The sequence below is a fragment of the Papaver somniferum genome, unplaced genomic scaffold, assembly GCF_003573695.1.
Source record: "Papaver somniferum cultivar HN1 unplaced genomic scaffold, ASM357369v1 unplaced-scaffold_30, whole genome shotgun sequence".
NCBI lineage: Eukaryota > Viridiplantae > Streptophyta > Magnoliopsida > Ranunculales > Papaveraceae > Papaver > Papaver somniferum.
The window spans coordinates 852,587-924,675 of NW_020641040.1; positions in this window are offsets into that span (position 1 = coordinate 852,587).

The following is a 72,089-nucleotide window of genomic DNA, read 5'->3' on the forward strand; positions in this document are numbered from 1 at the left end:
ATATGTGAATGTTAGAAATCAGTTTATCATGACTCATAACAAAGGTTAAGATTGGTTCTACCAAGTCTCCCAATAAATATAGGGATTTTTTCTTGAAAAAGCTGGGGTCTAACAACCACACCCAATATTTCGATTAACAATCTGTATGGACTAACTCCAATATACTTTTAAGAGAATTAACTAGACAGTCATACTCAATCTTAAAAAGTATGTCAAAGAGTTATATCTCACTTTCTCGATTCAATACTTACTCAAGAAAATAGAAATCTGCGAGTCTAATTGAATACAAGAGATATCACTTGAACGGTACCAAAGACCAATGTTCAAGGATCAATCAATTTCAATCAACAACAAAGGTTGGATTTCCCAATTGATCGATTCAATGCACAATCTGTGATATTTGAATTATATAAAAAAATATAATGCGGAAAAGAAATAACACAGATACCAGAAATTTTGTTACGAGGAAACCGCAAATGCAGAAAAACCCCGGGACCTAGTCCAGATTGAACACACACTATATTAAGCCGCTATAGACACTAGCCTACTACAAACTAACTTCGATCTGGACTGTAGTTGAACCCCAATCAATCTCACACTGATCCAAGGAAATGTTTCGCTCCTTACGTCTCTGATCCCAGCAGGATACTACGCACTTGATTCCCTTAGATGATCTCACCCACAACTAAGAGTTTCTACGACCCAAAGTCGAAGACTTTAATAAACAAATCTGTATCACACAGAAAAGTTTACGATAATAGATAAATATGTCTCCTACAGAAATACCTACGAGTTTTTGTTTCGTCTTTTGATAAATCAAGGTGAACAGGAACCAATTGATAATCCAGACTTATATTCCCGAAGAACAACCTAGTATTATCAATCACCTCACAATAATCTTAATCGACTAGCGAAAGAAGATATTGCAGAATCACAAACGATGAGACGAATATGTTTTTGACTTCTTTTATATCTTGGCTATCAGAGAAATCAATCTCAAGCCAATCTTACATTGTACTTAGTACGATAGAAACAACAAGATCAGATCACACAACTACAAGAGAGTAGTATCGGTCTGGATTCACAATCCAAATGAAGTCTTCAAGTCGTTAACCTACAGGGTCTCGATAGAAACTTAAGGTTAAAGGAGAATCGACTCTAGCTAATACAACTAGTATCGCACATGAGGTTTGGGGATTAGGTTTCCCAGTTGCTAAAGTTCTCCTTAATATAGTCTTTCAAATCAGGGTTTACAATCAATGTTAGATTAGTAACAAAGCATTCAATATTCACCGTTAGATGAAAACCTGATTAGATTCAAGCTAATATCTTTCAACCGTTAGATCGAAACTTAGCTTGTTACACACAAATGAAATGCACGTTTATTTAGGTTTGTGTAACCGTACCCAAACATGTACATCTAGTTGGTTCAAAAGTAGTTAACCAAATGGTTATCCATATGAGCACTTTCATATCAACCATATTCTTCTTTACCATAACTAGTTCAAATGACTCAAATGAACTAGTTACAGAGTTGTTTAATTGCTTAGATATTATAGAAGTATACAAGACACAATTGAAGCAAAAACTATTTGATTCACTTGAATCGATTCATGAACTTTATAGCCCAGGTTTGCAAACTTGCGTTCCTTGGTTTATATAAGTTTAAGTTCACGAATAATTGTTTTTAGAAAATAACCAACTTAAGTACGCGGACTTAAGTACCCGGAATAAGTTTTTTTCAGTTCACAAACTCCAGCAGAAATTCTCGGGATGAGAACCTCCGACAGTACGCGGAGTCTAGTTCCGGTTTTCCTCATCAGCGAAGTACGCATACTTTGATTCAAGGAATAAGGACTTATACACGTATGAGTTACCACACAGTGTTTATATTCAACCATGGTTATATAATCTAAAATCTCATTTCAATCATTGAAACGTTCTTAGAGGACGTTATATAATTATTGTCCACACACTATTTTTCGTCAAAGCAATTTTCAAGTAATTGAAACCTAATATGATTTTCGTCACTAGTAAAGATGAACTTGGCCAAAGCGAAATCTTACCAACACATATTTCAAGAAATACATAAGCGTGATAAACTCGACTCGAAATAACAAATGTGTATAATCAAAGTCTATGTAGCAAAACGACTTTTGTCTCAAGATAGGAGATAGAGTAGATAGACTTTTGAGTGATGGATAAGTTCAAGTCTCCACATACCTTTTAGTCAATGAAGTTCCACCAGTTCCTTGAGAAATTCTTCCTCTTTGTATGATGATCTCCATGGGGTCTTGAGCTCAACTACACTTTCTATCCTAGTCTGAGACTTAGCTATAAGTAGACTAGAAATCAAGACTTATAGTTTTGATCACTAACATTGACAAACATGCTTGAGATACCAACGCATGCGAGTTCGACCGAGCAGTGCTCTAACAATCTCCCCCTTTGTCAATTTTAGTGACAAAACTATCAATACATATGGAATACAAAAATGGATAAATAAACTTTTGTAGCTTCTCTTCCACATGCCTGATCTTCTTGGTTCTTCAACATTACTCGAAATATTCGTCACTTCCAAGTGTTCCAATGATCCCAAAGGTTGTAAGTTTAGTATCACCGTTGTTGAAAATCTGTAGCCATAACAAGGAGAAAACCATAATTCTCAATCATTGTTATACAATGTCATAGTATTATTACACATCATCAAAGTTCAATTGTATCACAACTTCGAAAACAATACTATGGTGATATGTATCACTCGCCCTTAGTCAATACTCCATCTCACATGGAAACCACTCCCCCTTACATAATGATCTGAAAACCATAGGTATTTGTAGTGTGACTACACATTAATTACCCCCCTTTTTGTCAATAAAATTGGCAAAGGGTACGAAAACTAGTGGGATCCTAATGAAATTTCTATAGAGACATTTCATGACCAATAGAAATCACATATCAACTTTTTAGATGCAATAATATAGCCGAAGATAAATGCTTTCATCAAGGAGTTTATAAAGATACAAGATAACCCCTATTATATTCCACAACCGAACTCCCCACAAAGATTTGACGATTAAGCGCAAGTTCAATTAAGAACTCTCCCCCATAAAATGTCATTCCCGAAAGAACAACAAGAGCAACCTTAGTTTCATAAGAAAAGTAGGATTTCTTTGGACTTAACAAATCACATACAAATATGAATTTGAATCCAAAAATACTCAATTAAATTAACCACAAGAGAACCCATGATTAATTCAATCGGAAATGCTCAACATAAGAGAACTTACGGAGCCGCACATGATACACATAAAATATGGATCAGGGAAGATCAATGATGCGGAATAGACAAGGATTCATTCTATTTTCCATCACTATTTGCACAATGACATACAATAGACATAATCCTTTTAAACAAAAGTTCATTCTATCTTCCATCAATATTTACATAATGACATATAATTGGCTTAAAAATTTTGTAATGTCAAAAGTTCATTCATTCTTTTATCAATACGTGCATATCGACATACGAAAGACTTAACTTTTTACAGGGTACGGGACAATAATAGTTCACGGACGCAAACACACATATCCCATAATAAATTTTCAATATATAAAACCATAAAGATTAATACTGCAAAAATCATCTTCCAAACAACTTTTAAAATTTAAACAAATAAACCTAAAAAACAATGAAGATGAAAACGTTGGACATAGCTATGTGTAATCATAATAATGGCTATTCCAAACACTAGTTATTCTTCCTAAAAACACAAGAATAAAATTCTCATAAGAAGATTTACTAGACTAACTCAAAGTTCATTGAGAACCTCATACCTTTCAATGAATCCGTCAAAGAAGGTATCACTGATTTCCTTTACTCTCTTGACCGTAGACACACCATGTTCGTGAGTTAGAACACTAACTTTACGATCAACAACCCGAGAAAGTTGTCTAGCCTTTCCAAAGTCCATGATAATCTTATTTTGATTCCGTATCAGAATATTCTAATTAGGAAGGATTCTGGCCTGACCATCTAAGAGTTAGTTTATTTGCAGTTGAAGATTTGCAAACTCGACCTTTGAATCGTTCTGAAAACGAGGAAAATCCTTGACAGAATCATCAATCCAGGAGTTGTGATCCTTTCTTTCAATCATCTTCTTTAGAACCAGCTCTTGAATTGACTCACTTCCTTGATTGTCTTCCTCCATATCAAGATGCACTATCTCTTGAGATTTTGCAGAGTTCTCCATATATTTTTGATAGGGATGGAATAACACAATAGAGAGTTTTATGGAAACCCTATGAACTCGCAGGAGTAGGGCACGAATGTTCACAGACCGTTCACAAGAGAAAGATGGAAAAAGAAATCCAGTAAGAAAAAAACTCAATGTTTGTCAATATAGCTCAATAATCTTTAAATTAGAGCATGAGTTATGTCAGTTGCATATCTCAGATTGATTGACAAAAGAAAAATAACACAAAATATACAACAATTCTTGAGACTCCCATAATCATCATCCTTGTACTTTCTCAAGATAGATTCAAGGATGGGGTTACCTAGAGTTAGGTAAAGGAGTGAGAATTGATCTTACTACGAAACATGGGAGAAGGATTGTACAAGTTTTTTGAGAATTTTACTGTGTCCTTCCATTGATTATAACGTATTCCAGAGGAATTAGACATAAACCCTTTCAAAGGTCCATCCGAAGGATTTTTCTGAAGACTGAGTCTAGGACCTCTAGAAATAGGTTCCAGAAAAGGGAATTTGGAGAGTTTACATTTTCTTGATCTAGACTTACCAGACTTGTTCTTATAAACACAAGGAAAGTCTTCATCAGTGGCATGAGAGTTTAACCTGTAATGAGTAATATGCAACCTGTGATTATTTCTTGAAGAGAGATCATTTTTATAAGATTTCTGGATTTCTGCGGGCATGAGATTCACTGTAGAAGTCGTAAGACAATTTACTCAATTGACAGTAGAAAGAAGAAAATTATGGAGATTAGTAATGTGTTTCCTTCTGATAAAACAACGAAGAGCATAGTGATTCTTTTTACCACATAAGGAACAACATCGTGGAGTTGAGACATGATTTCCTTGATCCAAACCTCCATCCTTCATATGCACATTTTGCAAGTGATTCTTAGAGGTAATTCCTTGTAGGAATTTTTCTTTACACGAGGTAAAACCTTGTGACTATCAGGAGAAGGTGTAGATGATGACTTAATCATCAAAACAAAGTTTTCCTTTTTAAAGGCGTTACACTATTCTCCGGCAAGCTGCAGAGATGCAACAAGTTTTTCTTTTTCAACATGATAGTTGTTTATTTCTGATAAATGCGTCTCGATCAAACATTTTTCTCTAATTGAATCTTCCTTTGACAATATCCTCAAGAACACTAATCTTTTCACGCTGTAGAGAAGTTTCTTGAAGAATTTTTTCGATATTGTTAGAGAATGACTCACTGATATTATAGAGTTCACGTTCTCGAGTCTCGACCAAGAGACTTTTCAAATTCATCAATGAGCTGAGCATGATTATGAAAATCAATAGTCTAAGTCGAATTTTTATGATTTTGGTGAGCTCCATTTCATATTTTTCAATAGTGTCAAATGTCTCATTAAAGGGAATGATATCAACATTTGATAGAACAACTTTTCTACCCCGGGATTCGGAAGAATCAGCTAAAGAGTAATCCTTTGAGGTAGTCCCAAGACATTCGACATAGTTGAAAGATTTGGAAGACATTTTGGTATGCGTAAATGCCAGAGATGAGATTCTGTCGACAGACTCAGATTGCCACAAACACAGACTTGTAAGGTCTTTAAACGTGTTTGCCTGCTCTGATACCAATTGAAAAAACGGGAGTCTAACAACCACACCCAATATTTCGATTAGCAATCTGTATGGACTAATTCCAATATACTTTTAAGAGAATCAACTAGACAGTAAGATTCAATCTTAATAAAAGTATATCAAAGAGTTATATCTCACTTTATCGATTCAATACTTACTCAAGCAAATAGAAATCTGCGAGTCTAATTGATTACAAGAGATATCACTTGAACGGTACCAAAGACCAATGTTCAAGGATCAATCAATTTCAATCAACAAACAAAGGTTGGATTTCCCAATTGATCGATTCAACGCACAACCTATGATATTTCAATTATATAAACAAATACAATACATAAAAGAAATAACACGAACACCAGAAATTTTGTTAACGAGGAGAAACCACAAATGCAGAAAAACCCCAGAACCTAGTCCAGATTGAACACACACTGTATTAAGCCGCTACAGACACTAGCATACTACAAACTAACTTCGGTCTAGACTGTAGTTGAACCCAAATCAATCTCACACTGATCCAAGGTACAATTGCGCTCCTTAAGTCTCTGATCCCAGCAGGATACTACGCACTTGATTCCCTTAGCTGATCTCACCCACAACTAAGAGTTGCTACGAACCAAAGTCGGAGACTTTAATAAACAAATCTGTATCACACAGAAAAGTCCACGATAATAGATAAATCTGTCTCCCACAGAAATACCTACGAGTTTTTGTTCCGTCTTTTGATAAATCAAGGTGAACAGGAACCAATTGATAACCCGGACTTATATTCCCGAAGAACAGCCCAGTATTATCAACCACCTCACAATAATCTTAATCGACTAGCGAAAGAAGATATCACGGAATCACAAACGATGAAACGAAGATATTTGTGACTTCTTTTATATCTTGCTTATCAGAGAAATCAATCTCAAGCCAATCTTACGATTGTACTTAGTACGATAGAAACAACAAGATCAGATCACACAACTCCAAGAAAGTAGTATCGGTCTGGCTTCACAATCCCAATGAAGTCTTCAAGTCGTTAACCTACAGGGTCTCGATAGAAACCTAAGGTTAAAGGATAATCGAATCTATCTAATACAACTAGTATCACACAGGAGGTGTGGCGATTAGGTTTCCCATTTGCTAGAGTTCTCATTTATATAGTCTTTCAAATCAGGGTTTGTAATTAATGTTAGCTTAGTAACAAGGCATTCAATATTCATCGTTAGATGAAAACCTGATTAGATTCAAGCTAATATCTTTCAACTGTTAGATCGAAACTTACCTTGTTACACACAAATGAAATGCACGTTTATTTAGGTTTGTGTAACCGTACCCAAACATGTACATCTAGTTGGTTCAACAGTAGTTAACCAAATGGTTAGCCATATGAGCACTTTCATATCAACCATATTCTTATTTACCATAACTAGTTCAAATGACTGAAATGAACTAGTTAGAGAGTTTTTCAATTGCTTAGATCCTATAGAAGTATACAAGACACAATCGAAGAAAAAATGATTTGATTCACTCGAATCGATTCATGAACTTTATAGCCACGGTTTGCAAACTTGCATTCCTTGGTTTATATAAGTTTAAGTTCACGAATAATCGTTTTTATAAAATAAACAACTTAAGTACGTGGAATTGGTACGTGGACTTAAGTACCCGGAATAAGTTTGTTTTCAGTTCACAAACTCCAGCAAAAATTTTCGGGATGAGAACCTCCGTAAGTATGCGGACTTGGTACGCGGACTCTAGTTCCGGTTTTCCTGAGCAGCAAAGTACGCATAATACACGTATGAGTTACCACACAGTGTTTATATCCAACCTTGGTTATATAATCTAAACTCTCATTTCAATCATTGAAACATTCTTAGAGGACGTTATATAGTTGTTGTTCACACACTATTTTTCGTCAAAGCAATTCTCAAGTAATTTAAACTTAATATGACTTTCGTCACTAGTAAAGATGAACTTAGCCAAAGCGAAATCTTACCAACACATATTTCGAGAAATAGATACGCGAGATAAACTCGACTCGAAATAGCAAATGTGTATAATCAAACTCTATATAGTAAAACGACTTTTGTCTCAAGATAGGAGATAAAGTAGATAGACTTTTGAGTGATAGATAAGTTCAAGTCTCCACATACCTTTTAGTCGATGAAGTTCCACCAGTTCCTTAAGTAGTTCTTCGTCTTTGTATGATGATCGCCATGGAGTCTTGAGATCAACTACACTTTTTATCCTAGTCCGAGACTTAGATATAAGTAGACTAGAAATCAAGACTTATAGTTTTGATCACTTACATTGACAAACATGCTTGAGATAGAAACACATGCGAGTTCGACTGAGCAGTGCTCTAACAGTTTTACCATGACTCCAACAATAGATAGGATCGGTTCTACCATGACTCCCAATATAGGTAAGGGTCGGTTCTACGAAGACTCCCAACAAAAGCTAAGATCGGTTTTACCTTGTTTACAAATATAGGTAAGGATCAGTTCTACCAAGACTCTCAATATAAGTTAAGATCGGTTCTACCGTGTATCCAAAACTATTCAAAGATCGGTTCTACCATAACTATCACCATAACTCAAGATCGGTTCTATCAAATCTTACCTGGGTTTGTCATCTAATAGATCTTCAATGAAACCAGACCAAAATTCATATTAATTTCTTTTCGATTACGTAACAAGTTTCGTATATGTACTCCCTTTAAACATATGTAATCAAACATAGTTTCTTAGGATGAAATCACACATATATCCAATACACAATCAAGTAACGAGTTACATATATTATGTCGATGTCGCATTTGCGAAGTTCAAAAAATAAACGTTATACTTCGTGATAAAATATTCATCCTTGACACTTTGATCATAATAAAATGACCAAGTCTAATACTAGAGTATTAGGTATAACCTCGCATGTTATGATTTCAATTTTAAACGAATTCAAATAAACGATATGAGTGGAAACAAGTCAAGGCAGTATCACTAACCTCAAGTAGAAGGTTGATGTCTTCATTGTAGTCGATATATCTTCACAATCTTCAGGTCTTCAGATTAATACTTGTAGGTTTCAACATTCCTAGACTTTTTAGTCTAACCTAAACGAAATTGACTCTAGTACATTTAATCAAGCGACTCTAATTGATTTTTGATACTAAAATATGACAACCAAACTTGACATACAAACGCTTGGTGGGTTCAACCGAACAATACACTAACATTTGTATATATATAAAGACCCACACGACTAGTTTTTTTTTTTTGCGGAAAAAGAGAAATAATTGAAAAAAATCTGGCCCTCATGAGTACCTATGCGAACCGATTGTTGTTTTATTCCAAAGAGAATCACTCTTTATAGTTTTTGAAAACGCTGAAGACATCAAATACACCCAACCTTTTCGTTCGACAACCTGTATAGAAAAAACTTAATATAATTGCAAGTATACCAACTTAATGATCCTTGAAAATATGTATATGTAGTTAATATCTCAACCCCTACTCAATCTGTATGTATATATACACAAGGTCCGTGAACCTGATTATTAAGCAGAGTACTTGGATGATCTCAAAAATCAATATCCAAGATCAATCTAGTCGTATCCAAATAATTCAATCAGAATTCTGCCAAGTGATTAAACTTGTTATCTATCTTTCAAGATATAAATTCTACAAGAAACTAGTCTTGTAATCGATTACAGTTAAGCAAACGTATCTACTTAGATTGAATAAGTACAAACCTGTGTCAATCTAATTATAAAGATAAACAATATAATGCGGAAAAGGAAAAACAAAAGATACCAGAAATTTTGTTAACCAGGAAACTACAATAGCAGAGAAACCCCAGAACCTTGTACGGATTGAACACCATATGGTATTAAGACGCTGCAGACACTAGCCTAATATCATACTTTGGAATGGAATGTAGTTGAGACCGAATCCACCCTCCAAACTATTCAGTTACAGTTGTGATCCTTACTTCTATTGAACCTCGCAAGGTTCTACGCACTTGATTCCCTTAGCTGACTTCCTTTACATCTTAAGAGTTGCTTCAACCAAAGTGAAGACTTTTGGTACCAATCTGCCTCTAACAGATAAGCCTATTTGATTTCCATTTAGATCAAAGACCAAGGTGTAGAAATTTGTTTGCAATAGCAAGGTAACAAACCTCAGAAATCCGGAACTTATGACTTATGAAGAGCAACCTAAATTTTTAACTACCTCTCAATAACAATCGTCGAAAGATCAATAACACCAGCCTTTAGATGTCTATCTTGAGGAATCACAAATTCTGATATGAAGAGAACTTTGTGATTACTATCTATCTTGTGGAATCACAAAGTCTGAGACAAAGTGAACTTTGTGATTTCCATCTATCTTGTTTTTGATTTATAATCCATGAACTATAATAATCAATAAGAACATAATCCAGATACAAGAATGATCAATTAAAATATAGTCTGACCGTGTTTCACGAATTCTAAGTGAAATCTTCAAAGTCGTGTAACCCAATATAATTTTAAAAGGAAACCTGGGTTCTAGAGGACGACTATGGATTAGGAAATAAAACACTCAAGTGTCAGGAATCGAGAATTCTAGTTGCAAAACACCTCTACTTTTCCTTGTATCACAAAGAAGAAAATGCACTCATAGTGCGGTTGGTTAGAAACCGTGCACAATAGATAGTTGAGAATGACCAAGTAAGGCCGTGAATGTTCAAGCAATAATGGGGTTTAAGAATACTCAAGAATAAACAATAATTCAAAATCCCAATAAAATAAAATTATTTTGAATAAAGATGTCTTAAAAGTGTTTACGAGAAATTAAACAAAAGTTCAACGATACTTTAATAATTAGTGTAAATATTGATCTTTTTGCTTTTGCAAAAAAGTGTTCAGAACTATGTCAAAAGTGATATGTATGCATATTTTGGAAGTTCGTGTATTTTTTGCTTTGTCTTAAAAGACAAGGTATGTATACTAGGAATCTTAACAAATAACGCGTTTGGATACCGGAAGCAGAAAGTCAGAAACAAAAACATTTTGCTTTACAAAAAAAATGATTATTTTGCTTTTACCCAAACAAACTTCTAACTTTGTTGCTTTCAGAAGTCCGAAAGGAACTTCAGGGTTATATCCAAATAACCTATAAATCGAGTTAGAGTTTTTATAGCTTTATGCTTTCCTCACTGGACATGCTTTAGTTTCGTTTCACAATAAGGAGATATTAAACATGCCTCACTGAGAGTTTAATATATCAGTGCCCCTGCTTTTAGATGGTATCAACGCCTATACTCAAACCAGTGACGGAAGTATGGGTGTCTTGGGGTGCTCCTGCCACCCCCAAAATTCTAAATATAACGCATAATTTACTTTTTAAAGGTAATTTTCGTTGGATTTTTTTAAACCCCTTAACATTTGATGTTTAGCCTAATTTATTCTTTTAGCCCACCTAAATCTTGCATCCAGCTTCCTTCGCTGACTCAAACATATTTTAAAACTGCGTGTGACTCCAACCGAATCTATTATCTCCCCTTTGCTAGTAAAAACTAAATTTCGTTGCCAGATCTGACATCTAATTACTTTTTTTTTTTTTGATGAAAAAGGTTAATATATGATTATGGCTTTTATAGCTTTTCCAAGTTTTACCTCTCAAGTCCCATGGAATAGGGTCAGGGTGTTTAGGTTATGGATGCGGGTGGCCTTTTTTTTGGGCCAAATCTAGCGGTTATAGGTTATAGCCATGCCCTAAGTGATACCAAAACGGGCCAAATCACAACAGATGCTGCACCCAGACACCTCTTCTCTTGGGCGGCCCTAACCAAAAATTACAAATAAGATCTCTACTGCATTTTCTTCTCAGTAACTCAGAAAAAATGGCTTCTTCTTCTTCAACCCTTAAACCTCTCCATATTCTCCTCTCCTCCAACTCCACCCTTTCCTCAAAATCCCCCAAACCCTCAACGATTCACTTCCCCTCAAACTTCTCAACACTCCCATCTCTTGAATCAAAGCCTTCTTTTAAGGGTTTTGCTTCCCCAGAGCTGCTTGACACTTTAGAAGCCCTAGACAGTTTCACTGAATCCTTAGACAGAGAAAGTCTGGAAGCTATTAAGGTGGGTTTTTTGTTTAAAACAATGGGTTTTGTTTGCTTAGATTATGGATGTTTGGATTTTCATTTTGTTGTTTTTGATTGAGGTTTTGTAGGTTGCCGCGGGTTCTGAAATTCATGGTACACCTAAAATTTCCATTGAGGATGATCGCGTTGATAAGGTAGTGCGTGATCCTCTCTTCATTCTTTTGATTTTTGAATTTTTGGGTCTTATTTTTTTTTTGATTTATTAGTAAAAATTATTGTATTCTATTTCAGTATTAACACCTAGTGACTGCATCTACTAGTTCATTCCTTCATTAAAAGTAGCTCCTGATCGTCTGGAAAGGTTTGGGGAGGAGGAGTTAGGTTTTTGTTTGAAGTTGTGAACTTTGTATTGCAGAATTTTATGATGCTTTTGAAAGGGTTAATATACCAATAGACCAGCCTCAAGTAATTGTACTATTAATATTCAAACAGTGATGTCAATCTCTTACAAATGGCTTAGGTTAGGAGGTCTTAAGTGGGTAAAGGATCACATTCTGCGTCGAGCGAGTTTGGAAATTAGCTTACTGATGTTTTATGGATCAATCAAATCTGCCATATTACCTTGTGCGGAGGCAATTCCGTCTCGTCTCGTCAATCCTAACCTAATTGTGTTTGAATGTCTAATGTCTTAGCAATTACCATTCCAATGATGAAGTTCTGACAGTTTTCTAGCCACGAGGATGTCAGCTTCAGTGTTTTAGTTTTTCTGTCTGGTAGGTAAAATCACAGTTTTGTATTAGCTAAGCAAAACATGGTAAAGAGTTGTAGAGGTATTTAATGCAAGGATCTGTAAAAGAAGAGACGTATTTTGAAGAAGCCCACTCTCATTGAATCATTGGCAAGGGGAGCCTTCTGTTAGCATGCATTACAAATTAGTAAACCTTTTGGTCCATTGGAAGGTTGGTCTTCGCAATTCTCATACTCTTTATCTTTTTGCAACCATGTCAAGCATACTGTTGCATACCTATTGGACATAATTCCTATGCAGTAAATCAGGTAAATATGTTTTGATTCTCCTTTACTCTTAGGTCTTGCCTTTCTCAGATGAGAAAGCATGACATTTAAGCAATTTCTGTTCACCTTTACTGAGAATCTTATCAGCAGCTTCTGGTTAATTTTATTTTGGTACAACTGTAAGAACTGTCTCTGTATGAATGCCTCTTCCCCTCTCGGGATGACATGATTATGTTATATTTATCAGTGGGAGGTTATTTCTGATTTCAGATGAAACTGACACCGAAGATTAGAATCAAACTAAGGTCTTATTATGTGCCCCAAATAGAGGAATCGTGCAAGCTGATCATGGATGCAGCAAGAACATCAAACACGAAGACCATTGGTCCTGTATATCTACCCACAAAGAAGCGAATTTATTGTGTTCTCAAATCCCCTCATGGTCACAAAGACGCAAGATTCCATTTTGAAATCAGGACTCACCAGCGTCTCATCGATATTCTCTACCCAACTGAACAAACACTAGAGTCATTGATGAGACTCGAGTTTCCTTTTGCAGTTGATGTTGATGTCAAGTTGTGATCAGAGACTGCTCCAACTTGGGTGAGAAACATAATATTAAATGTTTTTTTCTTTTGTGTTCCGAAATTGCATGTTCTTCATAGTAAGCCAATAGTCCCTTGCTTCAAGACATTTTCAGTACTTTATGAATTTTTAATTGAAAACATGGGTAGAGTTTGGAAGGCCCACTTAGAATCTCAATATTCAAAAATGCGTCATTAACTCTCTTAGAAGATGGAAAGGTAGTCTTTCTAGTCTCTGCGTACAAGAAACCAAGCATTCCTTAGTTTATGTTTTTTGGTTCTTCCTGCCTTATAGGTGATAGATACATCAAGTTAGTGTTGTTTTCTTCAACAGTTGAGGTTCAAGGCTAATCATTAGTTCTGACTGATTTGTATTGTACTTGTTTTCTTTTAGCTAGATATGGCATTGCGATTGTATCCTTTTCTTCTGGAACATATACACATTTAAATTTAACATGCACTTTACGTGGAGATGATTATTCTTGACAGTCAATAATCATCACTTACCAACATATTGTGTAACTTTACATCTAATCTAAATAACAAGAATCTCCTTTTGGAAGTGATCATTTACTTCTCAGTTTCCTTCACATTCAATTGTAATCCAAGCAATTTTCCTCAAAGATATATAGGTCCCATTTTTTTTATTCTACTTGAGCATGCTATCTTTGAAGGATTACTACTTTACCTTCAACATTTAATTTTATTTGGAAGATTGAAACTTTCTAACTTGAAAGTATAGTACTGAATTGGTTCAAAGCTGGTGTTGATATTATGCTCTGAGTGCATTCCCAATTCGATTTGATGTGCATAGTTTTGTGTGTTTGCTTCTGGCTTTAAATAATATCCTAAACAGTTGCAATTTTTTTCAATATGACGGCAAGAATATGTCAACAGGGAAGATAGGGAAGTGTATGATCACAGATCAATTTTCCTTTTCCCTGCCGACCCGTCCTGTTTGCACTACGTGTAGTTCAGTTTTACTAGTACTAGTCAAACCGGATAACAGAGTGATATATGATATTATCTCATCTGTTTGGTTATCGTATGACATTTTCTACTATGTCAAGACATATATCAGCTTGGTACCCTTAATAATCTAATTTCTTAACCTTTTTTCGGATTCTGCAGAAGCAAAACACCAATTCACTACAGAAACTTGCTAGGGATGGCCAAGCTAATAGTTGGTGAAAGTAGTGTGTAATTGATGGACTATCCAAGAGCTGCGAAGCCCGTACTTGTGTAATGATAAAACTGCAAAGGTAGAGTTGATGTAGATAAGGTAAGTGTCTCTGTATAAGTATTCCTTCGACCAGAGTTATGCCAGCGTCATCATATAACCATGGTCAAAGCTATAATGAAGATCGATACCGTTCTGTAGAGTGTCATCTGAAAGGATCGAGTTCTAGGTGAAGAATCTTCAGATGACAGAGATACTAGAATCCGACACCCAGTGGTTTCATGAGCGATTTGACAGTGTGGAAAAGGGTTTTGATGGGAGTCAGAAATTTGAGGCTGAGTTGTTGGAGCAACGTCAGACTTCCCGTGCTGCAAGATCAAAGGTGAAGGTAGTTGAGGATGAGCTGAAGAAATCAGATGTGCAGCTGATCGGAGCAAAGGAGGAACTGCAAGAGAAACACTAAACTGTTGACGATTGGATTGAATTTACCATTTCTATCATGTTTTATGCATATCTATGAGCTAAATTATCTGTCCAAATTGGTTATGTTCGTCTCTAGCATACCAAAAGACTAACTGAATGAAACTCATAAATAAATTTCATATAGAATTAGAATAAATTGTTACCTGAATTAAAATGCAGTAGTCAAAACCAGTGAGTTTTACTACATTGCAAAGGCCACCATAAGGTATGAAGCAAGTCACAAAGTTCCCACCCTCTTTAAATACCAGACATCCCTGGCTCTCAGCAGCTCTTGGGCTTATTCCCCATGCTTGCTCGTTGTCTTTACCGCCGAGTTGAAGAAAATTTACGATGCATCTCAAGCAGCTGATCAAGGGACACCAGTGCCCAACCCGCTCCTGTCTGTGCAAAGACTTTTTGATTCAAGGAGTCAACATATATACTTATGTTACCAAAGCCGTATATCTGGAGACCATCATGCGACCTGCGAAATTTTGGTTTAAACAGCAGCTTATGCTGTTGTGCATGGACCTCAATAATTTCTTTCAAACTCATTTCCGGCACCCCATTCATACTGTCAGCGCGCACTCCACTTACCATGACGGCAGCAGCTTGTTGTTGAGCATAAGCTGCTGCCTTTTGTTGAGCCTGAAACTGCCTTTGTTCAGTTACACGCAGGTGGAGCAGTCCTTGTTTCATGATGAATGAGATACCGTCGAATTTAGACTGATAGCCACTTACGCGGAAGCGAACAAAATAAATAAATAAATCTACTCATTTGAATTTCACGTATTAACTCTTAATTTTGATGGGAACTGATAAAAGGATAATGTCCCTTTTGACGTTTTTTATTCATAAAAAACAGACGCGCCTGTTGATACGCAAAATGGGTGCAATATAGACCGTCGGTTGCAATACCGGCACGGCACCAAAGAATTGATCTACCAAAAAAAAGGCAATAGAAAATTGGAACAGGAAAACCCTGAGAATCCAATCCCAACTCAGACTGATTATACTTTGTTAATCAATAACTGAATGCAAAATTACAAACTCAAATATATTAAGGTTTGTTCTTTGAGCAAGATGAAGAAGAAAAACAAGACAGTATATGGCCTTTGCCTGATTATATGGATCATTTGACTTCAACGGTTAGCTTCTCCACCGTTTCTAACAATTTCGGATCGACATAGTGGACAAGAATTTTGTTGGCCTAACCAAGATAAAATACAATGATCATGAAAAATATGATTACATGGTAAAGACTTCGCTCTGGTTCCAAACGGAAACCGATCCATGCAAACCATGCAACTCCGATGACTACCGCTATTACCATTTTTTATCAACACCACTGGCATCATGTCTACCGTTCTCTCAGTGGAAACCGATTCGATCTTTTCCTGATCATTCAAGTTATCATTAGTAGTTGTTGTTGATGTAGTAACAACTTGTGCCGGATCTTCAAGTACTAAATCAAGGTCGAAAGAATCTTCCAAAGCCCTTGAGTGTGAATCGGGAAAATTGAATCTCATCATAGTCGTCATGGATGACACCCGGTATGCCTAAAAATCAAGAAAATTTGCTCATCTTGTGTTTTGTTTCTTGTTAATGAGTTGTGAATTATATATATATATATATATATATATATATATATATATATTTAGAAGTATTACTCGCATTTTGTTTTGTTAGTTTGAAAATTTGAAAATGACAATTTGATTATGTCAAATGTACAGCTAATTTTTCCTACCTCATTTGAAAAGCGTGCCCTGCAAACATTAATTTACCACATATGGAACCATTCATAAAATTTGGGTAGTGAATTATGAATTGTAGGTGTGTACGTTTTACTCAATCCGTTAAAAGTGCTTTTTCGCGACGGTAACCTCTTTCATTTATAACTTGTATTTTAACCCGAGTTATCGGAATTATCAAGTTCCAGGGTAGTTTACGGGATTCATATAAAATAAAACAATTTTTCTGGAAATATTTATTGGATTAGGAAATCCTATAACAATATTGAATTAAATTTTATATTGATAGTCTTCTTTCTTGTTTATTATGTAGGGTTTATGGGAGTGGACAACATGTCCCTATAGCAAGTCCCAAACTTGCTCTATCCAACTGCTTTTTTACCTAGCTCTTGACTTTGATCGGTTCCTAGCTTGTCATTCAATTACAGATGAATCTTACTATAGGTAATCTACGGGCTTTGAGTTAGCCAAGTTTGAAACCTATTTATTGTAAGTATTTCACAGACTACAATTTTGCTTAACAACAAAAGGAATGGCCATAATTCCAATTCAGAATCCCCCGGTGATTTATTTATTTGTATCGGTCAAAAAAGGGTCTTAGAAAGATTCAACCATTTGTGGAATATGCTTGGCATGTAGACATAGTGCGTGCCTACGTACATACATCGATGCTGGTTGAAAGTTGAACATGATAGTTGATGGACAGAAAAGGGTGCACTGGATCAACCCCAACCGGCCAACCCCAACTTAGCCAAAGTATGTTATTTTTATCATTAGACTGGCAATCTTAAGAAAATCTTATCAAAACTACGACTTCGACTAGAATCACGCCACTCAGTTTCAATCCTACTTGTTTATCCTTTTCCAAACGTTATCTTTTTTGGATTTTTTATAAAAAATAATAATGCATGAGTGCAAGTTCTTTGGATTTTATCTTCAAATCTATATTTATATATCAAGATTAACTTTGATCATTCAAAAAACTAAGAGAGTAGTTATCTTCCATGTATCAAGAAGTCATTTTCCAAATCCATTAACCAAAAGTTAACTTAGTTGTCAAGTTCAAGCATGTGTACCATAAGAGCAATGACACCGTTGGTGATAACACCAATTCATAGACGTGAGCCCCGCCTGCTTTGTTTTTCTTTTTCCAGTGCAACTTGATGCATCTTGGAAACTTCAATGGGCAACATGTTGCAGCTAGTTTAGTAATTTAGATATCCGATTTTGTCAACCTTCCTCTCCCTTTCCATATAAAATCACAAATAAAATCTATGAAATGGACGTATAGTCAATAATCCAAGACATAAATGTGCTACAGTCGATAACTATTGACCAATCTTGGAACTTAGCCCCGATCTCCAATAATGCAAATTAAATATGAGCGAATTAGTCTATTTGATCAGTAAGTTGGATTATTTTTGGACCATACTACTATTCATGACAAATCTTTTGGCGATTTTTTTCCGTTAGACATTCACCTACATTATTTTCCTGATCAATAAAAAAAGAGACAATGACCTTTTCAGACCTTCTTAATCTTCTATTAATTCTTGATTCAGTGCAAGTTGAATTAGGTTCGTGTTTTCACATTTGAATTTGAACAAATGGGACAAATAAATTAATTAACGTGTAATTATTATTCATTTGCTTTTTAAATCTTTTAATTTGATCTTTACTCTTCGGATAAAATCAGTTTTTGATCCTTAAAAAAATTAGTGTTAGCTAATTTGGAATTCAGGTCATTTATCAGTTTTTGATCCATAAAAAATTTAGTGTTAGCTAATTTCGAATTCAGGTGATTGGCATCATCACCCAAAAACCTTATCATTATACCACAACCATGTCGGCTTTTCCAATAAAAATTTGATCTTTTCCGCTAATTTTTTTTGGACGACAAGTAGAATTGCTCCTTTTCTTACGAGTAGTAGCTTTAAGGGTTGTAAATGAGTCCGTGGAAAGGTCTGTTTGTTTTGATATATCCATTAATGAGAAGACTGTCTTAGTTTATTGTTGTTATTATGTGGAATGGTGTTGTTTCATGCCAGCAGACTAATCTTGGTCCAACAACGACATACCCTTTCCTCTTGCGACTACTAACTCTCGCATAGCTTCCATGTAAATGCCTGTTGGCCCTTACATAGTTGCAGTTTTCTTGCTTCAAAGTTCAAACATCCGATGAGTGCCACGGTCAATAGCTGTCAAGCTGGCAACAAAATATTCATAACATCCAATATCACTAGACAAGAAATAACTTTTCTCTTTTTCCTTTTGGGCGGGTGGAAGTATTCATTTTGGGATCTCCTGCCTTTTACAATTTGGTGACCATATGGAGAGAATGAGACCAGGCTTTATAAGGATCACAGAAGGAATTCAGCACAACCCATTATCTCTGTTAAATGCACAAAGTTCTATACACCAATGGTTGATGGCTTTTCTTTGAGTATTTTGATATGTAATTAGGATGCTGTAATTGATAACAACTAAATTTCTAACATCATTTGCATCTTTTAAGGGTTCGTTGTTCGGATGACTCCCTATTTTACGAAATTTTCCCTTTTGCTTTGTTTAAACTAAAAAGAAAAACATTTTGCCTGCACAAGAGTGATTTAGGCCATTATGCTGCCTAATTTCTAATCTAAAAAGTTTCAAGGCGAGTCCGTTGGAGAATAATACTATGTAAAATAAAGTACTCGGACTACTAATTTTTTTTCGAAAAGTAGATTTGTATGTGTGGACACACGAACTACGCGGGGTCCGAATGCCCGCAATCAATTGTTAAAGTCTAAAAAGATTACGATGATGATACCCTGATGTGGGTTCATTGGCTCAAAACCCACGGGTTTATCATAGCCTCCTCCAACTTCCCCGTGCGTAGCGATTATGCATGGGGTACAAATATAAAAGGAAAGCAACATATATAAGCAAATGCATGCGGAACTAAATGAATGTAAAGTGCTGAAATGTAAATAAGACCAAGGTTTACGTGGTTCAGCACTAAGGCCTACATCCACGGGGTTTGTTGTTCTACTATATTATTCACGGTTACACGAATAGTTGAATGACTTGGGGTTTACATATTTCTCTCCACTATGGGATTCCTTACCTTTGCTATTCTCTCTCTCTCCTGATGTTTTTTCGATCCCCCTCCCCCTTTGTGGGATTGGGTATTTATAAGGTAGGAACGTGGGACCCATCTCTGAAGACCGTTGGAACCTTATCTTCTAGTGTCTTGTGTCCATCACGCAGAGGTCTGCGTTTCCCCCTCGATCCCGCGGAGGCATCTTCGCTCGTTCCATAGGTCGGTCGACACGTGCACTGCTCAGAGTGTTTAATGCGGGTGGTTGAGGGGTCTGCTCGTGTCAGACAAGTGTCTTCTGCCCCTGTCAGTCCGTGTCAGCTGACTTTCTCTCCACCGTTGATCTTAGCTCCTCTTCTGGGGATGAGATAAAGCAACTCCTAGGGGTTTATTTGGTGCTTCGCGACGCATCGTGTTTTGATGTCTTGGCTTGCATGCTTTCCACGTACCTTTCTGTATACACGTGTCCGATAGTGAAATATATGTGTACACAATTTGCCCCTTTTCTTCAGGCTTAACTGACTAATGGGTGCCTTGAAGAAAAACTATCGTCGCACATTCTTCTCACTCCTAATAACTTCTCCTAGATACTTGGGCACGTCTTTTATTCGTGCATTAACTGCTTATGTAACGGGCACATTTTCCTATTTCTCCCTTAATTTCCTCTTTTCTTTCGGGTATTTTAAGGATAGAGAGGAAATTTAATTTCATTCTTCCTAAACACTCTCTCAGTTCATCTCTCCTTTAAGTTTCATTCTTCCTTTAAGTTTCCTGCCTGCCTTCATTAAACCAGTGACCTTAAATTCTTTGTCAGTCTTCATTGCACCTGTGATCTTAAATTCTGTCAGTCTTTATTGCACCTGGGATCTTCCCCCGTTCGTTTCTTCTACTTGCTGTTTTTGCCGGTGAGTTTTTCTTTTCTTGATTTCACTGTTTTATGCCGTGTTGATTTGTGAATTTTCTGCTATTGTTGTTCCTTGTTTGTGATGAAGAACTTTTTCTGATGCTTGCATACTAGTTTGCCCCTGTTCTTCATCTTAAATTAAGGCAGCCATTACTTCGAGGGTGGAGTATTGAGATTGTATCCTAATTTTAGGGTTTCTATGTTATCGTGGTTGTATTGCTATGAATGTGTTTTTTGATTTTTGGTTATTGTGTTTAACCTGTTCTTGATTTTATTCTTTCCGCAGCCATGTCTGACCGTCCGCGGCCTACTTATGAGACTCCTGATTCTAGGTTGTCGAGATCTCCTCAGCGTCGAGAGTCTCAAGATGATGTTCGTCGGAGTCGAGTGTCTTCCGGAGCGAGAGCCTCGTCTTCTCGGGAAGAGATTCCTCCGATAATTCCGTCTGGCTCACGGAGAGTCTTTAATCACTCAATGGTGCGTCCTCGTGAAGAGACTCGGAGTACGCAGGCTCCTCCCCGCGCTGTTGCTTTTGACGTTCCTCCTTTACGTTCGTTAGTGCCCGAGCATCATCTACGGTCTTCTCCAATTTTTAAAGGGAAGAATACAAAGGGCGTAGCTCCTGTGGCTGGATCTTCAAAGAATCCCCCCGTGAAGAGAAAAGCGTCTGAAGCGTTTTTTAGTTCATCCGGCCCCGCCGAGGAGGAAGAGGCTGCTCCCTTGATACGCAGTGTTTCTGTTAGCAGGAGAAAAGTAACCTTCAAGCATATCGATCTTGAAATATTCAAGGAGAAGCATGAGCTCCAAGCCTTCGGGGTTCGTTTTTATGCCCCCGAGGATGATATTACGTATGAGCTGATCTCTAAGTACGAATTCGATGAATTTCACTTGTTAACGACGGTTGGGGCCTTCGAGGCTGGTCTGATGCTGCCGTTGTACAAATCGGGTGATTCCTTCTACTACAGACGTGCTCGCTAGTCGTGAGGGTTCTTCCACAAATACTCATAGCCGTTCCGTATCCCAATTATCGGGGAATTATCTCCGCGCCCTGAAGGAATGCTATCTGCGGAGTAAGGGGGAAACGTCGATGACTGCTACGTCCCCAATCCCTTGGAGAAGGAATGGTACACTCCTGAGAATTTCAATAACTCCTTCGGTGATTACGTCAATAGCAGGAATCGCAAGCCGTGGAGTGTCAGCCTTCGGAATCTTCCTGCTCCTCGAGGCGAGATTCGTCTGTTAAATGAGGTCAGCGATGCCAAGCTGAAGTATGTTCCTGGCACGGAGGCGTCCAATCGTCGGAAACTCTTCCCCGCGCGAGAAAGGATCAAGCGCGATCATGACTACGAGTGGCACGCCACTGTCATTGAGATAGTAGGTCCGTGGGCTTACGGTTGGATTCCCGGTTCCCGCGGATGGCGGCCAACCGAGAATAGTAAGCCGCGCGAATCTCCTCCCGCTCGCTATGGAGATTTCTGCCCCTGGCGTCTGAACTTTGCGGGCATGAATTTTCCTTATGCCCTGGATGTCGTAGAGGGAGACGAGGAGGATGGTTCCGGTGCTATACTCCCATCGAAGAATATCTCAGCTGCTCAGGTACGCAGATTCTAGTTGTGTTTCGTTTTTATAACTTCCATCGGACGGGAAGAATAATTCCTTTGTGGTGTCGGTTTCAGGTATTGAAGAAGAAAAGATTAGGCCGAAGCAGTCTTCTACTATGGTGGTGGGCGAGGTTGAGGCCCAAGAAGAAGTTACTAGTCCTGTGAACGAAGAGTTTGCTGAGGACGAGATTACAGATGGGGAGGAACGTACTGGTACCTCCCCTATCAATGCCGAAGAAGAGGTCTTCGCTGGTCCCGCGGTGATGGAGGAAGGAACAAGGGTGTAGTGGCGGATGATGTTGTCATCGAGGATGTTTCCGTCCCTGCTGGTGATGTCATGGATACCCTCCCCACTTCTCAAGAATTTTCTTTCGATCGGATGTATTCCACGGGGGAGTTCTTTGACGAAGCCCTCGATTTTCCCGAGGACTTCTCTTTACTTTCCCCTAATGACATTGGGATGTTCTTGGTGGTGATGGTAATGGTGATGCTGCTGTAGAAGGTGTTGGTGCGGAGGAGCCTGCTGTGCATGTAGGCGCGGGAGAACATGCCAACGTTCATGCTGAGGGGGTCGAGTCGGTCAAAGGAAAATCTGTTGTTGACGCGCCCGCCGATAGTCTTCCCCAGTCGCCGATGTCTGAGGGTGAGGATGCCATCATGAGTTGGTTTAAGGAGAAGAATCTTCTGTTTGTCTCTCATCCTGCTCCTGTGGTTGTTGGGGAAAAGGAATCAACCGCGTATACCCGTCGCATGATGGAGATGTCTTCGAAGGCGCAGGTGTCTGAAGCCTGGGGAAAAGGTTGACCGTTCCCGAAGCTACCCTCGTGCCGGAGCCTCCTACTTCTGTTGCCGATATGATGGCTATTGCCGACGGGTATCAATATGGCTTCCCGCAACAGCGTGTGCTGGAGGTAAATTTTCGTACATGCTTGTTCGTGAGAATAGGACGCTTCGGTTGAATAATGTTTTGTCATTTTGATGTGTAGATGATGAGGAGCGAGCATTGCAACCACGTGCTATATCAGTTCTTTAAAGCAAAATCTCTGAAGCTCGAGGCTAAGCTTCGTCATCGGGAAAAGGAATTATCTGCGGCGGAGGTGGAAATAGAAGAGCTGAAGAAAAGCCTTAAGGAGAAAGAAAACTGGGTGAAGCAGAGGCTGATCTTCGTTCAGAACTTATTGCAGTGCGCGCTGAGTTAGAGCAAACTCGTAGCCAAGTTTCCACTTTCACAGGTTTGGTTCTTTTCCTCGCCGTATGTCGTCATTCTTTTCTCTTAGTTGTTCTGTCTGAGTCTCCCCACCCTATGTCCAGTGGGTGGCATCCCCGAGCTGGTATGGCTTCGAAACGAAAGAGCTCGGCAAAAATCTCGTATTAGAGATTTGGTTGAGAAGATTAAGAGTGAGGCTAGGAAATGGGATGCTCGGGCTGAAGTATGGCGCGCGCGGCATGTTCAGATGGTCGACATGCAAAATCTGTACAACCATGATCGTGCTTTATTTATGGCACACTGCTGTGGACCAGTGATAATCTGCGGGAATCCCGCGAGCGTACTTCCTTGTTGGAATCTAGGATTCAGCTATTGGAAGAAGAATTACAGACGGCGCGGTCCATTCCTCTTTCAGGGGTCCAAGATAATATGCTTGGTCTTGCCAGGGAACGAGATGATGCTCGTGCTGAAGTCTATGCTCTCAGCAATGCTCTTTCCGCGTCTCGTGCCGATGTAGCCCGTCTTGCTGAGTCTGAGAGGAATCTTGAAGTGTGCATGTATAGACTCAGCAAAGGGGTCTCAGAGATAAATAAAGAGGTCGACCACCTTCGTCATATGGACTCGATGAAGCAGGTAGAATTAGATGCCTGTCAATTTACTCTCACCAACCTTCAACTAGACTATAAGAAATTATCCGCGGAATATGATCATCTTGATGAAGCGCGAGATGCGGTTGTTAATGAATATGAAGAGGCTTCGGCTTGTGTCGAAGGTATAATCCCAATTCATCGAGTGTGATCTTGTTTGTTTTCTACGCTAACTCCGTGGTGTTGTCTTTTTCAGGGCTCGAGGAACGCTTCGCGTCACAAATGAAGAACTTGAAAAGGCTCAATCTTCCTTAGCACAGCAAGGAACAAACCAATCACTTCAAGAATTTAGCAGCCACCCGCGAGGAGGCCGTTGGTGCTGCTTCCAGAGAAGTGAATCGGCTATCCTCGTTATTATCCCAAGCCCAACAGCGGACAACAGTTATTAAACATAAGGCTCGTTGTCAATTGGCTGAGGAGACGAACAAGATGCTGGAGAGGATAGAGCTTGGCCTAAGGAATGAACATGGTCTCGTGAAGAACTACCCTCGTCGTCCCGTTCCTGCTGCATTGCCCAGCTCCTCGGGCCCCTCTTCTGGTGGGAGCGTCCCATCAAGTCTTCGGAAAATCCGACGACGGGACCGCCACCTAGGTAGAGATGGCAGCGTTCTGTAGGGTCCGCGGCATAATTGTGCTTTTTGTAACGATGTAAAAGGAATGTTTTTTGATTGTGTATCCTTGGCTTTGGCCGTTCACTTCTTGTAATCACCCTTTATGAAATGAATCCTCTTCTTGATATACCTACAATGTTTTTGTATTTTAAGTTTGTGAAAAATCAAAACAAAAGTTAAGTGTTTTTGAGTGCGATACGAAAGGAAGGTACCTTCGTGATCGTCTTGAGACCTGTCACCCCGCTGGCAAATCCTGGGCCAGAGGATTCCCAGACGGTGGGGGCCGGGGCAACGTTCTAGGATATGGGGCGTAAAATATGTACGCACCCATTCCGTCGACCCGTTGCCTTAAGATTGGTTGGGTATCTCTTTCTGCTGGGTGCCTTCCCCCTGGTCCTACACTTATGGACACTGATGGGGGAGCCCTGAGAGATTGTAGATTAACTACTTTCCCCAATATTGTAGGTAGATTCCACAGACTTGATAATTTGAAAGCTTGTTTAATTGATAAGTTGAGGTCTGCAATTCCTCTTCCAGAGATAGAAACATGTTGGGCGGGGAGGCTCCTTTCTTCTTCTGGTATATTCCCAGCAGATTCAAATCTGCGTTGCTTCTATGGGAAGTATGGTTTGAGCCATTTAGCATTCCAAGGATGCCGGAGGACCTCACCTTTTAGATTACGAAGGTAGTAAGAACCATTACCCGCAATGTCGTGGATCATAAACGGTCCTCCCCATGTAGGTGCTAACTTTCCCCATTTCTTTTCTTGCTGATATCGTGGGATTGTTCTCAACACATACTGTCCCTCTACAAAATTTCGTAGCTTTACCTTTTTGTTGTACTCCCTTGCTAGTCTTCGTTGATAATTTTCCATCTTTTGCAATGCTACTTCCCTTCTTCCCTCCAAGTCGTCCAACCTTTCTAACATCATATCTGTTGTTAGGTTTTTCTCCCAGGCTTCAGTCTTCGTGGTTGGCATGAGGATTTCTGTAGGTATGACTGCTTCAGCTCCATAAGTAAGAAGAAACGGGGATTCCCGGTAGCGGACCTTCGTGTTGTCCTGTATGCCCACAAGACATTGTGCAGTTGTTCGCACCATCTTCCCTTATGCTCGTCTAATTGTTTTTTGAGTATAAGGGCGAGGGTCTTGTTGGTAGCTTCCGCTTGTCCGTTGCTTTGAGGGTATAAGGGGGTGGACTTGTTCTTTCTTATTTTAAAGGTGTCGAAGAGCATGTCTATATTTTTTCCCTGTAATTGCTTGCCGTTATCAGACACAATTTCAGCAGGTATACCAAATCTGCAAATGATGTTCTGGAATATGAAAGTGAACACATCCGCGTCTCTGATCCTGGCCAAGGCCTTAGCCTCCACCCATTTACTGAAGTAGTCCGTGGCTACTATCAAAAATCGTCTCTTCCTGGATCCTTCGATGAAAGGCCCGACGATGTCTACTCCCCATTTTGCAAATGGCCACGGGCTATCGACAGAGTTTAAATGTTGCCGGCGCGTGGATTTTTTTCGCGAAGCGCTGACATTCTTCGCATCGTCGGGACATCCTCGCAGCATCTTGTATCATGGTCGGCCAGTAATATCCTTGCGTTTTTGCCTTGTCAGCTAGTGATCTCATACCGCTATGATTCCCTGCGTCACCATAATGGATATCCTTTAGAATTCGATGCCCTTCTTTTCGGGATAAGCAGCGTAGTAATGGTCCGAGGAAAGATTTTCTATATAGGACCCCGTCCCGAAGATCGTATCTTCCCACTTTGGAGAGCGTCTTTCTAGCTTGCTTCCGATCCGCAGGTAGGCTTCCTTTGTCGAGGAAGCATGTATTGTCACCCTCCAGTCATCTTCATTGCTGAAATCTTCGTCTTGATTTGCTTTTGACAAGATGTCTTCTTCATCAAAGTCGTTATGGATGTCTTCTCCTACTTGGTCTTCAATATATTCTTCCATCGTATCTTGATTGGTAGCGAAGGAGAATTGAGATGCAATCGAAGGCTCGTATACCCTTGCTATTTTAATACCTTCGGCATTTTTATCCCTCAACATGGATGATATGTATGCTAGGGCATCCGCATGCCTGAGGTCCCTTCTGCATAAGTGCCGGAACTTAATGTTCGGGATTTGTGAAGCCAATGTTTGGACCAATGCCATGTAAGCTGAAAGGGTGTCATCGTACACATTATATTCGAGCGCGATTTGCCGTATGACCAGCTGCGAATCACTTGTCAGCCTTACATCGGTTACCCCCATCTCTATTATTATACGTAGGGCATGTATGACAGCTTCGTATTCAACAATGTTATTGGTATGCTCTTTGAATTCCAATCTAAGTGCCTGTATGATCCTTTCTCCAGTTGGGGTGATGATGACAATACCTATTCCTGCCCCTTCCTTATTTTTAGATCCGTCGACGAAGACTTCCCATTGTCTATGACTCGCAGGTTCGAGGATATCCATTGGATCCTTGATTGCTTCCTCGGCTTCTGGTATTCCCTTGATCTCTTCGTCGTTGTCTAGAGGGAGGTCTGCTAAGAAATCTGCCAGAACTTGGGACTTCTGAGAATGTTGAATTTCATGAATGATGTTGAATTGGTCCAGATGGGTGTTCCATTTGGCTATTCGGCCCACTTTTCCTGTGCTTTTGAGGACTGCTTCCAATGGTGCTCTGCATGGTACCCTGACGAAGTGAGTTAGGAAGTAGGTTCTCAGTTTTTGGGTAGCCCATACCAGTGCGAGGATGAGTTGTTCAATCTTAGTATAATTTCTTTCCGCGGGATTGAGTGTCTTGCTGACGTAATAGATAGGCTGTTCTATCTTTGTATTGGTTTTGACTAATACCGCGCTGACTGCGTCCTCCGTTGCTGCTATGTACAGTGCCAAAACTTCATCAGGGTCAGGTTTCTGCAGGATAGGGATCGAAGCTAGATGTTCTTTGATCTTTTGGAATGCTTCCTCGCAATCGGCGGTCCATTCGAACCTGCTCCCTTTCTTAAGAATATTGAAGAAATGTTTGCACTTGTCCGAAGACCGTGCAATAAATCTGCCCAACGCTGCTATGGACCCATTGAGCTTCTGCACTTCCTTTAGATTCTTTGGTGACGGCATCTCTACTATGGCTTGAATCTTAGCTGGGTCTACCTCGATGCCCCTTTTCGTCACCAGATAACCGAGGAACTTCCCTGAGGTGACACCGAAAGTACATTTCTCCGGATTTACTTTCATGTGATGCTGTCTCATTGCATTGAAAATATTCCTCAGGTCCTGGTGGTGATTTTTACGCAGCTTGCTTTTGACGAGCATGTCGTCCACGTAGACTTCTAGGGTTCCTCCAATCCATGGTTTGAAGATAGCATCGACCATCCTTTGGTATGTTGCCCCTGCGTTTCGGAGCCCGAAAGGCATTCTGGTATAGCAATAAAGGCCATGTGGTGTATAGAATGCTGTGTGTTGCTGATCTTCTTCTGCCAGGGCTACTTGGTTGTAACCAGAGTATCCGTCCATAAACGACAGCTCCTCGTACCCTTCAACTGCTTCAACCAGTTGATCTATGCTCGGCAGGGGATAGCTGTCCTTTGGACACGCCTTGTTGAGATTAGTAAAGTCGATGCATATTCTAACCCCTCCATTTTTCTTAGGAACAATGACCATGTTGGATATCCAGGTAGGATACTTGACTTCCTTGATAAATCCTGCGTCTAGTAGCTTCCGAAGTTCTGTTTCTACCGCCTCATGATATTCTGGAGCCACTTTTCGTATTTTCTGCCTGAACGGGGGTGTGCCCTGTTTGATGCGTAGTTCATGTTGGATTACTTTTGGGTCGATCCCTGGCATATCTCCTAACTTCCAGGCGAACACATCCGCATATTCCTTAAGTAATTTGGTTAAGGAATGTTCTCTCCCTTCGCCCATGATGGTCCCGATTTTGACCCTCTTCGGGTCTTCTTCCGTTCCTATGTTGATTTCCTTAGTGGGTTCCACGGGTGTGAACATAGGCCTTGGGTTTCCGAGGACTGGGGCGCTCTTTAATTGCTATTTGGCGTGTTTTCTCTTTGTTGATTGTTGAGGTACTTGTTTCCGAGCCTCGGACATTACCCCTTTCGTCAAGCCTTTTCCTGTGGTTTCCTTAAGGAATAGTTCTACGGCTTTCTCTTGCGTGGTTTCTTGATTTCTTACTCTTCGGATTTTTCGCTGTTCTTCTTGCTCGTTGTTGATATGATCCTGAGTGGCCTGGCATTCTCGTGTAGCGATTCGATCTCCCTTGATCTCCATAATTCCCTCAGGTGTTGGAAATCTGAGGTACTGGTGGTATGTTGCCGCAACTCCTTTGAGCTTGTGTACCCACTGTCGTCCAATAATGGCGTTGTAGGGGGAAGGGGTATCCACCACACTGAATCGGGTATCCAGTTTCATGGGCCCTGCGTTAACCTGTAACACAATGTCTCCCAAGGGCTTCGTGGCCGCTCCATTGAATCCGTAGATGGTGTGATAAGAGGTCATCAACTGTTCATCATGGAGCTTCATCCGCTTGAATGCGTCATAGAATAGGACATTCACAGAGCTTCCCCCGTCTATGAGGATTTTTTGAGGTTACATCCCGCTATTGGTAATGTCAGGACCAAGGGATCGTTATGGTCTTCCATATCTTCTTCGATATCCTCGGCATCGAAGATGACAGGTAATTCCATCCATTTTTTGTTCGTCCCACTGTTATCCCATCGACCTTATATAACTCGCAGCGATCTTCGAATTGCTTCCGTAACCTTTTTCCAATCTGTGCTGTGAGCGAGGGTCCTGTGGCTTCGGAACACGAGATGGTGTTGATTGTTCGGTTTTCTTCCGGAAGTTGGACTGGTTGGTTCGTTTGGATCTGTCCTCGGTAACCTCCTTCCGTATGTAATGTTTGAGCTCTCCCGCATCAATTAATTTTTGATCATTATTTTAAGGTTCTTGCATTTTTCGGTCTGGTGTCCGTTGAAACAGTGATACTCACAGTAATCTTTAGACTTCGGATCTTGGGGGCTGCTTTCCCTTAGACCATGGCCATTCTAAGTTTTCCCTCCCTTTGATCTCCCGCAGGATACGAGCATAGCTAGCGTTGAGTTTCGTGTAAACTTGGTCTTCGAATTTTCGGTCGCCTGTTCTTCGTTCATCCCTCCGTTCCTTTCTATCTTCGTGAGGTCTCTCATCTGAGGAACCCCTTTTGGCCCCATTGGTTGTTGTTCTGCTGAATTGGTGCGGTGAGACCTCTGCGGATATGCCCTCGGGTTTTCCCGTTGAATTTCTTCAAGTCGAGCGTGCTTCTCGATAATTATTCGGAGATCGCCTTCTGTCTTGGGCACGCTCCCGTGAATTTCAACAAATAGGGGACTCATTCGGTCCAAGCCCCACTTATAGCAATTGATGCTTACCACTGGGTCCACGCTTCCTATGGCTTGGCAGATCCTATGCCATCTGTTTGTGTATTCCCTCGTGGTTTCCTTGTAGCCGATTGCTAGTGAAAAAAGCTTATCCATCCCAGTGTTTACAGTCTTGTTGTACATGTATGTTCTTAAGAATTTCTCTGCCAGTTGGTCGTATGAGTGTATGGAGTTTGGTGGCAGATTATCAAACCATGATAACGCCGATCCCTTCAAACTTGACGGGAAGTATCTACAGAGTACGGCGTCGTTCTGTCCCCATCTTGCTAGGACGCGGTTGTAGTACCGAACATGTGCAGCAGGGTCGCTGGACCCATCATAGCATTCGAACGTCGGGACAGGGCATTTCAGGGGAATAGGGGTGTTGGCCAAGCGATGCGTCAGGGGCGTGGAGTTAGCTTCTCTCATAACCTCTTCTAACCTTCCCCCTCCTTGTTTATTTTTCAATTGCCTGATCTCTGCCATCATCTCATCTCGCAGTTCCTCCATTGCGCGTTGGTGTTCTAAATTCTTCAGATCATTTCCGTTTGATTCTCCATCGTCATAATCCGGGTCGGATACGCTATGTCTCCTTGTCGCGTCTTCATTAGTCGCTAGGACGACTCTGCAGTCTTGGTTTGGCTCTGGTGCTTTGGAGCTTGCTTCATCAAGTTGTTGGTTGGTCTTTGTGCTTAGAGCAATCCGCTCCTTTAAATCTTGATTTTCTCTGGCCAAAAGTGCTACAGCTTCTGCGTAAACCTGTTGGTTCCTTCTCAGTTCCTCGAGCTCAGCCATTAGTTGGTGTGATTGGTTGGACCCCTGATTGGGAGTCCCCGCACGTGCCGCTACAGCCGTGGCGCCGCCCTCCTCCATGGTCTGTACTAAAGGTGGCAGGGGTTCAACTTCTGTTGCTGGTGTTTCCAAATTGGAGTGAGCGCCCCTCTGCGGTGCCCGAGCCGCCGGTATGGTTTGATTCTGGTTATTTGTTAGCGGCATTCCAAAGGTTAGCAGATGCGCGGGTTGGAATGTTCTGGATTCATCCACCCTTTCCCTTGGTTGGTTAAGTTGACTCATGGCGAAGGTATTGCTAGCCTCCGCAGCCTTCGGGACTACCGCGGCTTCCCCGTATTTTATCGTTGCTGCTCTGAGAGCCGCCATTGCAACAGAATTAGCGTTCATGGGTGAAGTGATTTCAGTGGTATCCTGCCTTCGATTGGTCATTTTAGTTTTATCTCCTTTCTGCTTGCTTGCTGGGTGATGATCGGGGTTGTCCGGGGTGTTTCTTTTGACAAAGCTTTGGATTTTCCTGCTTCCTGCGTCTTCTCCATCACGTGCCTTTTTGTTGACGAAATCTAGCGTAAACTCGCCTTCTTTACTCACAACACGTTCTCTCTGTATAAATTTATTCAAACAGAAACGGGAATATCCGCGTGAAGCGGGTTAGTTGTCGAAATACAATTTTTCAAAAGCGGGTTTATTAAAGGCGATCTTTAGTATATAAAAAAAACTATGAAAATTGTAAATCCGACGGATTAGGACAATAACCCATGCTTGGAACACTAACTCTTATCGAAGGCAAAAGGTGGGTTTTTGAATATAATACTGTTGACGAATGATCTATACAGTCAGAGCTGATAAAATCGGAGCAATCGTATGCCAAATTAGAATGAAATCACAGGACAAGATAAATCTTTTACCGGGACGAAGTCCCTGTTTCTAGCGCCAAATTGTGGACACACGAACTACGCGGGGTCCGAATGCCCGCAATCAATTGTTAAAGTCTAAAGAGATTACGATGATGATACCCTGATGTGGGTTCATTGGCTCAAAACCCACGGGTTTCATGGCCTCCTCCAACTTCCCCGTGCGTAGCGATTATGCATGGGGTACAAATATAAAAGGAAAAAACATATATAAGCAAATGCATGCGGAACTAAATGAATGTAAAGTGCTGAAATGTAAATAAGACCAAGGTTTACGTGGTTCAGCACTAAGGCCTACATCCACGGGGTTTGTTGTTCTACTATATTATTCACGGTTACACGAATAGTTGAATGACTTGGGGTTTACATATTTCTCTCCACTATGGGATTCCTTACCTTTGCTATTCTCTCTCTCTCTCTCCTGATGTTTTTTCGATCCCCCTCCCCCTTTGTGGAGATTGGGTATTTATAAGGTAGGAACGTGGGACCCATCTCTGAAGACCGTTGGAACCTTATCTTCTAGTGTCTTGTGTCCATCACGCAGAGGTCTGCGTTTCCCCCTCGATCCCGCGGAGGCATCTTCGCTCGTTCCATAGGTCGGTCGACACGTGCACTGCTCAGAGTGTTTAATGCGGGTGGTTGAGGGGTCTGCTCGTGTCAGACAAGTGTCTTCTGCCCCTGTCAGTCCGTGTCAGCTGACTTTCTCTCCACCGTTGATCTTAGCTCCTCTTCTGGGGATGAGATAAAGCAACTCCTAGGGGTTTATTTGGTGCTTCGCGACGCATCGTGTTTTGATGTCTTGGCTTGCATGCTTTCCACGTACCTTTCTGTATACACGTGTCCGATAGTGAGATATATGTGTACACAGTATGATAGCAGAAAGCCTCCTCTCTTTTTTTATTTCATCTTTACAACGAGTATTGGGTTGTTGGGAACATGTTCTCCTAGCCCTTTTTTCATAAATACTGAAATTTTTATGAATCGCATGTCCTTAGTTAGATCCAAACATGATAAAAAGTAACAGTTGCATCTGCACCAACTATGCGTCTCCAACTGCTTTAATCATTCAGTTCTTGTATGACGCAAACTGGATCACGTCATACTCATGCATAACAACAGATACATATCATATACATTTACTAAAAGTGACCAAATGGATATTAACCAGTAACAAGCCATGGTTACGTACTGATTCGTGGTAATAAACATGAGTTTTGTTGCACAAACGGGGTCTCGTTTGTGGCCAAATCTTATCAATTTTGCTAATAATGCACAAAATGAAAAAGAGTTCTTTACCCACACCCAATAACTTACTTATCATTGTGAAATGTGAAGCACTTTCACAAGGCTGATCTTTAAAAGTACGTTTATTCAGCCTATTGAAAGCTCGCCATTTTACATCATGACTAAATAGTTATCACGAAGTCAGGACCGGCCATTAAAGTTACCCGAAGCCAACTCCACAAATGCCACCCATGCAGCATTAACTTCCGACTCCCTAACCAACTTGGATAAGCCTAGATATATAGCCAGGGACTTAATTATCTCTATCACTTGAGGTCAATAGTTCGACTACCGAAATCCTAACTGGAGTTGGAGTTTGATTGGCCCTTAAAAATATCACTCACTTCCAACAAAAACTTACAACTCCTTTGACAGGTTATGGTGGCCGGAGGAGGAAAATTTCTAGTTTGACTAAGTTGGTTTAAAGAGAAACATTTCAGATACATTTAGGCTACATTTATTACGTGGGAGCTTGGGAGGATAAGACCACACAAAAATAATACCTTCTCAAAATATTGCCCCCTCATTTCTCGAGATAATTTTATCAATAACAAAATGAAATCTTAAAGAAAAGCAGACCTCTAGTAAGGATTCGCTTGCCCCGCGCCTTACCTCAGGGCTAGCCCTGTAGGAAGTGACCATCATTTGTGTTTAGGCGGATGACAGGCTATTTAATTAACCCAGATCGATCATGTTCATTTCTATGGTCTATAGTTAGATTTAATTAAGCCAGATCGATAATGTTCATTTCTATGTATAGTTAGACCAATATCTGTAATGTTCTCGCTTTCGTAAACAAATGATATGTATTAGGTACATCAATTGAAAGGAGAAAAAAAAAAGATGAGCAAGCCAAGAATAATTGATTATAGAAAAAAGTAACAATTACATTGAACATCAATACATGGATTCATGGATCAATGATGATAATCAGTTGGATTAGATGGTGATAAGAGTACGACAAAGTGGGCAAGAATTATTAGAACGAGAGATCCACTTAGATATACAATCCAAGTGATACACATGGTTACACGGCAGTCGTTTGCCTTCTTCAGTACTGGTTTCTGATTCACCCATACAAACCGAACATGTCTCCACCATAGTAACTGTTGGCAGATTGGATACGATTACGGAAGTAGTATCTGTCTTAGCAGCAGCAGTAGAAGAAGAAAGATTCTGAGTAGATGATGTATAACTTTCCATATCCATTGTTAGAGCAAGATCAAGATCAAAACAATCATCGTATGAATAAGCTAAAGACATTTTGATTGAAACCAGAAGTTGATACGACGGAAGCAGTATCCCAAGAAGATGTATTCAGAAGAGATATGGGAGATCAAGAGACAAAGAGAGGACAGTTAAAGGATTGTTGGGATACTGATCTATCTTATAGATATATAGAGAATGGACAGAGTAGGTGGAAAGACAAGAGAGAGATCAATATTTTGAAGTCAAACAAATTGAACTGCTTGGAACAAAAGATATTCATTTGGGTGGTGGCGTACTGTTGGGAATGAATATGTGTTATTTGTAGTATAGTTTATAATATAGTGTGAACTTAACCAGGGGTGGTTGATCACATCGCCGAAGGTGTCAACTGTCAAGTTAGACTTTTTGAAGTCTAAACTAATAAAAGGCAAACTTTTATAAGTTCAAAAACCACATGACTTGCAACTTTTTTGCTCTTTGTTAGCTGGACACATTTTGTCACGCCAGCTACTATGTTTATCTTGTAGATTCTGTTCTATTAGCAGCCACCAGGGTCGTCCGGGGAACTAAGGGACGCCATAGGGCTTTCTAATTCATGTTTTACTCGTGACAAGAAATTAACAAAGGAAAACGTAGCGTTCTCGTTTTTCTGCTAGCCTCAATTGGAGAAAACAGATGCCAAAATAGTTTTTGCTTAGATGATCTTCCTAATATCATGTGTTCGATATGAGGTCTGATAAGATTGACCCTAACCACTTATATCAGATGTACATGTTTTCAGTTAATGCAACTATAAGTTGATAAGGGATCCTGAGATGAGCAAAAAATTAAACGTGTTTTTAGAATAAGAGAACTCGAGAAGGCGTAACATTTGGATAGTTTTATATGAGAATTTGGTATTGTAAGAGGAAATTGGTATAGTTTTCTTCAGCCTGGTAATTGAATATGTAGGGGGAAAATATCGCACCCAAATAATTACGCGAAGCAATGATATTAAAAGGAGCGAACTACCTTCACACGTAGCATATCCAGGATGATGGAACCAATGACGTCATGAATTCACGAGTAAAGTGCAAAGTTTGTGCAAAGTTCAAGAGCACGTGCGAGAAGATCCAATACCAGCGTGCGAGGACATCGCGTGCCAGATCTGAAAATAGAGGCTTTATTAGTTGTCCTCCACTATGTAAAACTCCTACATATATGACCAACTACCACTGTGTTTGAGGGAGAGACTTTTTTCAGAGCTGAGATAGAACTTTATGAGAGAGAAAGTTATTTGCTTCCCAAAGTTAGGGTTTTATCTTATTTCCTTGTATTGATTTCTAAACTTAATAAAATTCTTCTAGGTGTTCTTCGTAATGGTTTCATAGTTTGTGCAACAGATCATCTAAGGGGTGCGGTTGTAGGATCACCTGCAACTATAAAATATTACTTGCCATCGGTATTTATCATTTTATGGTTGCTGTAATTGTAAACAAGACACATTCACAATTCAAGTGAGGCCTTGTTTTCTCTTTACTGAAAGCTGGGTTGCACGGTCGCTCCGTTTTTTGAGTCGTGTCCGCGTTCGACTCACGTCGGACACATGATGCGTGTTGGACGCTGACACGACGCGTGTCCGACGCACCAATATGCGCGTCCTACGCACGTCTTGTTTGGACGCACCGATGACTCGGGTTTAAAGCATTTTTTTTTCATTTTCATTTAAACTTCTTCCTTTTTTTTACTATTATTAACTAAATAAAGAAAGACAAACATTTAGATCTATCATTCAAGTCTTTATTAGGGTTTTTTAATTGGAAATGACATCCCATATACCCTTGGTTGGGCATGCGTTGTTCTAAGAATGCATTTTGATTATGCCATGTGTTTAATAGTGATTGATTGCTTGATCTTCGGCGTGTATAAACAAACGATCTCTTCTTTTCTTTTGAAATTTATACACATGTAGCATTATTTTCTAATTTTTAGGATCCAAACACTTGACTTTGCTATATAATACATAATTGTATATATAATATATAATAATAAATATGTATATACATGTTCGCGTCCAATTATTTTGAGAATTTTATAGTGTCCGCGTCCACATCGTATCGTGTCCGCGTCTACGCGTCCATGTCTGTGCAACCCAGATTAAAAGTAAGGAAGTAAGAATCGAAGAACTTTAATATTGGCCAATTTTGGGAGTACTGTTTTAAACTTTAATTATAGACATTAATAAAGTGATAACTCTAATGATCAGACGCTCAAAACCCACAAGTTGGAGCTTGCAACTAGCTAGATACATTACTTTACGTGAACAGGCAACTTTGCACGTTTCTTGCAAAAAGTACTCCGAGAAATTCAATTTTCTTTGAATAGCTAACTAGCTAGTTATGCTTTTTTCTTTTAGTAATAATCAGTTTGACCCAAGTTATACACATTTCTTCACTAACAAATTACAGCAATTCAAAAAGGACCCCCCGGCAATAAAACCGTTCGCCACAACCTTTACAAATTTTCCTTACCCTCAAGCCCCAGAGTATCATTGGATTTGATTGGTGTGTGGAGAGAAAAATATTGCCTCGGTGCTGCAGAGGTACTAAGGGGTTTACCTTCCGGTGGTGAGGATTGTTTGGTTTTGGTTCCAAACAACACTTGTCCAATTGATAAAATAAATATAATTTTAGTTTAACACTTTAACTTAGACGAGTAAATGTTGGAAGTTAAACCAAGATATAGTGATTAGAATTTTGGATCAACATACATTGTTGACACGCTGTGTGATATTTGAAAGTTGGAGTTAACTCGAGAAATAAGATGTTCTAGAGAGTTCTAGAAGAGTTCTATTTAGAGTTTGTTTTATGTTAGGAAAGTGTGCTTTACATAGAGTTTGTTTTTATTAGGAAAATGCTTTGAACGATCGTCAAGTTTGTGAGACTATAAATAGGCTATTGAGCCATAAGAATTGTACACAAAAACTGATTATCAATATAATCGTTTTATTGTTTCCGCTTGTGCTCTCCTCTCTCTTGCTCGATCCTACAATAAAGCACGAAATTAACAATTTTTCCTTTGTACTAAAGAGTGTAAGAAAATACCAAAAAATTGGAAAGTTACACCTCAACGACAGTTGGGCATAATACGGGTTATGATAACACAGTTGTTGTTGTGATCATTTGACAACGGCATAAAGGACAAGTGTTATGTCTGGATAGCCAAGTAGTAATACAATGGGCATGGTAGACATGTTTGCACGGCATTTGTTTACCCAATTCTTCTTCTTTATTATCACCGTTAAGTGTTGTGCGTTCATTTTGATCAGCAGCTCCTACCATACATATAGAACACATCTCAACAATCGCAACACTCGGCATACCGGATATAAAAGAATCCGGCGTATGAACTGAATCGTAATTCTCTTCTACCGACGAAACTTCCAAATTCATTGAGAAAGATAAATCAAGATCAAAACAATCTTCAAACATAACCGAAGACATAATCTCAAAATATGTAAAAGAAAGAAAGAGATGATACAATAGTGTGTGGGTATGATAATCAAGAAAGAGCTCTCAGTGTATCGATCTTTGCTACGTCGGGACCTGATGATGGATAGAATATATTGATAGTAAAAAGGCTCTAGGGGTGATTGATGTGTGTGGATCAGAGAGAAATTGTAGTTACAGGAAATCCTACAACCACACAAGTATGAGAATCTAACAATGATCAACCGATCTCAATGTAAATCATCTCTTTATTAATCAAAATCACAAGAACAATTACAAGATAATGGAAACTCTAAGCTTACTCTCTTTCTCTACAATCTTTCTCTCTCCTGATTTTTTGACCAAGGATTATAAAGAGAACTCCCTCTTTACATGAACCATCTACTCCTTATATAGGGTATTACATAGTGGATGACAACTAAGAGATCCTTTATTTTCGGAATCCCTGTGTGTTATTATCGTACATGGTGAGGTATTGAATGATGTCAACCTAGTCACAAGTAAAGTGTGAACATCTGTGCGAAGCTTGTAGAGTCTGCGAATATAACTAATGTACATGTGCGATAATAACGCACATGGATTCCGAAAATAAAGAATCTCTTACCTGTCATCCACTATGTAATACCCTATATAAAGAGTAGATGGTTCATGTAAAGAGGGAGTTCTCTTTAGAATCCTTGGTCAAGAAATCAGGAGAGAGAAAGATTGTAGAGAAAGAGTGTAAACATAGAGTTTCCATTATCTTGTAATTTTTCTTGTGATTTTGATTAATAAAGAAATGATTTACATTGAGATCGATCAATCATTGTTAGATTCTCATATTTGTGTGGTTGTAGGATTTCCTGCAACTACAATCTCTCTCTATCTCTCTCTCTGATCCACACACATCAATCACCCCTAGAGCCTTTTTACTATCAATATATTCTATCCCTCATCAGGTCCAGACGTAGCAAAGATCGACACACTGAGAGCTCTTTCTTGATTATCATACCCACACACTATCGTATCATCTCTTTCTTTCTTTTACATATTTTGAGACTATGTCTTCGGCTATGTTTGAAGATTGTTTTGATCTTGATTTATCTTTAATAATTATCATGTGGGACTCATGAAGAAGGAGTCTACTAGATGGGTCATTCGCATAAGAAGAAAAGATACTTTTGCTGAGAACGAGAAAATCATGCGAGACGTTTATTGGAATGACAATTCCAACCATACTGCTCGTAGATATAATGATGCTGGTTGGATAAACTGTCCCGTCATTTTAACAGGTCCTTATGTATCTGGTAGAGTTGCTGATCATTCTGACCTTCCCCTTCCCGAAGGACTTTCCGACTATCATCCTTGAGAACTTGTCTTATCCGAAGAAGAGAAAAAGGTATATTATTTTCGCATGAATATCTTTTCCTTCGCATACATTAAATTTCTCACTTTTTTCTTTTTAAAAATAATACTATAAAGGGAAAAGGGAAGCTAAACGGGTTAAGAAATCAGCTGATGCGACATCTTCGCAGAATGATAGAGTGAGGATTTTTTTTTAAACAATATTGGTGCCTCTGTTGCTCATCTGTACTATTCGCGCAGATGGAGACTTTAGGTGCTAAGAAAAAAATTAGAACCAAAACCAAAGCTACAAGAACCCATAGTTCATCTTCCCCCTCAAATCTTGCTAAGAAGCATAGAGAATTCTATAATTCTTCCTCAAGTTCTGAATCTGACGATGATGATTCTTCTCCTTCCGAAGATTCAATTAAATCGTCGATAAGTCAGCTCTCTACCCTTTTTTCTGATTCTATGATAGCTATGGGTAATGACGAGTTACATCGCAACTTTGATATGGTTTCAAAAATCTGTGATACTCCTTCCTTAGATGATCCATCTCTTCGTAGAGCTTCAACTTTATTAAATCCAAGCTTTCAATTTGCCTTTGGTTTTCTGGTAATTTCTATTCTTTTGTAATTTCTTTAATAAAATTTTAATCTTCGTGATGTAACATTAATCATTCAACTAGACAGATGTCTCGCATGTCATATATAGTATCTTCAGATTACGAAAGAAGACTTCAGTCTCTTGAAGTTAAACTTAAAACTGAAGTTTCTACTTCTGCGCATACAATTTCAGAACTTCGCAAAAAGAACGATCAACTGGCTGGTATACCAATTCTCTTTTTATATATCAATCCCATGCCTTACTCATTATTTCTTTATTCTTCTTTAATTATATATTCTTGCAGAAATCTACCGTCTTTCTGATGAAGCGGCTTCCCTGTTTCGCTCTGTCCATCATCCCATTGATGATGATACCCTCCTTAACTATCTCAATTCTTCTTTAAATAACCTTACCGAAGATAAAGTAAACTCCCTAACCTTGGAAAAACTCAAATCAGAATACCAACTTCTTAGTATCGATCATAGAAGTGCTTTGACCGCTAGTAATAGTTTTAAACGTCGTTTCTGAGAATCCAAAGAAAAAAATTAAAGTTTTAGAAGAAAAACTTAATTCCCTTATTACTGAGAAATATCAAATCATTCTTAACGGTGCGAAAGCTTTGAAGGAGTTCCAAGAAACTATTCTCCAAGTTCAAATAGATTGAGACCTTGCCATAAAAGAGAAGAATGCACTTATTGAGCGAGAAAAATTGATTCGGTCTCGACTTCTTATAAAAAATGACGCTGAATTTAATTGGGCTGCTAGAGTCTTAAGCAATGCTAGAGAAGGCTTAGCTGTGACTATGATCCTTGAATCCGAACATTCTGCCTTGATTAGAGATATTATGTCTAGTAATGAAGGTCGTTTATTGCTCCTTTATGTTTGTCATTTTTGAAAAGAATTATCCTCTCTTAAATCTAACTTGTTTTTATATTTCGCAGAGAAGGAGAAGAAACAACTTGGGGATACTGAAGAACTGAAGAAACAACTTGAGGAATCCAGAAGACTATCAGACGAATTGAGTGCGAAGTTCACTGCTAGTGATTCCAAATATCGAAATCTTAAGAAGAATTATATCACTACTGTCTCAAACAATAGCAAGGATTCTCTTCGCGATCGTGATGAAGCAGTTAAGATAATCTGCGAAGAAAATAATATTCCTCTTGTGAAGTATGAATTTGATGATGTTCCTCTAAATGATGATATTCCTGATATTTCTAATAGTGAAGCAGAATATGAAGAGTATGAAGAATAAGAAGAAGAAGTCCATGATTCTGATGTTGAACGAAGCAACTGTGAGAATCCTAGTGATAATCAAGGCAATGAAGATAATCCACACGAAGACTGATTGCTTTTTATTATTGTAGATTCTTCTTTCTGCCTCTTATCCTTTTAGTATTCTTCTTGAATATGTTATACTTCTCAAATATATTGACCACCCACTTCACTTTATTTTTAAATTTGTACTTATCAAAATATCAACCTCCCTCATGTGTGCATGAGTTTATCATATGGGGAAGTAACATCTTTAGTGATTTCATTCCCCTTCTTGCCTCTATTAATTGTCACAAAATGATAAACTCATGATCAAATGAGTTTCACATGCCTCAGTCATGCGCTTTACACATGCGATTATTTTCGCAATGTACGATATAAGATCATACTTCATAATATTTTCCTCAAGAGGTCTTATTGCGCCTTCCTAAGTAAAGGTCTTATTTTGCCTCTCTTTTATTATTTATTATGCGACGAAATCGCAGGACGTCTTTACATTTTACTGTATCGACCCATTGATCTCGTCTTAACTTATTCTTGTGCGTAAATGCGATAAGCCTTAATACTCCTGTGAGTAAAAAGCCTCATGACATTTATGTCTTTGACACAATTCAGCTCCCTAATGGAGGGTGCCGTCCTTATCTCCCCCCTGGTTTCCCCTTCAAGGAGTCTTACCTCTACCGGGTTAAGGTAGGATCCTCCCATCTAGTAATACAACAACCAGTTGAGTTCGCAATCTGTTTTCCCTCTACCGATAAGGTTTACGGTTACGAGACTGCACCCTAAGTGGGGTATCTTTGGACCGAGTGCATCATAGTCAGGACTTGTCAAAAGTGGTAAACTAGGCTCCAACGCCCCTCGCACTCTTGACTCAACCGTGTACCTCGACGCCCTGATCGAGTTTCTGCACTCCTTGGGAAGATCTTATTACCTTAATCTTTCGATTTAGGCGTCTTCCCGGATGGGCTTTTTCGTTTTTCTCACCCCAAATCTCCATGACTCAAGTTCCAGGATTGGTATGGCTTTCCCTTGAGTCATGCATACTAGTTTACCAAAATGACGTTCTTTAGGTCTTCTTCTTTCCTCTTGCATGTATGAGAACTAGGTTCACGCCACATTCGGATTCCTAGTCTCTCTAATTAGGACTTTTATCTCTGATGCCTTCTATTAAGGTCTTATTTCTGTCTCTTAGTTATAAGAGAATCTCTTTCATGGAATGAAACCATCATGAAGTAATAAAATTTCTCGCCTATTGTTACTTTTGAGTTATATAACTCTGAGTACATAGAATTTTTATTATATAGTTACTCATAAAGGAAACAATTATTTTCTCTTCATACTGCTTGATCATGTTCTTTGCTTGTGCAACATTTTTGATTCGCAGACGCTTCATAGGGATTTAATTCGCATGGGTTTTTCATAGTGTGCAACAACCACACAATTCATACTTCCACCTCCACCTTTTCTTTAAGGTGTAATTTTTCTATGTTTCTTGATGCGAGCATTCAAAGATTTACCTCAGTATCATTCTTTCCAACCGTTCAACTCTAGAAACCACATCGACCATTAGCCTTCACCCCTTTGATTGTCTTTAACATGTTTCTTCCAGTTTCTTCGCTTATTCTCTCTTTCTTCGCACTTATCCACATCAATTTCTTGGCAGCTTTTTCCTACGTTTGGATCTCCCTTATTATTCCAAGACCTTGAGGTAATGGGAATTTTATGCATTGATGGAATGTCGAAGCTACCCCAAAATACCGTGCAACCATGGTCTTCCAATCAAAGCATTATAAGGAGATTCAACATCAACAACACAGAATATGATTTTTGTAGATAGACTCTTCAGAGGGATTCACATTGACACCTCTCCTTTGGCTTATTAGCAGTACCATTGAATCCATATATCTTATAAGTGGACGGAATTAGTTCGTTATCTTTTCCTCCCATGGTCTTATATGATAAAAGAGGATATCGACCGAACTTCCTGGATCTATAAGTATTCTATCAATTTCCCATACATTTGCATCATCTTCTTCCTCATCATCGTCTTCTAATTTTTCTTTGGGATTAATGCCTAGCTTTACCACTAATGGATTCTCATGTGGTTCTCCTCTCTTGGTGTCTCTTCAATGTGAATGATATGACTTGTCTTTGCCAATCTTTTAATGGTGACATCTTCGCAAGGTTGAATATTTCTCGTCCATCATTATCTCTCGCATGCACCCGACTTAATATTATCATGAAAGTCTTCGATGTTTTTGAAAGAATGAACGATTGAATTGCAATATAAATTCTTGGCTTTCGCATCCACTTCAATCACATATGTGTTTTTTCCTTTCTCTGCGTTTCCTCCAAGTGGTGGTGGTGGTGGTAAATGATGTTGCTGCTTGCTAAAAGTGATTTAATTTTCCTTTCTCTATCATTCGCAGTATAATCTTCCTCACATTTACAATTATGTGTTGTTGACATGAAAGCGATGGTACGCACAAAATCTTTACTTCTTTCTTCCTGGTGGTGGTTCATCTCCCAGATTGAAGGGCTCAGGAATATCTTCCATTAAAATAACAGCTTCCCAGATTTTATCTATTGTTGTATTCAATGGCGGAAGTTTTATCTGTTCCCAAACTATCTTTTGGTTTCCTTGTCTCTTATTATAATATGGTTGCTGTTTGTTGTTGACCTCCATAACTTTCTTTTGATTATATATTCTTTGAATTTTGTTATTTCCTCCCCGATTTTGAAGTTGTTTTTCTTTGTATTCTTTCAAACTCTCTTGATCTGCACTTCCCATGGCTACTAGCTTTTGTTCTACCTCTGTTCTTTTATTTCCGACTTCCTTGAGATGTACTCGCAACTGCATTCGTTATCCTTGGAAGTAAACTTGCATTCCCATTCGCATGACTCATCGCAACCGGGTAAGACTCCATATCTCTATGCTTCTCTTCTAAAGCTATATATTCTTCTTGAAATTCGCAGTTCCGACATAGTTATGGTGTCTTTTATCCTAAAGATTTGTGTATACAATAAGTCTGTAGGGAAGAAGCATTGATAAAAGATAGTATAAGATTTCGTTCATCTACTCGTCTTCCCATTTCACTACACATGGTTCTCCAACGTGTTGTAAATCGCAGACTCTCATTAATCCTTCTGCGAAGCCCAAACGCTGTTTCAATTCCTGGTCTTGACATGTTATTGCTGATATATTGCCCCCCAAAAATATGTTCTGTAGGTGATGAAAAGATCTTATAGTTCCCACTGGAACCCCTCGAACCATTGTAATGCTTCTCCAGTTAAACTTGCTGGGAAATATTTACACATACTGTATCATTCCCTCCCACTGCAATAAAGATCGGCTATAAGCTTTATATGTTGTATTGCGCACGTGGTTCCATCAAAAATATGAGTGAATGTGGTAAAGTACACTTGGATGGTATTATTGCAATTTGTATGTATCTTGCGAAAGGTGTTTTCCCAGCTTCTCTACTGCTTCTTCTAACTGTCTTCTTCCACCATTTTTTGCACAACCATCATTTCTCGTAATTCTGCCATTTCTTTAAGAATTTCCTCACTCATAGATTGATCTAAATCATATCTCATAGGCCTTTTTAATCTCGCTTGTCTCAATCTATTCTCATGATTATTCTGTCGCATGGCTTCCTGTATCTCTCTTTCTTCAGTTTCCTCTCTTCTGCCTCTATGCCTTTCTCTTTCATCTTTTCACGTTCATGGAGTTCATTATTTCTTTCCTCTTCGTCTTCGCGTGCATATTGATCTCTTAACATTTCTCTACCATGCAATATAATTCTCCCGTGTTCTGGATCATGCTCCTCATTATTATCTCGTTCATGACGTATGCGATGTGTTCCCCAACATTTTGATATTGTCAATCCTTTGATCTTCTCGTCTATGATTATGTTCTCGTGGTTGTTCATATCGATCATATTCAATTTGCTCCATTCGTCTCGCTTCACACTGATCTTGTAGATTGTCATCTAATTGCAAGTTTTCGCCTAATTTCTTCCCTTCTAGCATGTCCTTGATTAGATTGACTTTGTCTTGTAAACTTCTACTGGTTCTTGATTTGATCTTGTGGTTGTTGCACTTTGGATCTCTGATCTTGCAATCTAAGATTTCTTCTCTCAAATTATCATTTTGTCGTATTAAATTCGCACGTATTTCATCTTTCTACGTCTTTCTGTAATCAATCTTTGCCTCAATTCTGCAATTGTCATATCATCTTCGTTTCCTTCATCATTCCCGTTCCTGCGGTTCTTTCATCCTCTTCTTCAGTAGAATCAATTTGTGAAGTATGCACGCTTACTCTATCATAATCGATAGGATTGTTCTGTTCTGTATACGTTGATGTCCAATTGTATCTTCGTTTCTTTGAATATTTCTTTCTTCCATCTGGTTGATCTGGAATTTCACCTCTTCTTCTCTCAACATTCTTGCACTCCTTCTCGCTGCCGTTTGTTCGATAACGGATACAATTCTCACCATCAATCCTTCAATCTGAATTGAATCTCTAAAAAATTCACCAACAGGATTTATCACTCCGAGTTGTTTCTAGCGCCAGATGTAGTTGTAGGAAATCCTACAACCACATAAGTATGAGAATCTAACAATGATTAACCGATCTCAATGTAAATCATCTCTTTATTAATCAAAATCACAGAACAATTACAAGATAATGGAAGCTCTAAGCTTACTCCTTTCTCTCACAATCTTTCTCTCTCCTGATTTCTTGACCAAGGATTATAAAGAGAACTCCCTCTTTACATAAACCATCTACTCCTTATATAGGGTATTACATAGTGGATGACAACTAAGAGATCCTTTATTTTCGGAATCCCTGTGCGTTATTATCGTACATGGTGAGGTATTGAATGATGTCATCCTAGTCACAAGTAAAGTGTGAACATCTGTGCGAAGCTTGTAGAGTCTGCGAATATAACTAATGTACATGTGCGATAATAACGCACAGGGATTCCGAAAATAAAGAATCTCTTACCTGTCATCCACTATGTAATACCCTATATAAAGAGTAGATGGTTCATGTAAAGAGGGAGTTCTCTTTAGAATCCTTGGTCAAGAAATCAGGAGAGAGAAAGATTGTAGAGAAAGAGTGTAAACTTAGAGTTTCCATTATCTTGTAATTTTTCTTATGATTTTGATTAATAAAGAAATAATTTACATTGAGATCGGTCAACCATTGTTAGATTCTCATATTTGTGTGGTTTTAGGATTTTGTGCAATTACACGGATGATCAATGAAGATGCAACTTACGGTGAAAAGGCTCCAAGGGGTTTTATAGTGGGGTGACTAAGATGAGAACGTAGGAAAGTGCCAAGCTAGTTAGCTAGGGTCCAAAAGGCACTCCTCACTTGGTATTTCAGGAGGTTCCGTGCATGTGATAAAAGCAGTCGTGATTTCTCTATTTTTCTTTTACTAAAAAAATATGAGATCATGATTCCGGCCCACACATTGACACGTTGACGATGCCTTTTGTAGGCTATAAGTTGAGAACTCAAAGAGACATAGACCACCAACGCCAATGCTTGCTTAATGCACTTCCATTATGTAAGTAGGAGCCTACGACACCTAGTTCCAAGTTTCCTATTTCCACACGTCTAGTTTCATGAGGTCCCTGTATAAACCCGTTCATTAACAACCCTAATTTATTAAGACCATAATTATCCAAGCAAATCTTAGCAATGAATACCAAGTCTAAAAACACATCTTAACTGGATGTGTTTGGCTTACAAACGCATATTTTTGATGAAGAAAATGATGGTGAGATAAAGATAATCAAATGTCAAGGTTCGGTATTAATTATTATGATTTGCTAAGATTATGGTCTTAGTTTATGCAGGAGACGGAATCCCGTACGTGAAGTTAGGCTCCTTTTTTTTTAAGGCTTGTGCTATTTTTTACTAAAAATCATCTCCAATGGGGAGATATTGTGAAGATGATTTGGCAGGTGGTTACCTTAACATCATCTAACAGAATTTCTGGTTTCAGAGGATCACCTAAAGGATCTGAAGATATCTTTTTAGACTTTTGAAAGGTAAAATTAGTTATTCGTTCCACAAAATATGTTTCTCAATTTAAAAAAAATATAATAGTAGCCAATAAAATTGTTCCACCTAGATTCCAAAATAAAACTAGATTTCCTCCGTTGGAGATGAAAATTTCAAACTTCCAAAAAGTTATGAATTTTGTTAATTTTTTTCCTAAATGTCTTTCCACGTAGAAACAACACCGAGAATCCATTGGATATGTTCTTATTATGAAAGTGCACACTATAGATGTATTAACGTTAGTGATCTTTGGGGTTGCCATTTGTAGCCTAAGGACACCAGTAATATCAACTTTTAAGTTTTATTGATTTGGTAAAAGTCTTTTTGATACTAAATGTGAAAAGTTTTCATTTAGTGTTTAGCAATATGATATTTCTCGCATCTCTTAGTACCAAAAGTAATACAAAATTGGTCAATTAATCTAATAATGACAATTTCTGGGTGAAAAAGACATGTAAAATTTGATATTGTTTAAATGGACGAGAATGTAAAAATAACCAGGATGTAAACAGTTTCATCCTATACATTTTCAAATACTTTTTCTTATTTTTAATTTACATCAGGATGCATCCTGTTTCACTCTCGTTATTTTTTAAGTTTAAACCAGGATGAATCCAGATTCATTCCTACTATTCTTTTGGTGTCCATTTCACCCATACTAATTTTTACTCGTCCATTAAAACCATCTAAATAAACCATTTCCAACATACCTTTTAAGTTTAACATTCCTTTCATCCTTGCAAAATCCAACAAAGAGTTTCACAGTAACCAAATTCGACATGATAGTGTATAGATGTAAAACTTTTCCAGGCCTAAGTTGCGGAAATTATTCTTTCCTTGTTGTCTGTTGAGACGTACCTAATACGGAGATTTCTATCTTTAAGCTGGAATTTTCCGTCCATCTCTATACAATACATTTTTGCAAGACTATAATGGGATCATGGAAATCAAGGGTGAACACAATAAACTTAAATATTTGTGAAAGGATAATAGTCTCACATTCCTAGTTTCCGCATAGTGAACTTAAAATATAATATGGAAGGGCAGCTCCCCTCGTTGCCAATTGGTGTTGAGTTGGATGCCCGCAGACTTTAACATGGTATCAGAGCTAAACCCTAGACCCAGACTTACATACGCCGGGTGTAGGCCTAGTTACTGGCCGAAGTGTTTAGCCGATCTTGTCACTTGTACACCCGGGGTGTAGGCCAGTGCCGATACTGGCCGAGGTGTTACCCCCTGATTTAGTCACTCACCTGTGTGCACCTGTTACTGATGGACTGGTTAACTCATATGTAGGTCCACGTGTGAAGCCCAGTGACTGGCCTTACACGTGAGGGGACGTGTGAAAGGACAATAGTCCCACATCGCTATTATCCGCATAATTAACTTAAATAAAATATGGAAGGGCCGATCCACTCATCGCCAATTGGTTTTGAGTTGGATGCCCGTATTTTAACATAGTATCAGATCTAGGCTCGTACATGGGGTGCAGGTCCGATTTTGGCCGTGAAGTGCACCCGTGACCGAATGACTGGTCACTCGTATGACCTGTACGTGGAGTGTACCGTGACCGAATGTCACCTGCACACCCAAAACCCACACGTACGTAGGTCCACGCGTTAGGTCGAATGACTGGTCTTATACGTGAGGGAGGGTGTGAAAGGATAATAGTCTCACATCCCTAATTTCCGTATAATGAACTTAGAATATAATATGGAAGGGCCGCTACTCATTGTCAATTGATTTTGATTTAGATGCCCGCAGACTTTAACAACATTGTATAATACCATTATGTTTCTTTTCTTTAGCTAAGTTTACGGTGTATATACCATACGTCTTAGTCTTGGTATTTAATTTAGAAACAAATACCAAATTTTTATTTTTGATTTTCATCACCTTTTCGTCATGCACATCAATTGTGAAGTGTGTAGTGATTTATGAAGTGTGAGTGATAGCAAGTAGAACCTCTATTTAGCATGGGACAGGTTGGGAATATGTTTTGTAAAACGTAGTCCTACATTTGTGAAGTTTATCCCTGTGATAATTCCGGTATCAGAGTCCTGATTAAGGGTACCGGTTCACGTATGCTTGATACTAAGTTGGCTCAATACAGTTTGACCAAGTTTAGTTGTTGTTTTTGTAGTTGGAATGGACTGCAATACCTTGAAGGAAGGTAGCATAGATTAAAAGCCAAATTCACTAATAGAGTAGGTGAATCTGGTAAGCAGGAATCATTACTCATTGTTCAGACAAGAAGCAGGGATGTGGCCAATTTGTGTGTTTTGAACATTTTTCCTTTTTGATCCGTAAAGAAGTTGTTGTTGACTAGTGTTGAATTCAGGCCACTAATATTATCATCCAATAATTTTACCACAGTACTATACTGACATCCGAAGGTGTTTTGAACTTTACAGCTACCAGATACATTGCTTAATGATCAGATGTACAAAGCCCACGCGTTGGTGCCTGCAACTAGCTACTAGATACATTGCTTTACATGAACGGGAAATTTTGCACGTTTTCTACAAAAAGTTCAGAGGAATACATTTCTTTGACTGGATATAGATTACTTATTGTGCCTTTTAAAGTTTACAACACAACTTACACATATTTCTTCACTAACAAGTAACAACTTGCCAACCGAGACAACTTTACACATACAATTTACTATCTACAATTTACTATCTACTATGATTACAAAAATTCTTAACGAATTACGAAAAAGACAGCCAGAAAAAACTGTCAGAACCAAAACCGAGACCCTCTGCTGTCCTCCGCGAGACTCACCGGGACCCATAAAAATATTTTTGAGATAAAAAATGAACTCGGTTTTTGCATGGCTCGGAAGCTCGGTCGGTCCAAAAGCACTGCTATGATTATTGCATCAGTTCCGCGCGCGGATGTACAAGTTGCATGAAAAAGTGACCAATTCAGTGGTGATGACTGTTTTGTTTGGGCTCCATCCATAAATAAAGCTCGCCCAATTGACAAAACGAATATTGTGCAGTTTAACACTTTAAACTGAAGAATAAATAATGAAAATTTTCCTTTGCACGAAAGAGTGAAAAAACTAACCCCTCGGTTCCTTTTTAATGGCCAGTTTTGTTTTTAGAGAAATTTAAGGAAATTAAGAGAACTAATCATTGAAAGTGGTCCGCATAACACTTGTCAATAAAAGAAGTGAAGTGAAATGGTCTCCATGACACATGTCAGCAAAAGAAGTAAAGTGAGATGGTCCACAGGACACTTGTCATCAAAAAAAGTTGAAAGAAAAGTGGTCCCAGAAAATTAAAGTAACATTTGACTTTCCCAATTAGAAAACCAGTCTATTTTTTTGAAACACTTATTTATAAAAACCAGCCTATTAAAAAGAAACCAGACTATTAAAAAGAAACAGAGTGAGTAAAAAATTGTGAAAGTTACCGCTCAATAACAGGTAGACATAATACAGATTATGATAACACAGTTGTCGTTGTGATCATTTGACAACGGCACAAAGGACAAGTGTTATGTCTCGACAACCAAGTAGTAATACAATGGGCATGGTAGATATGTTTGCACGGCATTTGTTTACCTAATTCTTCTTCTTCTTTTTCATTTTGATCAGCAGGTCCTACCATACATACAGAACACATTTCAACAATTGCAACACTGGGCATACTTGATACAAAAGAATCCGGCGTCTGAGACGAAATATTGTTCTCTTCTACCGATGCAATTTCAATTTCCATTGAGAACGATAAATCAAGATCAAAACAATCTTCAAACATAAAGGAAGACATACTTTTAGATATGAAAGAGATAATAAGAGAATGTGTGAGTTTGAAAATCAAGAAAGAATGATCAGTAGTCTGTCGATCTTTACTATAAATAGCGAAAAAGGCTTTAACGATTGATTGGTGTGTGTGGATTAGAGAGAGATCTATTGAGATTATCGTTGAAGATGCGATGGATAGACTTACAGTGAAAAGGCTCCAAGGGGTTTTATATAGTTAGTGGATGATCTAAGATGAGAATACAGGAAGGTGCCAAGTTAAGGTCCAAAAGGCACCCTCCCCACTAGTATTATTTTATTTCAGGAGGTTCCGTGAATGTGATAAAAGCACTCGTGTTTATCTCTTTTACTATTAAGTTAAAAGGAAATGAAATCATGGTTCCGACCCACTCATTGGCAAGTTGATGAGCCAAGTAGGAAGGAATGTTCGAAAGATACTCCTGTGTAACAATGGTCGTCGAAGTTTGATATTTAACATTTTTTTTTTTTGATATTTTTATTCGTATCCTATTCTTTTTGTTTTGATTCTCTTGTTGGTTTGTGTTTGTTGGTTTGTGTTGAATGGGAGGTTGTGAAAGTTTGTTGATAATATGTTTTTCCTTGGCCTCCAAATAATATTATGTCTTGGCAACCAAGTATATCACGGTTAGGAAACCAGTAGTATTCCATATTTAGAAAACTAATGGAACTTGGTCATGAAGTATTATATTTGAACTCCAAGTATTCATTTAGTATATAGGGTGCTTTGATTCTTGAGAAAGTCATGGAATCGACAATGGAGTTGTGAGAGATTCCATCCCACCTCTTGGGTTGTTATCTTGTGGTTTTCATGATGAGTCTAAGGTTTTTTCTTGAGCGTTTGCGACACATCGTCTTGGTGAAGGTCGAGAGAGAAAGGTGAGGCTATCATGAGTGGTTCTTGTATCTAGCGTGAGGTTACAACAAGAGGAGTGTTCTTCAAGGGTTGTATGTAATCACATCAATGGGCTGTGATGCTAGATACAAGATAGGGGTTGAGTCAAGGTTGTGTTCTAGTTGTAATGCTAGAGAGACATAGGTGGCTGACACACAAAGTGTTCTTGTATTTGTTCTTCGGAGATTTTCATTATAGTAAAAAGTATCATCATCGAAAGTGGACGTAGGAGCATTTCCGAACCACTATAAATCTCGTGTCGTGGTATGCTTTTATTGTTTACTCGTTTTAATGCTTGTTTACTTTGCCATATCCATATTTGTGATGTTCCTGTGTATGTTTGATAGAGCACCAGACGTAAGTAGTCGGCCGTTACCAGAGAGAAACCCCAACAATTGGTATCAGAGCCATGGTTGGATCGGTACGGTCGACCTGGATGATTAAAGTGTTTGATCATGTGAAGTTAGAGATGGCATCGGAACAAGCAGCTAACATGAATATTATTCTTTGGACTCTAAGTTCAAGTGAAGTATGGTAATTCAGTGCGGTCCTTGGACAGGGCATTGAAAAGGTAATACCGTAGAGATTTTGGAAGGATGTTGATTGGGAGGAACGTGATTTGAAGGAGTATTGTTTCTTTAGAAGCGACAGTGTTCATCGTTTTCGATTCAAAGAAGGTATGCCTGTTAACGTACTTCTTTAAAAATTTCAGTAAGTTAAGGAGTGACTTATTGGATGGGGGAGGAAGTTGTTAAGGGAAAATAGCAAGCTGTTACTACTGTGTTGTCTTCTAGATATACATGATATGCTGGTACAATTTAATGTGATCGGGTTGAAGGGTTGTATATATCTAAAACAACGGGAATATAAGGGATTATTCAAGGTGAAGTCTGACAGTTCCTAGTGTCATGAAGAAAGATACTGGAAGAAATATTCTCTAAAGTTTTAAGCCGATGAGAATTGTGAGTCAAATACGGTTATGGTTGTAGAAGCATCTGATACAGGAGAAGTGTGGGAGATCACATGTGGTTATCATTGCGAAGTTTGGTTCTTTGATTCAATTTTTCTTTTCATATGAGTCCAAACGGGGGCTAATTTACTTTTTACGAGTTTGTAGGAGGTGGTACTGTGTTATTGAGTATTAATTAGTCTTGTGGTATAGTTGGGATTAGAAAAATTCAAAATCAAGAATCATGGGGTTAAGTAAATCCTGGTGACACATTCCTGAGTTGAAGAAGTATTTGATGTCACATGGAATTTTGGAATCCAAAGGTTACGATAGTGTAACGGAAGGTGGATTTGGAAAGGTGCTCAAGTCAGACTCGACATTGGTGATCCAAGATAAGAGACAAAGATTTGTGTTTCTTATCATGTGGTGGTAAAGTGGTAGGTGGAGCTTATGCGAGAATCAGTAATGATGATTCTAGTTTTTTCAAGACCTGAATATATGTGTCCGGGGCATATAAGTGAGGAGAATCTAGAAGCTAGGTGAGGGATTTGCGTAACTTAAAGTTGTGAACGTTGAGTTCGCAGAAAGGAGTTTGACAGAACTTTTAATTATACGTAAGGTATAGTGGATGAGCATTCTGTAGGGACATGTGGTGCATTCATTCGAATGTGAGGGAATAATTTAAGTGAAAGTATTCAAGGATGGAGATTCTATATTGATCTGCTGTATGACGACTTATCAAGGAGAGTTTGGTAGTACGCCATGAAGATTGGTAGAGTTGTGAAAAGAAAGTGCAAGAGACTACGGTGGTAAAAACCTAGACTGACAATAAGGTCACACGAGTTGAATTTATTAACTGTGAGATTCAATTTTTTTTTGAATCTATGAAGTACAGTCCGTTCATGCATAGTAAGGCACTTTGCAGTAATAAAGAAATCTCAAGGTTGGAGAAGACACGGTGCATGTTGCCTAAAGTTTTTTTAGGTAATTAAGGTTTTGTGAGATGGTGTGAAATGGCGTGTCATCTCAATTATGGTTTACCAAGAATGTTATCTTCAAGTTGAATTCATCTAGAAGAGGTGAAGTGAAGTCTTTGTTTATCCCAACAAAGAATCTTTAACTTGGGTGGAGGATTGGTAAAACGAGTATGCGTGAATTTATTTCACATGTGATTTATATGTTAATTATATATGGATCAGGTAGAGATTCAAATTGGTGAATATCGACAACGACGAAAGAAAAAATTCTTGTTGAACAACGGAATCCCAATGACGTAAGGTCTCCATTACAATTGGAGAAATTTGCAGCTTGAAAAAGGTCGATGGGTGTTCATGTAAAAGGAAGAAACTCCGAGTACGAAAGGCGTACGACGTAGTTAAGAAGATTGATAGTCAAGGGTTATGCATAATGAAGGTATTTCTTACAAAGATTCTCTCCGGTGGTAAGAATACATAAATCCATACCTTGTTGACTATCCTGGTGGTCTGTGGCTGTGCACAAGTCGAAGACAACTTCTTATATGGTACTCAGTTATGGAGTAAGAAAAGTTCAGCTCAAAGGTGTTGTTGTTGCAAAAAAGAAAGTATGTATGCAAAGTAACGGAATAGGCGATTATTCACGGAATGATGAGCTTTAAAAGGAATAAGACTCAAGAGAAGATATGATCGTAGATCAAGATTCAAGGTGAGATGGACTCCGCTAAAGAAAGACTCATGGTAGAGATGGGCTCAAGATTTTTGCACAAATGATAAAGATCCATGCATGGATTGATTGTGTTTGGTGCGTGATGGGAGTTATTCTCAAGATACTTTGATACATACGTGATGGTTAGATTCTTGGAATCTGACATGTGGGGTTAGCTTAATAGCCTTAATATAAACTAACAAGTGGTTATTCTTCTATTATTGAGAATTTTGAGTCTCAATTGGGTGCGACGAAATGAAGATTATGAGGTACCTAAAGAGTACGATGGATGTAAGTTTGATGAACCAGCGCAGTGGTAGTAAAAACCGCTACAATTTTGTGGATATGTAGAAACCGATGATGGGGTGATGTGGATTGTTTTAGATCTACAAAACAGATATATTTTTACAGGAGCTGTTCCTGAGTATGTTTGATAGAGCACCAGACGTAAGTAGTCGACCGTTACCAGAGAGAAACCCCAACAGAGCTTTCTCTGCATACCCTTGACTGAATCGAACATCCTGAGAAAATTTTAAATACCATTCTTTGCGTGACTTGAGGTTTTGCCTTCGGGTCCTGCAAGAAACCAAATGTACATTCCCTCCCCGAACAATTTCATAGTAGCCAAATTTTACATGACAGGTGTATAAAAAGAAGTTTCCAAGCCCAATTGCAGAAATTAGTCATTCCTTGTTGTCTGGTGAGACTTACCTAATACGGAGATTTCTAGGATCGATCAAGCTGGATTTCCCTGTCCTTGTTTATATAGTACATTTGCAAGATTGTGAAGAAGCCATCATGGAAATCAAGGTTGGACTAAATAAACATTGTGTAAGGACACTGACTTTTCTCGAGTTTAATTCAACCCGTTTGAGATAAGATGCATAAAATTTATTTGGATGTGCTAAAAAAACCTAAGTTGGGTGCTTTCATAAGTATGAGTATGCCCAAATCCAAAACATGGTTCTTAGAAAGGGAAAGTAATTGCTCCAATATAAACGAGGGTGGCTAAATGGATATGCATGGAGATGGATGCGTGTCGAGATAAAGCTTACTCTTATTTGTTTTCATACACGTGGTGATCTCTGGAAAATAAATAAAATAAAATACTAAGAGATTATGAAAAAAAAGAAAGGAATGAAAAAGAAGGGACCAAAAAAATAGGGAGAGCGGGGAGTCTGTTCTTTGCTCTTCTTCGTTGTCTCTCTACTGCCTTTTTCTTCTTTTATCATCCAACTATTTTGTTGTTCATTATATCCAGAAAACAGATAAAATAAGGATGCTAAGAGTGAGAGATCGAGTAACGTAGTATTATTAATACAAGATCTCCAATAGTAACGATACTTGTTAAACTAGTGGTGGTGGACGTGGGGTGATGGTGTACTTAAGCCAAAGAGGAAAAGGGTTGATTTCAGTCGCCTAATTTATGGCTTAAATATCGATACACAGGTTAGATTGACGGTTTCTTTTATCCTTACCATTCTCTGCAGCATTTTTGTTGTACATAGTATGGATGAGAGTGTTGTTTCTTGGTCACGTAGCTCGCATCCCTTTTTCCTAACGTATTAGAGATTTCAATTAATTTTGAAAAATTAATTAATTATCATTTTAATTTCTTAGTCTACTTCGGAGAATTACCAAGAAAATATTGGTGTTCCATACAAGATGATAATTGCAGGTTTAGTTGGGATAAATGGATGTTATTTTGCATAGTTAATAAGGAAATGATCAATTGGATGACGGAAATGTTCATAACCCAGAGTAGCCCTAGTGAAATCATTTAGGTCGTGCTTGGCTCCTTGGAAATTCCTATCCTAGGTTGGGTTATCAAGAAAATACAATAAAAATATGTTTGTCTCACTGCAATCCTAATCTTGAACAGGAACTACTAAATCTTCCTTGATTTTAGGAACCCAAAAAAGTAAGGTTATGGTATTCTCCAAAATAGATAGGATACCAATATCCTTACCTAGGTTAGGCGGTTATATAGGTAGTTATTTTAATTTTTCATTCTTTTTAATTAATTTTTGATTAATTTTTATATTTTCATATTTTCCTCCATATAATTTTTTCCTTAATATAGGACTATTTTGTAAAAATATGGGGTTAGAGTATGGTGAGACAAACATAATATATAATAAACCTGTGATGGATACAATAGAATGACAAACAACATCTTTACTAATACATCTTATGATAACTCTAGTCGAGTTAGAAAAAATTCTTCCCTAGCTAAGTTTTATGTTGTCAAAGTTCCCAAACATGGCCTTAGTGGAAATGTTGTTGTGAGGGTTGGTGCCATGTACTCAATTGAATATGCTTCGCTCAACAGAAATTAGTATTGCCGTACTATCATCGTGACTTGGACGTTGGTAAAATTAATAGACTGAAATTTTTATTGTCACTTCCAAAAATGAGAAGTTTAGAGGGATAGTTGGCTTACTGACTTTCTTTCTTTTCCACTTTTTGAACATTTCTATAGTGTGCCTTAGTGTATACACACACCATGCTCTGTGTGACTAAATATTCTTAATTGTATGGCTAAATATTCTTAATATTATCTCTTATAGTTATAGTAGGTCGACCTTCTTAGTTTCCAATTGCGTTTGGTAGTGCTACAGCCGTGAAGGAGTGAAATGAGTGTTGTTAAAAATGTTTATTTTACATTTAAGCTATTGGACTCAACTAACTTAGTTTAATACTATTGTTTAGGATTAGCTTGAAAATGTACACTTTAATTAATGTGTACTGCACTATGTGAACTTGGTTGTGTGTCTAATTTCTTGGTACGCAACCCAACCCTTCTTATGCACCTAGTCATTTTCATTTTTAACTAAAGACAAGTCTTTTGGTATACTAAGTATTTGTGGAGTTGTTTTTCTTTAGTACTTCACTATGATTACGTAGATAAAGGAAAAAGGGTGCCCATATTGATGGTGACATGATCCGTACCTGGACAAATGCTGAAGATGCTTGTTGTTTATTTTCTTTTAAGTTATTACTCTGACCATTTTCCGTGATTAGTGAATATTTTAAATATGGAAAATGCCAGTGAGTGATAAATTTAAGGGATTGGTTGGATTTATTGTATTTTGATTCATGTTGCCATGCAGGCCATTGATCCACCAAATTTTGCATTCCTATTTTATGTTCCGTCTTTCTGTGGATACCCGTTTGTGGATACCCGTTTGTCCTTATTTGTAGGGTCTCCTTGCGATTTCTGTTCATTGGAACTTCTCAATTTTATTACTTTCCTGCGAACATTCTTATGATATCTCATTTTAGACTTCGGGGATTTAATGCTAATGGAAACAGAAATGTACATGACCATACAATGTGTGGTTTTAGACTCCGGGGATTTAATGCTAATGAAAACAGAAATGTACATGGGCATAAAATGTCTGGCTCTACATGATAACTTCCAGCTTAAAATTCAGTAACAAGATAGAATATGACATTTTTAATTACTCTTTTGGATTCGCTGAACATTGAGTTAGCTTTAGCTACCTTGTTGTTTTTAAATAAAATGCATGAATTTTGCGGTTCCTTATGATACTGTCGGTGATTGATGTGATACTGCTGGTGTGATAAGTTAGAGATAGTTGTTGCTACGCAATTCACACCATCTAATCAAATGATGACGAAGTACAGTCGTGTTTGATCCCTTCGAGCAACAGAGAGGGTACGTAGGAAGTCGCTATACAGTTCAGCACAAACCTACAAGATTGCTCATATAATATGGAAGTGCTGGTTGCTGCTTCGGCAGTTCGTACCATCTATTCGGAGATGATTACAATTCTGGAATAATATATCGTTCGTTGGTAAGAGGTAGTTGCAGTTGTTTGAGGGTGAAAACAGTTTCTGCTGGTTTCGATAATTTCGTTTGATGTGAGTGAGAAATAAATCTAAACCCTAAACAATGTACTACAAGGGAGTACTTTAGATTCGAGAGATCAATCTGTACAAGTCCGGACTAAACCAATAAATGGTCGTTCCAGACTTGCTTCGGTCACAAAGTGGAGGAGAAGGGTTGGTTTTGGGGAGGGAAGCGAAGAGAGTGTTAAGACCAGAATAGTTGATTCTAGAAGAGTAGTTGTTTTGTGACTTGTATCAGAAAGTGGGAAGCTATGGGAAAGCTAGCAAACGTTTTCTGATTGTTGTATGTTTCTTACTCGAACTTGTTGTTCGGTGAAAATAGGTGATGCATATTTATACAAGTCGAAGTGAAACGTACTCTGGCCTCATTAAGAAATGGAAAACGGGTGAGTAAAATGGAGGATATGGTAACCGGCAACGCTTGGAATTGATTCGATAAAAGAAATCTTTTCACCATTACTCCCTGTATTTACAAACCGCCTCATCCTTATGACACTTTATAATAACGAGTGTAGTGTACGTCGCACGCTGTAAATCGCCAAACCAATACCCAATGAGCATCCCCCAGTTTGTGACATGTGTTGAAGTCTCGAGTGTTTTCGTGGAAAACATGTAGCATGTTGTTGTCTGGCAAGTTGAGCTTGGGAGACTTGCCAGTTCGGAGGTGACCTTTAACGGTCGAGATTTTGCATCTTAAGAGGGACGTAGCCGTTGATTATTGTAATCTTTCGTTTGGTAGCCATTGGCATGAAAGTATGATCAGTATGGCTTTAATATGTCCCAGTTTAGGCGCGACCAAAAGTTAGGGTTTTGGCTTTGTTTAGGCGCGACCAAACTAGGGCCAACGGTTGCCATGCGTTAGATGGTAACCTTGGACGGCTAAGATCTGCATCTTAGATGAAAAAGTGGTTGTTGATTGTTGCAGGCCTTCGTTTTAATAGCCGCATAGGGAAGGTCGGCATGGTATGGTGTGGCAAGGTGGTTGGCATGCCATTGGCACATGTGGTATGGCATGCCTTGGCGCGGTTTGGCGTGGCCAAAACTAGGGTTTTGGGCCAAAGGTTACCATGCGTTGTTTGGCGACCTTAGACGGCTAGGATTTGCATCCAGGATGGAAGGGTGGCCGTTGATCGTCGCACGCCTCCGTTTTGGTAGCCGCATAGGGAAGGCCGGCATGGTGTGGATAGGCAAGGTGGTTGGCATGCCATTGACACATGTGGCATGGCATGCCTTTGCCCAAACTAAGGTTTTGGGCCAAAGGTTACCATGCGTTGTTTGGCGACCTTGGACGGATAGGATTTGCATCCAGGATGGAAGGGTGGCCGTTGATCGTCGCACGCCTTCGTTTTGGTAGTCGCATGGGGAAGGCCGGCATGGTAGTTGGCATGCCTATGGAACATGTGGCATGGCATGCCTTGGCACGGTTTGGCGTGTCCAAAACTAGGGTTTTGAGCCAAAGGTTACCATGCGTTGTTTGGCGACATTGGACGGCTAGGATTTGCATCTAGGATGGAAGGGTGGCCGTTGATCGTCGCACGCCTTAGTTTTGGTAGTCGCATGGGGAAGGCCGGCATGGTAGTTGGCATGCCATTGGCACATGTGGCATGGCATGCATTGGCGCGGTTTTGCGTGGCCAAAACTAAAGTTTTGAAGCAAAGGTTACTATGCGTTGTTTGGCGACCTTGGACGACTAGGATTTGCATCTAGGATGGAAGGGTGGTCGTTGATCATCGCACGCCTTCGTTTTGGTAGCCATAGGGAAGGACGGCATGGTGGGGCCAATGGCACGGATGACTTGGCATAGTGGGGCCAAGGGTTTGGTACGGACGACTTGGCATGGTGGGGCCAAGGAAAGGTGTGGTTGGGTTGGCATGGTGGGCCATGGGTTTGGCATGACATTGGTGCCTTGTGCGGCTATCATGGTTGGGGCCAAGGAAAGGCGCGGTTGGATTGACATGGTGGGGCCACAAGTTTGCATGCCATTGGCGCCTGGTGCGGCTAGCATGGTTGGGGCCAAGGAAACGCGCGGTTGGATTGGAATAGTGGGGCCAAGGGTTTGGCATGCCATTGCGCGTGGTGCGGCTAGCATGGTTGGGGCCAAGGCAAGGCGCGGTTGGCTTGGCCTGGTGGGGCCAAGGGTTTGGCATGCCATTAGCACATGGTGCGGCTGGCATGGTTGGCATACCTTGGTGCGGTAGACGTGGCTGGCATGGTTTGCCATTGGCACAGTGGTACGGCTGGCATGGTTGGCATGCCTTGGCGCAAAAATGTGGCTGGCATGGTTTGCCATCGGCACAGTGGTGCAGATGGCATGGTTGGCATGCCTTGGCACGGTAGCATGAGAATTAGGGTTTGGTATGTACGAAGATGATATCGGTCAGTACTAAGGGTTCTGTCGTGGAACATGACACATGTATATATAAAAAAGGTATCCTGGTAATTCTTACGTATGTATGTTGAATGATTCAATAAATGTGCTAGTGGTTGTAGTGACGTCATGTCAGATGTAAGGTTTTACGATTTTAACCCTAAGCTAAAAAACCACCATCAACATTAAGTCCCCTGCTTAGCTCGGAACATGAGCATTGTTGCGAGGTAAGCATAACATAGTGACAGGTCAGGACAAAGTCGAAATGGCAAGTCATGAAAAGATGGTCACGATGACCCGACTAACCTTTTTCGAGAGGTAAGGAGTATTCGTGATTCTTGTGTTGGCGGCCTTGCGTAAATTCTACTCGTGGTGTTGTTGGCTAGACCTTGAAATAGTAGAGGCGGTTGCTGGTTGAGATGCAGACTGTCGGCTTGCTTGGTCACGCGTCATATTGGCTGGCCTAGGGAACGCAGAGGTGTTGGATTAGCGAGTTGTAGGTGTTGGTGCGGCTTGAGCGGAGCCGCTGGCGTTGGTCGGCTTGGAATGGGAGCCACAGGCATTGGTTGGCTTGGAATGGGAGCCGCAGGCGTTGGTCTGCTTGGAATGGGATCCGCAGGAGTTGGTCGGCTTGGAATGGGAGCCGTCAGCATTGTCGTCTTGAAATGGAGCTGCTTGCGTTGCTCGGCTTGAAGTGGATCTAGCTTGAGTTCCTTAGAAGGATGACAACTGGCTTCAGTTCCGTGGAAGGATGACGAACGGCTTCAGTTTCATGGGATGATGGCAACTTTGTCTGAATTAGGGTTTGGCATGCCGAAACCCTAATTAGCACCCTTTACTAGAATCGCTTTAGAATTCTCGTACGAACCCGTATTTTGATGGTCTGTCCCTCCATTCTGAATGGAAAAGAATTTCATATTTCCCCTCGCGGGAATATTTAGGTTTTGAGATCGTTCGGAATGTGAATACAGCTCGACAGTAAAATTCAGGAAGAATTGCGGTCCCGTGGAATGATGGCAGCTTGCTTTAGTTCCGTGGGAAGATGATGACTTTCTTTGGGAAGATAAAAACTTGTTTCAGTTCCCTGGGAAGGTGACGAATGTCTTCGGGAAGATAACGACTTGTTTCAGTTCCCTGGGAAGGTGACGACTGGTTTCGGAAAGGTAACAAGTTGCTTCTATTTTTAGAATGTTGCAATCCTAATTAGCGCCCCTTACTAGAATCGTTGTATAATTCTCGTACGAAATCGGATTTTGACGGTCCGCCCCTCCATTCTGAACGGAAAAGAATTTCTTATCTCCCAACGCGAGAATATTTACCTTTTGAGCTCGTTCGGAAGTGAAAACAGCTCGACAGTAAAATTCAGGAAGAACTCAGGAGGGATGTTGCGGGCCCGAGGTGGCATAGTCGCGCCTAGTCATCCGTTTCATGGAGCAAGAAGGAATCTTTATTTTGTTCAAACTCTAGAAACTCCGTCCGCATGAAAAGAGATATTGACCTTATTCTGTTTTCTGTTGCTCGTCCGGATCCGTGCTTTTGTCTATAGTGTCTCTCCAGTGGATTTCAAAATTTATCAAACTTCATTGCATTCTTCGGATGGATGGATGTGGTTGCGTTTTCGATCCATCCTTGATTTTAGGTTGATCAGTGCCTGGACCTTCTGATCGCGATGACAATATGTTGTGGATGCTTGTATTGGTCGAAATCTTCCGGAGACACTGGATGAAATAGATGAGTTGGGAGACGTTTCGTTGGTGATGTGCTACTGTCAAGTCTTCAAGGACTTGGTTCCAAGTGGCATACTTAGAACCATCTTCTGAATCTTGTACTATCGTGTGGAATGGTATGTGGTGAGAAGTCCCTAGTTGTGCTTTTGTTAGATCCGATGGCTTGGCCGAATATGTGAATGTATCTTTGTGGCGTGCATTTGGATTCTTCGGTGCGCATGTACAACTTCATGTTGAGAAATTCCTGCGGCTCGTATAACTTCGACAGTGATGATGTTGAAATCAGAAATAACCTGGTTTAGGGGAGTGAAACCGTCCCATGTTGGTAGTCCCCATGTGTAGCCTACTTTCATTGCATCGCCTTGAATCCACGTCCACGGGATTTGAGCTTATCGTACTCTTCTGGATGTGACGCTGGGTTATCAGAATATCACATGATGAAATATCCTGGATAGTGAAGTGGTAGGAATGAGAGAGTTATGTTGTTTATCATGTCTCCCTCTGTTTCTTCAAGAAAATGTTTCAGCCGCGTCTCTGGAGTTATCTCATGAGTCTTTCATGGTCATCGGGATGGACTACAATGAGCAGTCCCCAGTCGCATTTTTCTTCAGTTTCTGATGTTGTTTTCCTCTGAACAGGCTTGGGATCCTCCGTGCCCTTGTAAAGTGTTGAAGGCGTCTTCTGGACAGATAGGTGATGATTTTATTGCGCTACACCCTTGGAGAGTAGATGACCTTGTTGTGGCAATGACCTTTTGGTTGAACGTATCTTCTGAGCTTTGACAGTGAAGGGATTCTGTGTATATCCTCAGTCCCCAAGTATGGTTTACATGTTTCCATCTTGTATTGTCAGTGGGTTGACCATGATAAAGACATCACCATCGTGCGTTCGTACTGGTGATTTTGTTACTTCTTCCACATGGAACTTAAAATATGGAGGAGTACAAGTTGCTTTTGTAGTGATTACTGCTGTGGTGAATCTCTGGCTGGTATCAACAAATGAGCGGCAACAGTTCTTAGTAGCAGATGTAATTAGAAGAGACTACATTGTCATGGTAACAAAGTAGGTTGGCTGGAATTGTATGATCTTCCATGGAAGTAAAAGGATTGGTTGGACGCGTAAGCGAGAAAACTGTCCATGATCACGAGTTTTGGCGAGATGAATCAAAAGGCGGTCATGACTACAAAGGTTGGCTGGATGTGATCATCATCCTTGACATGGGGAGCATGGTGGTACGACCCTTTACAGGAAGAAACGACGTTGAAGCAGCTTCAGCTCTTGGAAAGGATGTTGAAACTTAAGAAGCCAAACGCTGAAGTTTCGGCTTTGGATTCTGGAGCATCTTATGTAGAGAAAGCTGAAGCGGAGCGGCTGCTTGAGCGAGTGTTGAAGCGGAGCGCCTGTCGGAGCGAATGTTGAAGCGGAGCCGCTGCTGGAGGACGTTGAAGTGAAACGGCTGTTGGAGCGAACGTTGAAGCGGAGCGGCTGCGTTAACTAGTGTGCTGTCAAACTTGACACCCTTCAAGCGAACAATGGTTAGGAGTCCCCAGTTCCATCTATGAATCGTGCTTTCCAAGAGAGTTTTGGGTTTCGGAACGACTTCTCTGGTTGGAAACAGCTGCTTCCCTGATGCAGTGCGGTTTAGGGCTGCGAATATGTCTTGACGCTGCTCCTACAAAATCTCACATAATGTTTCATCTTAGACTGTACGATTTTGTGGGAGAAGTCCCCGGAAATCATGCAGCTCCTGACAGGAAGTGAGTCTTTGTGAACTCTGGGGGGTTGCTGATTTTATTTGCTTATATTTTGGAGAAGTCGTTCTTGATCTTTACGTGTGATGAAATTAGATTGCTGATTCCCTTCTACTGGGAGTTCAAAAGGCAACGCTGGAAGGATGCAAGTTGCTGGCGCTGGAAAGATGCAAGTTGTTAGCGCTGGAAGGATGCAAGCTTCTGACGCTAGAAAGATGCAAGCTGTTAGCGCTGGATCGGCTTGGAATGGGCGCTGGCTTGGCGTGGATGCTGTCTTGGATTTGGTATGGTGTGGATTGTTGGTTGGGCATGGCGCGGACTGTTGGCTTGGCACGACGCTGACTTGGCGTGGCGCGTACTTGTTCTTGCTGCCCCATTTGCCTCTTTCCATACGTAGCTCAAATAGGAAATCATTTCCTTATTCAAATTCCAAAAGTGTTATGCGTATGAAAGGGGTTGGCTCTCCATTTTATCTCTTATTTTTGTTCTCACGTCCTGGTGTTAGCGGTAGCGCGACAGTAATAAAGTGGGAAAGTGTATTTCATTTATGTACTCCATTGTTTCTCTTTCAATTTTTTTTCTTGTTTTGGGGAAAATCCTAGCCATAGGTATGTCTTCCATGAATCTGTAGAAATATTTTTCTTCTCTTCGAATATCACTGTAGTAGCGTGGGCTACCTCATGAATAGTGACTGGTTATCGTTATTATGTAAAGTAGGTACGTACGGGTAGGTGACTGATTCCACGAGGAACTGGGTGTTAGGGTTTATCTGAGATCCAAAAGTTGCAGTCCAAGGTGACCAGAGGTTGGAGCTGAAACAGGCGGTCCTCCAAATGACGAAGGACGCCTTCTTCTAGAAGAGAAAAACACCGTTGAATGGCTTCCTTTGAATGCACTTGTGTCTTCTGAAATTATTATGTTTAGTTTTTTTTTTTTTTTGAAAGGAAAATGAAACACCTGGCTTTATGGTGTTGATTTTCCGGATTTTTGGGTTGATAGAAAAGTGTTACCTATGAGGGTTTTGGATTATCATTCGGGATGAACTGTTTTAGGATGATGCCGTTTTTGGTTATGATTGTAAGTGACACAAACATCCCAGGGAAGATATGGAACCATGAATGTTACGTGTCGGTAGATGACATGGGATGAAACATAACATGGCTATCGTTTTTATCATTCCCGTGAAAACTTGAAATGGTAAACCATGTATTTTGTCTAGGCAAGACTTACTCGGTTTTTTGGATCTTCTAACGAAAAATGAGTCAGGTGCAAGTCCGAGTTTTGTGAGAAGCACCGCAATTGTGGAAAGTCCCCAGTCGTCCCTGAGTCACTTGATAATCGATTCGTCAATCCATGCACGGATCGTTTGCATTTAACCTATGGGAACTCCCCAGTCGCCCCTTGTCGTGTCATGACTGGTAATCGGGTCGTATGGTAACTGAGTCGTCGATCCCTCAGTGGATCGTATCGGGTCGTCTGGTAGCTGATTCGTCGATCCTGAGCGGATCCTTTGCCTCTACCGTCCTGACGTCTGGGTCGAAGTATGAGATCGAGGATTGAAAATTGACATTGTAACCGAAAGACCAATCTACCACTGTGGTCGCCAATTGTTTGAGGGTGAAAACAGTTTCTGCTGGTATCGGTAATTTCGTGTGATGTGGGTGAGAAACAAATCTAAACCCTAAACAATGCACTGCAAGGGAGTACTTTAAATTAGAGAAATCAATCTGTACAAGTCCAGCCTAAACCAAGAAATGGCCGTTCCAGACTTGCTTCGGTCACAAAGTGGAAGAGAAGGGTTGGTTTTGGGGAGGGAAACGAAGAGAGTGTTGAGACTAGAAAAGTTGATTCTGGAAGAGTAGTTGTTTTATGACTTGTATCAGAAAGTGGGAAGCTAACATATGGGAAAGCTAGCAAACGTTTCTCATTGTTGTATGCTCCTGACTCGAACTTGTTGTTCGGTGGAGGCCAAAGGTTTCCACGCGTTAGCTGGTAACCTTGGACGGCTAAGAACTGCATCTTAGATGAAAAAGTGGTCGTTGATTGTTGCAGGCCTTCGTTTTGGTAGCCGCATAGGGAAGGCCGGCATGGTATGGTGCGGCAAGGTGGTTGGCATGTCATTGGCATATGTGGCATGGCATGCCTTGACGTGGTCAAAACTAGAGTTTTGGGCCAAAGGTTACCATGCGTTGTTTGGCGACTTTGGACGGCTAGGATTTGCATCTAGGATGGAAGGGTGGTCGTTGATTTTCGCGCGCCTTCGTTTTGGTAGCCGCATGGGGAAAACCGACATGGTATGGCGCGGAAAGGTGGTTGGCATGCCATTGGCACATGTGGCATGGCATGCCTTGGCGCGGTTTGGCATGGCCAAAACTAGGGTTTTGGGCCAAAGGTTAGCATGCGTTGTTTGGCGACCTTGGACGGCTAGGATTTGCATCTAGGATGGAAGGGTGGACGTTGATCGTCGCACGCCTTCGTTTTGGTAGCCACATAGGGAAGGCCGACATGGTGTGGTGCGGCAAGATGGTTGGCATGCCATTCGCACATGTGGCATGGCATGCCTTGGCGCGGTTTGGCGTGGCCAAAACTAGGGTTTTGGGCCAAAGGTTACCATGCATTGTTTGGCGACCTTGGACGGCTAGGATTTGCATCTAGGATGGAAGGGTGGCCGTTGATCATCGCACGCCTTCGTTTTGATAGCCGCATGGGAAAGGCCGGCATGGTATGGCGCGACAAGGTGGTTGGCATGCCATTGACACATGTTGCATGGCATGCCTTGGCGTGGCCAAAACTAGGGTTTTGGGACAAAAGTTGCCATGCGTTGTTTGGCGATCTTGGACGGCTAGGATTTGCATCTAGGATGGAAGGGTTCCCGTTGATCGTCGCACGCCTTCGTTTTGGTAGCTGCATAGGGAAGGCTGGCATGGTGGGGCTAAGGACAATGGCGCAGATGGCTTCGCATACTGGGGCCAAGGGTCTGGTACGGACGACTTGGAATGGTGGGACCAAGGCAAGGTGCGGTTGGCTTGGCATGGTAGGGCCAAGGTTTTTGCATGCCATTGGCGCATGGTGCGGCTAGCATGGTTGGTGCCAAGGAAAGGTGTGGTTGGCTTGGCATGGTGGGGCCAAGGGTTTGGCATGCCATTTGCGCATGGTGCGGCTAGCATGGTTGGGGCCAAGGCAAGGCGTGGTTGGCTTGGCATGGTGGGGCCAAGGGTTTGGCATGCCATTGGCGCATGATGCGGCTAGCATGGTTAGGGCCAAGGCAAGGTGCGGTTGGCTTGGCATGGTGGGGCCAAGGGTTTGGCATGCCGTTGGCGCATGGTGCGGCTAGCATGGTTGGCATGCCTTGGCGCGGTAGACGTGGATGGAATGGTTTTCCATTGGCACAGTGGTGCGGCTAGCATGGTTGGCATGCCTTGGCGCGGAGATGTGGCTGACATGGTTTGCCATTGGCACAGTGGTGCGGCTGGCATGGTTGGCATGCCTTGGCGCGGAGGTTTTGCCATTGGCACAGTGGTGCGGCTGACATGGTTGGCATGCCTTGGCGCGGAGATGTGGCTGGCATGGTTTGCCATTGGCACAGTGGTGCGGCTGGCATGGTTGGTATGCCTTGGCGCGGTAACATGAGAATTAGGGTTTGGTATGTACGAAGATAATGTCGGTCAATACTAAGGGTTCCGCCGTGGAACATGACACATGTATATAAAAAAAAGGTACCCTGGTAATTCTTACGTAGGTATGTTTAATGATTCAATAAATGCGCTAGTGGTTGTAGTGACGTCATGTCAAATGTAAGATTTTACGATTTTAACCCTAAGCTAAAAACCACCATCAACAACAGTATTATTTGTTTATACTACCTAGTGAGAGATAATTGTTACCATCTCTCATGTTAAGAAACTGGCCGTGTAAATTATTAGAGTTGGTAACTGGCCATCTCTCATTTTTGGCAATTGGCCATTCTGTTAGTTTTGGGCAATTGGCCTCCGTTTACTTTGGCAATTGGTCGTCTGTTATTTTTGGGCAATCGGCCTATGTTAATTTTGGCAATTGGCCGTCTGTTTATTTTGGCAATTGGTCGTCTGTTTATTTTGGGCAACTGACCTCTGTTAATTTTGGCAATTGGCCGTCTTAGTTTGGTAATTGGCCTTCTGTCAACTTTGGGCAATTGGCCTCTGTTAATTTTGGCAACTGGCCATCTGGTTGAAAATTGGAACTTTTGTGGAATTTTATGAGTATCATGGTATGTGACATATGCTCATAGAATTCTAACCTTGAGACCAATGAAATTTCTGTTCAACAGAATATCAAATTTGTTGTTAGGTAAGAAATGATTGTTACCTACTGAGATAGGGATTTTATTAAAGAACATAATTTATTTATTTTTTTACTTGAATGGCGTTTCAAGGAATCGGAGCTTGCCTAACAAGCTAAAATCCGGTTCGGCACATTGTATATTGTATGTTTCTTTTCCTAGAAAATTTGACGCATATACGTCTTGGTATTTTATTTCAGAGACGGTTACCAAATTTTAGTTTTTTGGATACATCTGTAAGAACATTGTACATGCAATTTTGAATTTTTTATTCCTTATCTTTTCCGTCATGCACTTCCCAAACAGCTTCCTATAATAACTCGAAAGGCACTTTACTTTTTCGGTTAGGTCATTGCAGGTTAAATGGAATGTCGAGATTTCAGGACACGAGTCCTTCTCTTAAGAGGAAATATCGAATCAAGTGATGAAGAAGATGATATAGTATATAGTACTATAATTTATTAATTTATATTAGATTTGTGCCCATGTTACGTACCGGGTATTTTTCTCCTTTAACTTGGTGTGTGCGGGGTTTTCTCTCGTCCATGGAGATGATTTTGCGTACGCGGGGTTTTGTCCGCCCCGCGAAAATGCGTTTTTTAATTTGGTGTACGCAGAGTTTCGTCCCGTCCCGTCCCGTGACGATGCATTTTTAATTTGATGTGGCTGGCGAATACATTCAATAGGTAAAAAAATATATGAAATACGTGCGGATTTTATTATTTATATGTGTTTCATCATTGTTTAACGTGAGAATTTTTTTTTCCATGCCTTCGAGTCTTTAGATGATTACCTCAATGTTAGTTTGGATTTTCCATCTATCTATAAACATAAAACCTTCTTGTTTAAACACAAAAACGCAAAATTAATTTAAAGCACAAGCACAAAAGAAATTTAGCATCCAGTTAAGCGTACCTTAAAACAATGTAGAAAGTTCAGAATAAAATCTGAAGAAAGAACCGAAAAAAGGATTTAAATGAGGTTAAGTTAAGTGGAGTTTAACTGGATTTAAATTTAGCATCCAGTTAATCTTACCTATTTCTTATTTACTGCGAACCGCAGTTTGACATGGAGTTTTGCTGTCAGAGAATGTCAGTTAAGTGGATCAACTCACTTTGTACATACCAATCATCAATGGTGTCTTCATCGCTCATCACGTGGTCCAGCATTGCTCAATGGAATTCATTTAATTTCCTTTCCTTTTGATTACTGTCATTATGTAAATATGAGAGTTAGAAATAGGTAAAAAATGAATAGGGTATGCAATCCAATAGTTCGTTATGTAAGTATCCTTATGCCAGCAAATTCTAAAACCACCATTGAATAATAATTAGAGTTTTTATTAACCCAGACCCAACGGCTAAAAAAATATTATAACACGCAACTAATATTAAAAAGAAAACTCAAAATTAGATCAACCATTCCATTCCGCGTCCAAGCAGATACAATGCTATGTGGTAGATAGTAATTCAGGGCAAATTGAAAATGATCAAGAATTCTAAGGTCAGTGAAGGCCCTAGAGAAGGAAACATTACATATATTAAGAATTACATTTGTATTGAACCAAACCAATATCATTTTAATAGTATAAACAACGTTGGTGCGTTGACTCAGTTAACTAAAGATTTTTCTTTTCATTTAGTTTAGTAGATGCTTCATTGTATGTTGGGTGTGGTACTGGAAGTTCAATGAGAATAGTGGAGTGTTAACCGGTGAGTTGTAAGTATTGAGATATTCTCTTTCAAGCAAGCATGTCAGTTAATGAAAGTTAGGAAACAAACCCAAGTGCAACATCAAACAAACCTTAAATCTGCTCCTTTCCAAGCTATAGAAATGACATCATCTGTGAACATAATCGCTATGCCATGGATCAAAGTTTAGGATTACAAATTCAATTGACCAAAAAAAGTGCAAGACAAACTGAGAACCCCTAATTACCAAAATTAAATCATAAAGTCTAAAACCAAGTAAGTTAACTTAACCATTTGAAAAAGAAGACCCAATTGATTTGGCGTGGAAGACAACACCAATTTTTACTGGTCCAAAAGAAAAACAAAACAGAATCAGGCTTTAGGTCATTAAAATCATGAATAAAATAACCTTAACATGGAAATTGAATCATACGAATATTAATCAATCATCGATACGTTTTAACTCTTTTTTTTTTTTACTTCATCTCTTGAAGTGTGAAGACGGCACTCAAAATTATAGGGAAGAAACATTGATTCCCTTTTTAAAGCTAGCTCAAACACCTAATGAAACTTCATACAAAGATCTTTATGGAGAATAGTTAACCTTGTTAGATATTTCGACAATAGATTGAACCAACTGGTATACAGACATTACAAAACACAACTCGTATGATCCAAAATCAAGGGAAAAGGAAAACTCCGTCTCCTACTCACATGTAGAGCAACTTGTGGATTGGGTTGAAAGGATTAGGTTCTTTAGAATTGAAACCATATTAAAATCAACTTATCATCACCTAATGGAAAGAAAAATGACTGAATCAGTAAGAAAATAAAATAGGTGTGCAAAATAAAATAAAAATCAGACGAAATAAATAAACTCAAGGATTCGATTTATTATCACATGCAATATCAAAAGACAAAAATTAGTTTCAATGTCCGAATCTCATTCGTAATGTGAACAACAGTGCAGCTTCTATGTTGTTGCTGTAAGAAAATTAGAGTTTAGGAACGGAGAGATATTAATAGAACAAAAGATAAGTAGGAAAAAAACATCTATAAACAGAAACACAATTATATCAGGAAACCCAAGAAACAGGTTAGTTAAGGCAACGGCATGAAAAAATTCGACAGAAAAGCATCCTAACACGCACTGAATGGTTTTGATTGCGTCGGAAATTTACGAAAAGAAGACTAAAAAGTTCATCATGTAACCTTTTCATTGTGTTCCATTTATCTATGTTTGAAATCACCCTAGAATAGCTTCAAATTAATTAGGCAGATGAAATTCATTAGCCATAGATAATCCTCCATTAGTTGGCTCTGGGACTCGGAGAGAGAATCCAGATGAGTGCTTGAATGTGGATTCAGAAGAATAAATTAATAGAATTTTATTCAGAATACCAAGAATTGGTACTTATTCAGGAAATCCAACAATAAGGAAACTATGTATCTTATGGAAGCGTAGTCAAATTCAGAAACAAAGCTGTCGGACTTCCGGAAATCCAATACTTATCTCATGGAAGTGGTGTTATAACTCGGTGTTAAATTTTCAAAGTTTTAACGTAAGTATTGTCCACCTTTACTAAGGTACATCTAAGTATTGGCGTAAACATGGTATAAATAAATAATGTAGCCTACAACTCTGACAGAAGTGTTGTCCACCTACTTTTTTGTAAACACCGTTACTAGCAAAC